Genomic DNA, 65,845 nt, shown 5'->3' on the forward strand with positions numbered 1-65,845 from the left:
GTATTTAATTATTCTTTGTTTTAATATCCTATTATTGTTTGGATCTTTTGGATCAATGTGGCCAGTTGTTCAATAGTCTAAATAGTACACTGCCAATTAAGACGAGGGTGCGTATCACTTGATTGTCTTAAAATTAGTGGCAAGCGGCACAATTTAATCGCCTCGCAAGTGGTTTGTTAATCTAGTTTAAATAAACCCGCATATGTGTTTGTTAACTAGAATTGGGTCTCTCTAATTCCTAAAACTGTGAATAGATTAAATCTTTCGAGCGTTTCTGGAGTTATCTATTTTACAAGGGGGTAGTTTAAGAGCGTCTCTAGACTACCATATAATTAAGGAGAGATTGGTAGTTTGGCGGTTACTAAATTGCTAGAATCAATTTATTTGCGAACGTGTGAATTATTCCTGTTATCCATGATCAATTGCATAAGCCGGTGCCGAGATTATCTCCTTGATTAGGTTGTGTCAATTAATTGTTAATTATATTCTTTAGTTACTGCACTGCTTGTGAGTTTTAAATTCAGTAATCTTACCTCCTCTATTTGTGCTTTTGTCTTCCCTCCTAAAACCTCCAAATTATCTGTGTGTGATAAATCTACCGGCTCCCTGAGGAGACGACCCTACTCACCACTATACTCGTTCAGTTTTGGTAGTAAGTCTTGATATAAATTTTATTTTTGGTAGTTTGACAGCCACCATAGACCAATGACTTGAATATCAGAGACAGACACAACTTTCTAAAATTATATTTACAAACTCATTTGAGGTGTTTTTGAAAACATAACACGAACTTTCTTTATTTCAATGTATTTTTAGATGAATTTAGAATTTTTTTAGTATTCTAACACTTTTTTCCAAATTGATGGCTTGACAACAAGAGAAAGATAAATTATTAACAATACATTTAGAAACTAATTTGAGGTACTTTCAAGGCACAAAATGTTACTTTTTTCTAATTATAATAATTTTTTCTTTTGCATTCCCTTGTCTAGACTGATGACTTCAAAAATTGCAAAAGGTCTTTCAACCTAATTAATATGTTGTAATTCTTAAGGATTTAACTTGGTTTATTATGAAAACTAAAGGTCCACAAAAAAGTGTAATTTTGGAATATAAATATTTTATCTCTCCCAAAATGAGCTCTTAAATCATGGTATCTTTTAAAATGGGTTGATAAAGTTATAAAAAGTTGAAAATTCAGGGACATATGTGAGATTTCTTAAAGTTTAGAGGTGTCAAATGACATTGTCGTAAACCTCCGGAGAGGTTTTTGAAATTATCCCAAATATATATATATATATATATTTCATGTGACGTAATCCGTCACTTCCATTTTCTTTTTTTCTTTTTTTGCTATCTTGTGAGAAAGTAATCAAAATAATGATAAAAACGCTCTAAAAAGCATTTTGCTAGCAAATTTTCTTTTCATGTAAACACGTGGGTTTATTTAATCTTCCAAAGCAACAAAAACAATAGTTGCTTGTATTAATTCAAGATATAAATGATAGGAGTTTGATGGAACCATTTAATACGTATGAAAAAGTGTTATTGGCTTGTGAGAATAGCAAGCATTTTGAAGACATTTGTAAAACTAAATCTTCAGTACAAAGAATCGATTTCAATAATTTTGTAGAATAGACATAGGAGGTCCCTTGATTTATATATTTCATCTCCATGGTTGGGTCAATTTTGGGTTATATAAATTATATCTAAGATCTGATTTTGTCTCTTTTTTTTTCTGATTTTGCCTCTTCACTTATGTAACTCCCTGTATAGCCAGCAATAACGACATCCTTCTCTACGACAACTATCAATCATGCAATTATCAATTTCTGAAAAAACGAATTATCTACTATCAATCATGCAATTATTGGTCTTCGAATTTTTAGTTTTTGACACGACTACAACTAAAAACTTTCAATACCGGCTAATACATTTCTCTCCTACGAATACTGGCATATAACAATAGTTTTTTGGACCGTTGCTCAAATACTGTAAGATTTTATTAATAAAAATATCTATCGTTTTAAAAAAAAAAAAAAGAATACTGGCATATAACAATAGTTGTGAAGAACTCCCCCCTCCCCCCTCCTCCCCAAAAAAAATTTTTTTTGGGTGAGGGCACAATATTGTTATAATGCACTTTAAGAATATGTTGACGTCTTTTTCATATCTTTAGGTATGGATAAACTTGGAAGTCTTGCCACCTCTATATTTGACTATCAGTATAGTATTGTTAGATTTTATTTTTTTTTTAATTTCTCTTAATTGTAGAATTAGTTTTAAGAGACACTACAAACTACACACATATAGATAATAACACATAAAAATCACCAATTACCTTCAATCAGATCAGAAGAAGACCGATACTGTGGCATCCATGACATATATGCCTGTACTAAATGAGTTTTTATCGAGTTAAGCATTATTAATTCTTAAACCATTCTGAACCAGTATGTGACAAGACTAGGTGCCAAGAACATCACATAATTAATCAACATTATTGATTTCCATTTATGAAACTTGCAAGAAATTGAGCAACATGTTGAGAAGTACAAAGATTTAACATCATTGTTCATTTGGATAAATATTCATCCTGGTAAAAACCTCTGACATAGTTGTCTAAGCTGTTGTCACAAAGGAGATTATAAACTCCTTCACAACCTCACAAAGGACTTTAGTTTTGGTAGACTCAAACATGTCAATTCCATGATAACCTCCTTCAACAAAATTAGTCACCACGGGAACACCCTCGCCTTCTAACATTTTGGCAATCTCAAATTGGCGATCAAACAATGCATCATTTTCATATCCTGCCATTAAAATCTTCCATCCTAAAGCTTTAATCTGATCGAATTGTCCAGGTTTGATGCTCAAAACTGGATTAGAAAATTCATGATCTCGGTCAGCACCTACGGGCAATGAAAGTTCCCACAAGACATCAGTAACACAGGGCGGTATAAATGTGTCATTCAGAGCCCTCAACTCCGATTCTGTCCTCTTGTTGCCACCAAAAAATGCTTGGTGCAAAATCAACCCTTTAATATTCAAAGGCTTAAGATCATCAACGCATGAAGATGCACTCAAACCAACATGATAGGCAATGTTTCCCCCTGAACTGCTGCCCATGAGGAAACTGTTTGATAAATCTGCATACTTTTCCAACCATTCGTCTTGTGAATTCTTGATCCAGTGCAAAGCTTCCAAGCAATCTTCGTAGGCTGCCGGCAGCCTGTGCTCGGGAGCAAGACGATGCTCGATTGATACGACTACAAACGGGACCTCAGTAGCTAAAGCTCTATGAAAATCATCAAAACCGGTCGTGGCCACGCTTAAAATCACGAATCCTCCACTGTGAAAGTAAATCAGGAGCGGAAGTTTCCTGCCTGGGAAGGATTCAAGTGCTTCTTTCGGTAGGAATATACGGACGCCAGTGTTCTTGGATTGGTTAATGGGGACATCTTTGACAAGAAGGATAGGGCTGCCATCATAGGAGGAGACGGGTGTTTTTGGATGTTCAAATTGACGCGTCACTGAGCCGTCGGGGTTCCGGACTAAGCCCATATGGCCATAGGGATCAGCATGAGGATCAGCGAATGAAATTGCTGCAATTGGATCAGCCATAAGAGATGGGAATTTTGACTGCCTTTTGGTGTCAGCTTTGGAGCCAGCGTTCATGAGTTTGACGGTATTTGAAGACTTGGAAGTGCACAGAAAGAAAGGTTAAAGGGTCATTTCGCTAGTTCCTTGAAATTCATCCGTTGCCGCACGTTGTTTATCAATATAATTTAGTACGTCATGAGCTGGGTTGAAAAGGCAGACACAAGAAGCTCATAAAAGCGCAAGAAAATGACGTCTGAATTATCTTCTTTCAACCACTCGAGACAAACACACACACAGTTACCTAAGGGGAGATCCACAGCAATAGTCAAAAGGTACCAACTTTTGACTACCACTGAGGACCTTAAGAACCACACATGAGCTTTACCACAAGCCGATGTGGGAACAAGTTTTTTGAATTATCTTCTTGATGGGTCCAATTTTCTTCTTTCTTTTAATTGGTTTATACTTGGATGTATCCAGCCAACCACCTTTGCGTTCAATTTAATTGCACAGAGGATTTTTTGTCCAACATAGGGGTATGGACGACGCGACCGGCTTGGTCAACAACTTGGCAAACTCAATCTACTCATTCTGCGTAACTAGTTGAATTCTCGAGCATCAACAGTAATTACTCAAGCACTCAACCAGTTTAATCAAGTATTTATATTATTTATATATTATATATTTTAATTTTGGAATGACTATTATGAGTCCATATTTTAATAAATTTTCATGAAGTAATATTCAGTAATAAAAATGATGAATGATAAAATAATAATCTGATAAATCTAAAATATAAAAACTTAAAAACAAGAGAAGAAAAACTCGTGCTCGTGTAGCTCGAGTTTGTTATGGCTTGCAGTTTACGTGAACTCAAATGGGGCGAGTTCGATCTTAATTTCTATTATGTCGAATCGAGTTCAAGTTCAAATTTATATACTTGTTCGAATTCGAGTTCAATTTCAAGTTTAAATAACACTGATAGTGATTGAGTTCGAGTTCGAATATGTTACAACTCGAACTCAACTCGACTCAACTCGATAGACTCTATTCCAACATTGTCTCACCTTTCATTGTATTGTCATTTATCATTCACAAGCATCTTATTTTTGAATTTTTTTTGTTTCCTTAAATTCTAATAGCTAATGGAAGGGTAAAAAAATTCAAATGCAACAAATTAAAATAACACTATATAATAGAAAACAAAAAATAAAATAAAAATTTCACAAAAAATCATAAAAGTTTCATCTCACTTTAGTCTTTAAACTTTGAGCATCACTGTGGCCCCAGAAACGAGTATGATTGTGGTCCGAGGAACCACTTGCTGTGCTCTGACACAGTTCGATGCTCAGTGCTTTGTCTCATGATGATAGAACAGGGGGCCTAGCGCCCGCAGCTTGGTGGTTGTTTAAATGTGAAATTAATGTGGCAAAATGTGTTACTGATATTATATTTAATGCTTGATGTGATATCAAATTTTGTAATCCATCAGAATAATGCAAAGGATAAAATACATTTTACCCCATGTGGTTTAACAATTTTTCACATAACTTTCCTATAGTTTCGAAAGCTATATATAACCCTCTCATAATTTGAATTAAAGTGTTAAAATGATAGAAATGATCATTTGTAATAGAACCATGAAAATATTGAAATTACCTTTATTTAAAAACTAAAATGCCTAAAGTTATCAAAATATATAAACATAATATATATAACACTTTGACCTCATATGATTTTATGTTTTATCATATAACCTCCTTATAATTTAGTGTTTTACCATATAACTCCCTTATAATTCTTAAAATATATGCATAAACCCCTGTAGTTAATAAATAATTTTCAACTTTACATAGGGGTACTTTTGACATTTTAGTTGACTTCATTATAAAATACAAATTTCGTTATTTTAACACTTTAATTCAAATTATGAGGGAGTTATGTATAGTTTTTAAAATTATAGGAGATTATATAAAAAAGTGCTAAACCACGAGGGATAAAATTTATTTTGCCCTAATGCGAATTATATAGTGTTGTTTGTTTGCAGCTTACGGGATTATTATATCAACATTGGAAACTGAAAACTAGAATGAAAACTGAAGATTGAAATTTAAGTTCTAAAACATTTAGGTTGCGTTTGGATTGAGGGATCTGATCAAGGGTTTGAAATCCTCTCGAATCCCTCCGGTTATTTATATTATTTATTAAGTATTTGAATTTGAAAATTACAAATTATTCTAGTATTTAAAATATATTTTAATAATTGGTATATTAGATAGTTAAATGCCTATTAAACAATCCAAACAACTAGCGCCATTTAGATGGACTTCAATTCTTCATCAAATTCATCAATTCAAGTGAATATTGAATTTACAATGTCATATCTATTATATCCATCTGATAATCAGCTAAACTTGAAAGCTGAATTTAAGTATTCTATTCTATGAATATTATTTAGTTAATATTTATATTGTTATTTTGTTTGTTAAATTACTATGTTAGATTTTTTAAAAAAATTCTAACTATATTCGAACACAGAATATGTGTATGCAGTAGAGAGATTGGGAGTATGCGTGAAGAAAATATAATCCTCTCACATAAACATTTTATATAAAGCTTAATGCATAGTCTATCAATTTAAATTCTAATTTCTTAATTTTTTTATTTAGTGAAGTTTTCAAGTCAAGCACCAGATACCACCAATTGCCTCCAATGAGAAAACCAATCTACCGTAGCATCCATGCCCACAGCTCTGGTGCCAAGAACATCACAAAATTAATCAACAATAAATTTTCATTTATGAAAATTGACACAAGAAATTAAACAGTATTTTGAGAAGTACAAGATTAAACATCGTTGTCCGTTTGAATGATTCCTCATCCGAGTAAATCAGAAACTAACATTAGTTTTCTAAGCTGCTGTTACAAAGGAGATTATAAACTCTTTGACAACCTGACACAGGACCTTAAGTTTAGGAAGCTCAAAACCATCAATACCATGATAGCCTCCTTGTGCAAACTTAGCCACTAAAGGTACACCCTCGTCCTCCAACATCTTTACAAGCTCAACTTGACGATCAAACAATGGATCACCATCATAGCCAGTCACCAAAATCTTCCATCCCGAATCTTTAATATGACCGAATTATCCGGGTTTGATGCTCAATACTGGATTGCAAAATCCATGATCTCGGTCAGCGCCTACGGGCAATGAAAGTTCCCACATGATGTCACTAACACAGGGTGGTAAAATCTTGTCATTTACAGCCCTCAACTCCGAATCCGTCCTCTTGTTGCCACCAAAGAATGGTTGGTGGTTTGGTGCAAAATCACGCCTTTAATGTTCAAAGGCTGAAGATCATCAGCAGAAGAAGGTGCACTAAGACCAACATGATAGGATCATGGTTCGCCGTCGCGGGTCGCGGTCACGTCGCGGTCTCGGTTGTTCCACATCCGTCGCGGCATATCAGTTAAATATCGGGTGATACGTACATTATAGTATATAAAATTTTTTTAAAAATCTGAAAAATTTACTAAAAATAGAAAATACCATTAAAAACACAATTATCAAATTAAATTTACTAAATACCTACATTATCATATATAGTTACTGATTATTAAATAAAATAATACTGTCATTACCATAAGGGTCTATAGTATTAGTAATAAATGATTTTAGAATCAAATGTACATTCTAATTCTATTTTATATGAGATAAATAATTATATATAAGAATAAAATTATCATATCTTACATGATACAATACAAATCTCTATACACAAAGAAAATAACGGTATTTATTTAATACAATAAAGAAACAAATACTTATCAAATAATATTATGAAATGCAAAGATATAAAGAAACAAGCATTTTCACTTAGTTACTTGGGCCAAACTTGAACTTTAGGTGCTTCCAATTTTTCCTTCTATATTTTTCCCTGATCCGATACAAAAGCCCCAGCTTCTCTTAGCATAATAAAGCATGATACGTTAATTGCATGTTACTTCCAAGACAAAACATGCAACAACAGCTTTTCTGCACTATCCAATTGTCCTTTTTTCAAATCTTTCCAGCTTTTCTACAAAGCAGGGACCCATAAATGAGAAAGGACAAGAGAGAAAAGACATCCCAAGGAGTAGCAACAGATGATGCAGAATCCAACTCAGCAACGCTGTCTTACACTTCTTCAGCAGCCAAGGAGAGTATACGATCATTGCAACTAGTGTTGTTCCTCTGAGATTTGGCCGTCCCTTTCTTCATTTTTTTTCCAATTTCCCTTTCGCCCTTTTTCTCCTCCTTCACGGCCAGACTGAAGACCCCTTCGCCCGGTACAGATGATGAAGAAATTGAAGATCGCTTCAGCTCCAGATGTGATATTCAGCAGTCAACTTCATTCTTTTTTTCACTTTCCCTTACCCTCTGTTGTCTCCTTCCCTCTCTGCCGTCACCCTCTGTTTTTCTCCTCTCCTTCCTTCATAGCCGGACGATGAAGAAATTGAAGAGCCCCTTCAGCTCGCTTCTCCAAATAATCACTCCAGATACTGCTGTGACCCTCGTTCTTTCTTTTCCCTTTTCCTTTCTCTCTGTTTTCTCCTTCCCTCTCTGCAAAAGGTACACAGAAATTGACGGTATGTTTCTCCCCTTATCCTCCTTTTCCCCTAAATCTTGTCTTTGTGGTTGAAAAAGAAAACAAAAAAGCATGGGTGGCCGACTCTCTGTGTTCTTGTTGCTGTTTATGATCTGACCGGTTCATATCCGAGCCAAATCCGAGAATTTGGCCGGTATCCTTCTACACCGTTCTAACTCGGTCAATATCAACTGATTCGGAGCGATTCAAATCGGATATGGTATAATCGGCGTTTCGGGTATCGGTATCGGAACGGTAGGGACTGTTCCGGTTATGACTCGGCCGAGTCATCTCGGACTCGGCCGAGTTGGCGAACCATGGATAGGATATGTTTCCTCCGGCACTAGTGCCCATGAGGAAACTGTTTGATAAATCTGCATACTTTGTCAGCCACTCGTCTTGAGAATTCTTGATCCAGTGCAAAGCTTGGAGGCAATCTTCAAAACTTGAGAGTTTACAATATAAAGTATTCAAAATTAAGAGTTTAGGGTGCAAAGTCTTCAAATTTTAAATTTAGAATACAAAGCGAGAAACTGGTTTAAGTTCAGGAATGCAATGCAGAATTTGTCCCATCAAAAAAAGTCTAACCTTTTACTAAAAAAGGGATAATTTCAAAAACTTCCCCTGAGATTTGTAGTAATATCACTTTATACCCCTGAACTTTGAGTAGTTTTAAAAATTTAAAAATTTAAGAATTTCGAACTTTCTAATTTTTTTTGGATAGACCAATGACTTGAATATCAGAGACAGACACAACTTTCTAAAATTATATTTACAAACTCATTTGAGGTGTTTTTGAAAACATAACACGAACTTTCTTTATTTCAATGTATTTTTAGATGAATTTAGAATTTTTTTAGTATTCTAACACTTTTTTCCAAATTGATGGCTTGACAACAAGAGAAAGATAAATTATTAACAATACATTTAGAAACTAATTTGAGGTACTTTCAAGGCACAAAATGTTACTTTTTTCTAATTATAATAATTTTTTCTTTTGCATTCCCTTGTCTAGACTGATGACTTAAAAAATTGCAAAAGGCCTTTCAACCTAATTAATATGTTGTAATTATTAAGGATTTAACTTGGTTTATTATGAAAACTAAAGGTCCACTGACAGGTGCCGAACCTGTGCAATAATAAATACCTGCTTAAATAAAATATGATTTCTGTAGATAGTGGTAAGCAGGGTCGAATTCACAGGGACTGGGGACAATTTATTTCTTTTAGAGTCCGAAGTATGGGGGGGTTTTTGAAAATGAGAGTAACTAAATTACTTGGAATAAATTAAAATAAAATAAAATAACTACAACTCAAATAACTAATTATCGCAATAAAAATAATAATGGACGAACTCTAGCCAAGAGACAACTTCGGAGATGGTTCACTTAATTCGATCACAGATGCAAGGATTATTCCAGTTACTATCTGATAAAGTAGTTATAGTTGTCATACACGCGATAAACAACCAACTCTTCCTCAATTTGTCCATAGCCAAGGTACGACCGTTGACTATTTCTCTAATCAGGAAACAACCCTAGGTATGACCATAGAAGTTCAATTCCCTAATTGCATGAATAATTAGAAGAGCCTAATTCTAACCAATCAACACGCTACGAGGGTCTCTTTAAGTTAGCATGCCTATCTCCCTGACACAAACCCAATCATGCCAGTTGCCACCAGTTTAGAATAATTAAACAATTACGGATTTAACTACCCTAATTGGCTGCAGGTTATTGAATTAATCTAGAATCCGGGCCCTGGATAATTGAATAATAAAACAACCATATGAACATAAAGCAGAAGATAGACGAATACCAGTGAATAATAGGAAATAAATAAAAACTAATTCGATCTCACAAATTTAGTAGAACCAAGTCCTCCGTTGTTCCTCGACTAGATGAGAAACTTAGCCACGCCTCATGAGAAAATCTCCCCGTAATTTAACTGAGGTCCAGGCCATCCAAAGAGCCAAGAAAGAAAAGAAAACTAAAAACTAAAGCTATCCTAAAACTATTGATAAGAACTCTCTGTACGTCCCTTTTCTCTTTTAAAGCCAAAGATACAAATGCTATCTAGTCCCGTGGTCCCCGCACGAATTGAGAGTCCAATTCCATTTCACGTTTCTTTCCAAGAGCCCAAATGACTCATGCTTCTTATCTCCGTGGTTCCCACGCAGTTGAGAAAAGAGTCCATCCCCTGTAGTCCTTGTTTTTAGCTTCCTCTTATCCGTAAGGCTCCTAGTACAAGTCCACCCTTTTCAGCATAAAGATAGGAAATCCCCTTTTTGTAGCATCCTGTGGAGCCCCGCTTATATTTTTTTTTAGAACTTCCCATGTGTGGAGTGTTTTTCTCAATAAGGTCTCTTTTTTAGCACTTGTTTGCTCCACTTCCTGTAATTAGGGCCAAATACCAAATATAAGTACATTTCAACAATTAAAACAATATTTGGCAAGGACAAAGAGGGAAATTAACCATAAAATTAACAACAAATTATGCCCTATCATCCACAAAAAAGTGTAATTTTGGAATATAAATATTTTATCTCTCCCAAAATGAGCTCTTAAATCATAGTATCTTTTAAAATGGGTTGATAAAGTTATAAAAAGTTGAAAATTAAGGGACATATGTGAGATTTCTTAAAGTTTAGAGGTGTCAAATGACATTGTCGTAAACCTCCGGAGAGGTTTTTGAAATTATCCCAAATATATATATATATATATATATATATATATATATATATTTCACGGGACGTAATCCGTCACTTCCATTTTCTTTTTTTCTTTTTTTGCTATCTTGTGAGAAAGTAATCAAAATAATGACAAAAACGCTCTAAAAAGCATTTTGCTAGCAAATTTTCTTTTCATGTAAACACGTGGGTTTATTTAATCTTCCAAAGCAACAAAAACAATAGTTGCTTTTATTAATTCAAGATATAAATGATAGGAGTTTGATGGAACCATTTAATACGGTATGAAAAAGTGTTATTGGCTTGTGAGAATAGCAAGCATTTTGAAGACATTTGTAAAACTAAATCTTGAGTACAAAGAATCGATTTCAATAATTTTGTAGAATAGACATCGGAGGTCCCTTGATTTATATATTTCATCTCCATGGTTGGGTCAATTTTGGGTTATATAAATTATATCTAAGATCTGATTTTGTCTCTTTTTTTTTTTCCGATTTTGCCTCTTCACTTATGTTACTCCCTGTATAGCCAGCAATAACGACATCCTTCTCCATGCAATTATCAATTTCTGAAAAAACGAATTATCTACTGTCAATCATTCAATTATTGGTCTTGGAATTTTTAGTTTTTGACTCGACTACAACTAAAAACCTTCAATACCGACTAGTACATTTCTCTCCTACGAATACTAGCATATAACAATAGTTTTTTGGATCGTTGCTCAAATACTGTAAGATTTTATTAATAAAAATATCTATCGTTTTCGAAAAAAAAAAGAATACTGACATATAACAATAGTTGTGAAGAACCCCCCCTCCCAAAAAAAAAATTTTTTTGGGTGAGGGCACGACATTGTTATAATGCACTTTAAGAATATGTTGACATCTTTTTCAAATCTTTAGGTATGGATAAACTTGGAAGTCATGCCACCTCTATATTTGACTATCAGTATAGTATTGTTAGATTTTATTTTTTTTTAAATTTCTCTTAATAAAAAAGTTTTAATTTCTCTTAATTGTAGAATTAGTTTTAAGAGACACTACAAACTACACACACACATATATATATATATATAGATAATAACACGTAAAAATCACCAATTACCTTCAATCAAATCAGAAGAAGACCAATACTGTGGCATCCATGGCATATATGCCTGTACTAAATGAGTTTTTATCAAGTTAAGCATTATTAATTCTTAAACCATTCTGAACCAGTATGTGACAAGACTAGGTGCCAAGAACATCACATAATTAATCAACATTATTGATTTCCATTTATGAAACTTGCAAGAAATTGAGCAACATGTTGAGAAGTACAAAGATTTAACATCATTGTTCATTTGGATAAATACTCATCCAGGTAAAAACCTCTGACATAGTTGTCTAAGCTGTTGTCACAAAGGAGATTATAAACTCCTTCACAACCTCACAAAGGACTTTAGTTTTGGGAGACTCAAACATGTCAATTCCATGATAACCTCCTTCAACAAAATTAGTCACCACGGGAACACCCTCGCCTTCTAACATTTTGGCAATCTCAAATTGGCGATCAAACAATGCATCATTTTCATATCCTGCCATTAAAATCTTCCATCCTAAAGCTTTAATCTGATCGAATTGTCCAGGTTTGATGCTCAAGACTGGATTAGAAAATTCATGATCTCGGTCAGCACCTACGGGCAATGAAAGTTCCCACAAGACATCAGTACAACAGGGCGGTATAAACGTGTCATTCAGAGCCCTCAACTCCGATTCTGTCCTCTCGTTGCCACCAAAAAATGCTTGGTGCAAAATCAACCCTTTAATAGTCAAAGGTTTAAGATCATCAACACATGACGATGCACTCAAGCCAACATGATAGGCAATGTTTCCCCCTGAACTGCTGCCCATGAGGAAACTGTTTGATAAATCTGCATACTTTTCCAACCATTCGTCTTGTGAATTCTTGATCCAGTGCAAAGCTTCCAAGCAATCTTCGTAGGCTGCCGGCAGCCTGTGCTCGGGGGCAAGACGATGCTCGATTGATACGATTACAAACGGGACCTCAGTAGCTAAAGCTCTATGAAAATCATCAAAACCGGTCGTGGCCACGCTGCCAATCACGAATCCTCCACTATGAAAGTAAATCAGGAGCGGAAGTTTCCTGCCCGGGAAGGATTCAAGTCCTTCTTTCGGTAGGAATATACGGGCACCAGTGTTCTTGGATAGGTTAATGGGGACATCTTTGACAAGAAGGATAGGGCTGCCATCATAGGAGGAGACGGGTGTTTTTGGATGTTCAAATTGACGCGTGACTGAGCCGTCGGGGTTCCGGACTAAGCCCAGATGACCATAGGGATCAACATGAGGATCAGCGAATGAAATTGCTGCAATTGGATCAGCCATAAGGGATGAGAATTTTGACTGCCTTTTGGTGTAAGCTTTGGAGCTAGCGTTTATGAGTTTGACGTTACTTGAAGACTTGGAACTGCACAGAAAGAAAGGTTAAAGGGTCATTTCGTCAGTTCCTTGGAATTCATACATTGCCACACGTTGTTTATCAATATAATTTAGTACGTCATGAGCGGGGTTGAAAAAGCAGACACACAAGAAGCTCATAAAAGCGCAAGATTTGAGAGGAAAATGACGTCTGAATTATCTTCTTGATGGGTCCAATTTTCTTCTTTCTTTTAATTGGTTTATACTTGTATATATCTAGCCAACCACCTTTGCGTTCAATTTAATTGCATAGAAGATTTTTTGTCCAACATAGGGGTGTGGACGACGCGAGCGACCTGGTCAAAAATTTAGCAAACTCGATCTACTCATTCTGCGTAACTAGTTGAATTCGAGCATCAGTAGTAATTATTCAAGTACCCAATGAATTAAATTAAGTATTTATATTATTTATATATTATATATTTTAATTATGGAATGACTAGTATGGATCCGCATTTTAATAAATTTACATGAAGTAATATTTAGTAAAAAAAATGATGAATGATAAAATAATAATCTAATAAATCTAAAATGTAAAAACTTAAAAACAAGAGAAGAAAAACTCAAGCTCGTGTAGCTCGAGTTTGATATGACTTGTAGTTTACTCGAACTCAAACGAATCGAGTTCGATCTTAATTTTTATTATGTCGAGTATAGTTCGAGTTCAAATTTATATACTCGTTCGAATTCGAGTTCAAGTTCAAATAGCACTGATAGTGATTGAGTTTGAAATCGAGTATGATGCAACTCAAACTCAACTCGACTCGATAGAACCCTAATCCAACATTGTATCACCTTTCATTATATTGTCATTTATCATTCATAAACACCTCATTTTAGAATTTTTTTTTGTTTCCTTAAATTGTAATATCTAATAAAAGGATAAAAAAATTAAAATACAACAAATTAAAATAACACTATATAATAGAAAACAAAAAAATAAAATAAAAATTTCACAAAAAATCATAAAAATTTCATCTCACTTTACTCTTTAAAATTTGAGCATCACTATGGCCTCCAGAAACAAGCATGATTGTGGTCCGAGGAGCCACTTGCTGTGCTCTGGCACAGTTCGATGCTCGGTGCTTTGTCTTATGATGATAGAACAGGGGGCCTAGCGCCCGCAGCCTGGCGGTGGTTTAAGAAGGTATTGACAGCAACAAAACACGGGAAAAAAATTCAAAAAAAGAAGAAGAAGAAGTTGTCATCTAAGTGTGAAATTAAAGTGGTAAAAGGTGATTACTGATATTATATTTAATGCTTGATGTGATATCAAATTTTGTAATCCATCACAATAATGCAAAGGATAAAATAGATCATACCTCCCGTGGCTTAGCAATTTTTCACATAACCCCTATATAGTTTCAAAAGTTATATATAACCATATCATAATTTGGATTAAAGTGTTCAAATGATAGAAATGATCATTGTAACGGAATCAATAAAATATCGAAATTATCCTTATTTAAAAACTAAAATGCGTGAAGTGATCAAAATATATAAACATAATATACATGACACTCTGACCACATATGATTTTATATTTTACTATATAACCCCCTTGTGATTTAGTATTTTACCATATAACCCCCTTATAATTCTTGAAATATATACATAACCTCCTGTAGTTAATAAATAATTTTCAACTATACATAGAAGTACTTTTGATATTTTAATTGACTTCATTATGGAATGCAAATTTCGTCATTTTGATACTTTAATCCAAGTTATGAGGGAATTATGTATAATTTTTAAAATCATGTTGGGGTTATACAAAAAAGTGCTAAACCACGGAGGGATAAAATGTATTTTGCCCTAATGCTAATGATATATTGGTGTGTTTAGATTGAAATGTTTTGAGATAAAATAATTTGCTTCACAAATTCCAATCACTTTTCATCTCACATACATCACATCACAAAAATTGCTACAGTAATTATCTCAAATAAACTCATATCCAATCAAATAGTGTTGTTTGTTTGCAGCTTACGGGATTATTATATCAACATTGGAAGCTGAAAACTAGAATATGAAACTGAAGATTGAAATTTAAGTGATAAAACATTTAGGTTGCGTTTGGATTGAGGAATCTAATCAAGGGTTTGAAATCCTCTTGAATCCCTCTAGTTATTTATATTATTTACTAAGTATTTGAATTTGAAAATTACAAATTATTCTAGTATTTAAAATTTATTTTAATAATTGGTATATTGGATAGTTAAATGCCTATTAAACAATCCAAACAACTAAAGCCATTTAGATGGATTTCAAATTCTTCATCAAATTCCTCAATTCAAACGAATATTGAATTTACAATGTCATATCTATTATATCCATCTGATAATCAGCTAAACTTGAGCGCTGAATTTAAGTATTCTATTATATGGATATTATTTAGTTAATATTTTGTTTGTTAAATTACTATTTTAGATTTTTTTAATTCCTACTATATTCGAACACAGAATATGTGTGCGCAGGAGAGAGATGGGGAGTATGCGTGAAGAAAAAATGTGCTTGTGAAGAAGAGCTCCACTTGCATAAAAAATGCTACGAGCTTTTAAATTGTTTTTTGTTTCTTAAATGCCACGAATTTGCGTGAAGTAGGTTTTCTTACACTATATAAATCAAACTAGTTTTGTACTCATTCGTTGAACGGGAATCGTCGAAAAATAATAAACTATTTAGTCAATTTTATAAAAATGTCGATATAAAATACAAATTTAATGTATAATCTATTATAACTTGTCTTAAGTATATTACTTTATGCGCATTGTAATATATAAAGTATTCTTATAATATAAATTTGAACATCTAATTCAGTGAATAATAATTCAAAAATGAAAAAAATAACATTCAACAATACCATAACATTCCCGTACGGGTTTATATTTGACCGTACGGGTTTATAGGAATTTACAAACCCGTGCTCAAATAGAAATTTATATTTGACGTACAGGTCAAATACATATAGTTAATTGGATTCAATTAACTTTTTCTTTTCCATAAATTTCGTGCTATGCACTATGTCTTGATAATGTACTTAATAATAAAATTTATTAAGAATCCTATTTCCAACATCAGATATTGACTTCTATTATTAATGGTTCCTTTTGAAATTAGTTACTTTTCTACTTCTTGTAGTGACAACAATTCTTATTTACTTCGGTTCCCTATGCAGTACACAAATTGTTGGCATGAATTTGGAGATATATCTAATAGAGATATTTATGTCTCTTTTATGTATATCGCATTACTTTCCAGTTCCTTTTTTGGGTAGGGAATGGAAATCATATAATATTAAGATTTCTTATAGGAAGTAAGAATTGATATACATCCAAACAAAAAATGAGCAAGCCACGTCGGAAATTACTTGTCATCTCGTTAAGCCACGTAGGAAAAAGAAAACATGAAAGAATAAGAATGAGAATACGACTTTATTATATATATATATGATTACAAATGGACCCAAAAATAGATGATCGGAACTGCTCAACCCAAAATACATGAATACGGTAATCCATGGCCTTTTTAAGGTTTTTGAAAGCAGCATTTGGTTGAAGATTTATTTTTTTTTTAGTAATTTTTTTCAGCAGGAAAGAGGTGGAATTTTAGAAGTGAGGATGGAACAAGATATTAGAACCCAAAACCTCTATAATCCTCAATCCTCAAAATATAATCCTCTCACATAAACATTTTATATAAAGCTTAATGCATAGTCTATCAATTTAAATTCTGATTTCTTAATTTTTTATTTAGTGAAGTTTTCAAGTCAAGCACCGGATACCACCAATTGCCTCCAATGAGAGAACCGATCTACCGTAGCATCCATGCCCACAGCCCTGGTGCCAAGAACATCACAAAAGTAATCAACAATAAATTTTCATTTATGAAAATTGACACAAGAAATTAAACAGTATTTTGAGAAGTACAAGATTAAACATCGTTGCTAAAATTAGTTTTCTAAGCTGTTTTTACAAAGGAGATCATAAACTCTTTCACAACCTGACACAGAACCTTAAGTTTAGGAAGCTCAAAACCATCAATACCATGATAGCCTCCTTGTGCAAACTTAGCCACTAAAGGTACACCCTCGTCTTCCAACATTTTTACAAGCTCAGCTTGACTATCAAACAACGGATCACCATCATAGCCAGTCACCAAAATCTTCCGTCCCAAATCTTTAATATGATCGAATTGTCCGGGTTTGATGCTCAATACTGGATTGCAAAATCCATGATCTCGGTCAGCGCCTACGGGCAATGAAAGTTCCCACATGATGTCACTAACACAGGGTGGTAAAATCTTGTCATTTACAGCCCTCAACTCCGAATCCGTCCTCTTGTTGCCACCAAAGAATGGTTGGTGCAAAATCAAGCCTTTAATGTTCAAAGGCTGAAGATCATCAGCAGAAGAAGTTGCACTAAGACCAACATGATAGGCTATGTTTCCTCCTGCACTAGTGCCCATGAGGAAACTGTTTGATAAATCTGCATACTTTGTCAACCACTCGTCTTGAGAATTCTTGATCCAGTGCAAAGCTTGAAGGCAATCTTCATAGGCTGCCGGCAGCTTATGCTCCGGTGCATTTCAATACTCGATTGATACTAGGATAACTGGGATTTCAGTGGTAAAATTTCTATAGAAAACGTCAAGAAAGTGCGTGGCCGCACTGCAGATTACAAATCCTCCACCACGAATGTAGATCAGCAGAGGAAGTGTCCTGCTCGGAGATGAGTCAACTAATTCTTTTGGAAGGAATACGCGGACCCAGTGTTTTTGGCTTGGTTAATGGAGATGTCTTTAACAAGAAGACTGGAACTGCCATCATAGGAAGAGACAGGTGTTTCTGGATACTCAAATTGACGGGTGACTGAGCAATCAGCGTTCCGGACGAAGCCCAGATAGCCATAGGGATCAGCATTAGGATCAGCCTGGACAAAAACTGCCGCAGTTTGATCAGCCATTGGTCAATTAGTGCCTTTTGGAAGAAAATTGAAAAACCTAGGGTTCATGAAGCTACATTCTGTCCGAATTTTTAGGTCCTAGATAGAGGCCGAATTGGCCTTAGCTTAAAACATGAAAGTTGTAGGGAATGACATTTTAGAGGTGCCTACAAAATTTCAGGTCAATCGGAGTAGTGTAGAATGAGATAAGTCGAAATTACTATTGCTGTTCTGGTTTTACCCGAATGCAAGAATTGCGCCTGTAATTGGTTGTTTTGGCTGGAATTGCTTCCGAATTGGTTGTTGAGGTCTTCTGATGAAATGTATCTCTGTTTCTTAGCTTTCAACTGGTTTTGGAATTTCTGGATTTGGACTTGGAGAGCCTGAGTTATGATGTTTCCGCTAGAATGCGTTTTGGTGAATCTGTTTTACGTTTTTGATGTAGTATCTTGCATTTTTGCCCTGTTTGCACTCAAAACTGGGTTGAGTGACCTTCTGTGATGTTGTAGCCCTGTCTTTTAGCTTCGAAATGGTGGGTCTTGCACCCTCATCCGATAATCGTAGTGAAATTGGTGCCATTACCGCAAAACGAGGACAAAAACTGTTTTTTTTAGGGCCAAAGCTAATTGCATTTCCGAATTTTCTGGTTTCCTTTAATGTTTGTGTATGCTTAGGGAACCCTGTTTTGGTAGTATATAGAATTGGTTTATGACTTGTAATCGAGTTTTATTGTGTTCATTTGAATAGTTTAGGGTTTGACTTTCATATCCGGTTATTTCCTAGCTAAATTTTGTACTTGAATGCCATTAAGCCTAGTGAACGGCTTTTGGGAATGAGATTATTTTTGTACAAGATGTTGGGACTGATTTGAGGAAATAATGAAGCCATGATGGCTGGAAAATAGGTAAACACAAGGGATATGCTGCCGAAATTTTACTTGAAGGCTAGTTGGATTTACTTGTGTTTTGAACGAAGGGCTTTTGGGTTGTTTGAGCCTAGGTCTTCATGTTACCTTTTCGTTACCAAAAATCATGTTTTGCACCTTGCTTTAGTAATTATTTGGCGAGGCATACGACTGGTAGTCGAGCCTCACATGTGCATTCTGTATACTCAATTTTGAAAGTGGAACCTTCAATTGTTTTCCTTGGATTATTTTAGGGTTTATTGGTGATTAAAGCTCTCTTTTGGGAGGTATCTGCACTGACCCTGGTGAGTGTACTACTCACTTGTGTGTTACTATATGGCTATGAATGTAAATTGCATGAAGTGAATTGAATGTGACTTGATTGAAGTGAAAGTGTACTTTATCACTCTCACTTATATGCCTTATATCATTGTTGTCATGTTATTGGAATGTTACATGAAATGTTACATGAAATGAAAGTACTTGACTTGGTGTCGATCGAACGAGTATCCAACGACTACAAATGTTATCATTGAGCTCAACCCCATTGGTAGTTGATTGAATCGAGCCGGCAAGGGCTTGGTCGTGACAATTAATGAGCCTTGGGTAAAGTTATAAGGAATCTTGTAGTATGAGAGACTCTCGATTCCGGTATACTCGAGTAATACCACAATGCAAGTGTTTGGAGTGCGGGCCCGGTAGGGGGATGTTAGGTGGAAGGAATGGGAGAGAAGTGGAGTCTACGGTTGGTTACTTTTGAACATTGACGGAGAGTCAATGACGTCCGATCAAGAAATGCAAACGAGGAAAGGGCTCTTGAGAGCCATCTGTATCCTTTTATCACCATATTTGAAGTGTGCCTTTGCTTATTTTTACTAAATTGAATGAAAGTTTGATGCTTATATGCACTTGGGTGCGTAAGTGATAGTATCTCACTGGGCAATTAGCTCACACCGTTCTTTTGTTTTCCTTACAGGAATATGACTCTTTTTGGAATGAATCTTGATAGATGGTTGCCGAATGAACTAGATGTATATCTCTTTTGTATTGTATATGAAGTGAAACCCTAAATGTATCTTTAGGGCCGTTTTCACTTTCAATTTGGCAAACCGTGTATATATTAACTTTTGAAAACTTTTGTATGTCACTTTGGATTGAATTTGATAAAGTTCAAGATGTGAATGTTTGTTTGATATTTGGTTGCGTTCGGACGGGTCGGTTACTATTCATGGCCGACTCCGAATTTCATTTTTTTTATTTTGGGTTACTTTGTCCTTTTGCCTTGTTTACGGGCGTTATAAGTTACGGAACGCAATAGATCGCTCTAAACTGCACCGTTAGTCCTGGCGAGAGTTGGGCAGGCAGTCCGCTAACCCCTTTGGTTCGCCTTAGGGGAAGGTGGGGCTGTCACAGTTGGTATCAGAGCCTGCTTCGCGTGGTCTCTGCGCGGAGTGAGCCTGGACTGAGTGGTGAATAGGTATGAAGGATTAAGTGCTCGTTCGAGCATAAGCAATGAATTGTGAACGTTATAAGCCTTAAATGTTTCGTGTGATATTTGAGGAACATAGATAGGTACGTCAGGGAGGAATTTCGATTTGTAGATGGTTTACTCTTGGGACTGGCCAACTCGAGATGTGAACTATCTTATTTCGGATTCTCGTGCCCGAGTACTCCAGAATCGAGGCGATACAAGCTACTAGGTATTTGAGCCTTGTATTTTGGAAACGAGTCTTGTATTTTGGAAACGTGAACAGGCTTTGTCTGACTAGAATGAGCACAAGAGATCAATGGACATCTAGTTTGGATAGTAAGTGACGTGAGAGACCAGACGGGCTGATACTAGGACGACTTCACCTTTTCCTTTTGGTTCGTCCGTATACTACTACCACCTGACGTTAGTATCTGTGCTTGTATATGTGCTTGTATACATGGTTATCTGTCCAACTTGATATGTATTTGTGTACTTGCTTATCCGTCTTTTAATATGGCGTGTTATGTGCGATATGTTATTTGTGTACTTGGTATGATAGATATTGTTATTTTAGTCAATGTATTGCATTCATGCATTAAAATACCCTTTTGGAAAGAAAAGAGAGAGGGGGGAAAAAAAAAGAAGAAAGACGTAGTCGCGGACATGGTCATAGTAGTGAAACAAAACGAGACCAAGGGTTAAGAGAAGAAAGGGAGGAAACAACAGCTGAACCAAACATGGACCAAGAGTGCCACTTGTATTCAAGACTTTATTATGACCCATTGTTTTGCCGACAGGCTACCATTTGAGGTCCAGCAATTCTGTGAAATGGCACGTTGGGTTGAGATGTATAAGGAAATCGCGGTTCTTCGAGATGAAATAGAAGTCCAAAAGAAACTAGTCGCATACTGGGAAGGGCGATGGAAGCACGAGTATTCAGAGAAAATTGAGCTTTTGCACAAGAACCTAGAGCTAAAAAGGAAATACGAAGGGATTTCCGAGGAGGCCCTTGAAAAGGCTCAACGAATCGAGAATGCAAAGGCGCAAGTGAAAGTTTCCCAAATACGGAAAAAGGTGCAGTGAGTAGCGTGAGTGAGGAACCTAGCGAAGCAGTGGCACCTTCTAAAGTACAGAAAGTGAACCAGTTATTCTGGCCGCCATGGACATTGGGGGCGGTAGATAAAAGATTTATCAAAGGAAGCCAAACCAGACAGAGGGAGACTTCTCCGGAAAGCAAAAAGATGGCTTCCCACTTGACTTGTGACTATTGCGGAAAGGCCAATCACACTGAGAATGATTGTTGGAGAAAGGGGAGAAGATGTATGTGCTGTAGGAGCGCCGAGCATCGAATTGCTCATTGCCCAATTAAAGCGCGTAAAAAGAAAGGAACCCAACAACCAACCAAGACCGACCCTGGATCGTCAAGTGGAGAAGGGACTGGAATAAAGAACCTCGTTTCTTCTGACTCTGAAGACGGAGAAGGTACAGGCCATTGGTTACTTTAAATTTTGAAGGAAAAATTTCGAGGGCGAAATTTCTTTAAGGGGGAGAGAGTGTGAGAACCCGTAATTTTTCCTTTTTCTAGGTTTTATTATATTTCTAGGTTTTCTTATCTTCAATGGTTTGTTTTCTGCACTTTCTGTATCCGAAAAATTTTCTAGATAATTTTTATGAGTAAATATAGTTTTTAGATGATTTTTCTAATATCAAATAGTTTTTGAGAAATTAAGAGCGTATACCGGACGTTGGACCCACTAGTGCGAAAAGTTCGGAAAAATTCGGCCAACTAGGTTAAGTTTTGAATACTGAAATTAATTTACCGGGTGTTAAGAGATAAGTAAAGGATGCTAAGTGGATTGATATAAGAGAGACAAGGTTGGTGAACATTTATTAAAAGGTGACAAGTGTCACCATTTGAGAGGTTGAACCTTAAGACCACTATTCATGGTCTTACCATTTGACTTAAATAAACCAAAAATGACCCAAAAATCATCAAAATATCCTCCATGGTGGCCGAGCTTCTTGAGCAACAAAAGAAAGAAAGCTCTTCCAGATTTTAGTTTCAATCTTGCTTCAATCGTCAAAACCAATCATCCAACCTTGATTTTCCTCCATAAAACACCTTCAAGTAGTGTTTGTGAGTTGTTGTGTGAAGTTATTTGGGAAGTTAAGGTGACCAATAGCTCTCTCTCTCTTGTGTTAAAGGTAAGTTGTGAAGAACCACCCTCCTCCCTTAATTGATGCTTAAATCATGCTTAGTGGTTGTATGAGATACAAATTTATGGGTTATTTCTTGATTTGTGATTGAAATGATGAAGTTTTATTATTTTTGGGGATTTTTCTGTTTTAATATAAGCATGATTGTGTGGCTATCTATGATGATTAGAAATGGTATATAAGGCATCTAGAAGGTGGAAAAAGTGGAAGATTGCAAGTAATTTCTGTTTTGGAAGAAAATTGAAAAACCTAGGGTTCATGAAGCTACACTCTGTCCGAATTTTTAGGTCCTAGATAGAGGCTGAATTGGCCTTAGCTTAAAACATGAAAGTTGTAGGGAATGACATTTTAGAGGTGCCTACAAAATTTCAGGTCAATCGGAGTAGTGTAGAATGAGATAAGTCGAAATTACTATTGCTATTCTGGTTTTACCCGAATGCAAGAATTGCACCTGTAATTGGTTGTTTTGGCTGGAATTATGATAAATTTAACTCTAAGTACAATATCTAGTAAAAGTTCAGGGACCAAAAAGATAACTTGTCCTATTTTGAACTTAAATCAATACGATAATTTGCTATGAAAATGATGTCAGATCTCTAATTGTCTATGTATAGCTTTCCATTATTTTTGTATTTTGACTGTTGCATCTTGCCAAACATTTTAGGCATGTAAAGATATTTTTGTTAGATGATAAAGACCAGGACAATCATTTACAAGATTAATGACAAGACTTTATAGATATTATTAGTTTAAGCTCATGAAAAGTACAAGATTAATCATCATAGTCGATTAGGAAGATCACACATCTTGAAGAAACCTTGTAATCTGTCTACGCAGTTACATTTGCAAAGGATTCTACAAACTTTTTAACAACATCACAAAGAATTTTCATTTTTGAAAGCTCATAAAATTCAATACCGTGATAACCTCCTTTATCAAACTTAGCCACCACTTCCACACCATTCTCTTCCAAGATTTTGGCAAGTTCAACTTGACGATCAGACAATGGATCACCTTCATAGCCAGCCACCAAAATCTTCCATCCTAGACCTTTAATCGCATCAAATTGGCCTAATTTGATGCTGAGCATCGGATTACAAAATTCGTGATCTCGATCAGCTCCAACGGGCAATGCTAGCTCCCATCCAATGTCAACAGTAGCTTGTGGTAAAATCTTGTCGTTAACCCCCCTCAGCTCTGATTCTGTCCTCTTGACGCCACCCAAAAATGGTTGATGCAAAATCACTCCTTTGATATTCAAAGGCTTAAGATCATCAACACATGAAGATGCAATCAAACAAACATGATAGGCAATGTTTCCTCCGGCGCTGTTGCCGAAGATGAAACTGTTTGATAAATCCGCATGTTGTGTCAACCATTCGTCTTGGGAATTCTTGATCCACTGCAGAACTTCCAAGCAATCTTCATAGGCTGCCGGCAGCCTATGCTCCGGAGCAAGACGATACTCGATGGTTAAGATCACTGCCGGAATATCAGCAGCAAAAATACTATAAATATCATCAAAAAAGGGGTGGGCTGCGCTGCACTTTATAAGTCCTCCACCATGGATATAAATCAGGAGAGGAAGTTTTTTGTCCGGGGAGGATTTAATTGGTTCTTTAGGTAGGAATACACGAACCCAGGTGTTTTTAGATGGGTTTACTGGGATGTCCTTGACAAGAAGAATAGGACTGCTATCGTAGGAGGAGACGGGGTTGATGGGATCAACGACTTCACGCGTGATGGAGCCATCAGGATTCCGGATGGAGCCCAGAGCACCATAGAGATCTTCACTAGGAGGATGGCTTGCTTCAACTTGTGCAATCTGATCAGCCATGGTTCAGTGCCTAGGGAATTAGATGTAATTGATGAAGATGATATATATTACCACAAAAAAAAAAAAGAAGATCATATAGAATACACGAATGCTTTAATTGATCAATTATTCTATGATATCTGAGTAGGTAATATCCCAATATATAAAATACGAAAGCGCTAGGAAATAGCCAAAGTTTGAAGAATTGTAGCTATGAAGGTGCTCAAGTTTGAAGAATTGTACGTCATGAAAGTGCTAGGATAGAAGACTCCAAGATAAGACCTGATGGCCCATTCGATTTAATATTTTCCTAAGAGGAAGCAGATGCTTTAGTAGCAATGATCAATTGTATCATTGTGGACTAGGCGAGTCTTCAGATTTGACTAGGGAAATGCAATACTGGCATTGTAGGGTATGTCTGACGGCTGGAAATCGCGTTAGACGGTTCACATTCAAGTAAATGTGCAAATCCCTTTCATAGCGCAACAACACAGCAACTACGCAACTATTGGTCTCCAATATACCAATTCCTAGTTTTGCTTAATTATTGGTCTCCATCCAAAATACATCAATAATATATTCTGAACTCGTGGTTCGATTGTGGTGGATTGTATATGATAGGTTGCAATTTATTCATTTATTTTATTATTAATTTCCCTTATTACCTGACTTGATATGGATTAATTGCTGGATTCTACTCATTTTTCTTAATTTACACTTATTTCAGGGAGTAGATCAAAACTACCGCAATTACTGCCATTTTGACAGTCATCGGGAAAGAAATTAAATAGAAGGCTTGCAAGGGCATTTTTGGAAGAAGGGACAAGAGCCCTTTTCGGTCATTTTGACTAAAGTGTTCTTCCGCCTAGTAGCCGCCGCACGGAGCATCAGGATATAAGAGGAAAATTGTGCAGAAAAAAAGGGGTTCGCAGCTTAGCATTAGTTTTGCCTTTTAGACGTTTTGATTAGAACCTTTTCCTGCGCATGGCAGGAACAAAAAGGAATTGTTTCTTTTGACTTTTCTTGGACTTCTTAGTAGCTTTGGTCTCCACGCATGTCAGGAGCAAAGAATTGGAGCCTACTTTCTTTGACTTTTCCTTCGTGTACCTTTTGAGTGGCTTTGCTCTACGGATGCTAAGAACAATGAAGAGCTTCACTTGTTACTTGTGACTTTTATTTTGCTCTCTGATTGTTCGACGAATTGCGGCTCTTGAAATGCAGACAATGGTCGTGACTTTTGCTGAAATTTCCCGCGGGCTTAGTTCATCCAATATGAGCTAATCCCCTCACTCTAGTCAAGAAACGACGGATGCTTTGAATTACCTAAAAATTGTGAGATCGATTTAATTTAATCTGTCCCTTTTATTTATTGGTATTCGCATATTCCTTGATTGCAGTGCTTATGATTGTTCAATTAATTGGTTGTCTTGGATCCAGATAATTAATTGATTTGGTAATCTAATGTCAATTAGGGCATTAAATCCGTAATTGTTTAATTGTCCTGATTAGAAGTCAGGGGGATACGCGGGCTAATCTGAAATAACCCTAGGCTCCTCTAATACGTAAGGCAATTGGGGAATTGAATTCTTACCTAGGCAATTAGAACAGTGATTAACGGGCGTACCTTGATCACCGACACAGTAAGGAGGGGTTGACTGCCATCGCTTGTTTGGTAGTTATAACCTATTTATTGATAAATAATTGGAATTGGCTTTGCATCGATGATCAATTAGGTAAACCATTGTTGAAATTATTTCTTGGCTAGATCTTTAATTAATATTACCTTGATTTTGGTGAATTGCCATTTGATTTTTAGTTACCTACTTTATTTTATTTTTAATTGTTTCCTTGCTTTAATTGAGTTAGGCCTTTAATTATTGTTATTCTAAGTTCAGTGAATTGTGGTTTAATTTCTAGTTATTTATTTTTATTTTCTTATTTGAATTTATTTAGTTGTCGTCGTTCCTACAAAATCACTCCCCTGTGTTACTCTGGATTTCTTAAGAAACAAATATACCCAATCCCTGTGGATACGACCCTACTTGCCCTGTCTACAAATTCATAATTATTTGTGAAAAGAAATAACCATTCCATTCGGGTATATCGGATCAAGCAAACTCTTCGGGAATAGGGTGAATCAAGTAACCCATTGCAAACCTAGAGTCCATGCTCCAGTACTTGGAATTGGGTTTTGGTCATTTTAACTGGCAATTAGGCTTAATTTTATTATTGCACAGGCTTCGACACCCTGTCAATTTTTGGCGCCGTTGCCGGGGACTGACGTTATTATTTGTTTCTTTTTAAATTCATTTTTGTTCTAATTTTTTGATATTTTTCTAGTGTATGCCTCAGTCTTCTCGTACAAGTGGTTTGATTTTTTACCCTGAACTAGAGAAGACTGCGCGTAGGACAAGAAAAGAGACCAGACAGCTCAGAGAGGAGCACTCTAGTGCTACATCTCAGAGACCTGAGTCAGAAGTTGAACCAACAGATTCATTTGGTGACATTTTGAGTGACTCGGAGCAAGAAGAAATCCCCATGGCTAATGCACGAACATTAAGGGAGTTGGCTGCTCCTGATTTAAATCAGCAGCCTCTATGCATTACTTTCCCCACTTTAAATGATAACACTCCATTTGAGTTAAAATCTGGTCTGATTCATCTTTTACCCTCTTTTCATGGTTTACCAGGTGAAGAGCCGTATAAGCATCTGCAGGAGTTTGATGTCGTGTGCAATAGTATGAAGCCCCCGGGCATTACAGAAGAGCAGATAAAAATGAGGGCATTCCCCTTTTCCTTGAAGGATTCTGCAAAGGACTGGTTATACTACCTACCACCAGGTAGCATCACCACATGGAACCAGTTGAAGAAAAAATTTTTAGATAAATATTTTTCTGCGTCCAGGGCTGCAAGTCTGAGAAAAGAAATTTGCGAGATCAAACAACACCCAGGAGAGTCACTCTATGAGTATTGGGAATGGTTCAAGAAGTTGTGCAGAATGTGCCCCCAACACCAAATAAGTGAGCAGTTGCTCATGCAGTATTTTTATGAGGGGCTCCTTTTCAGAGACAGGAGCATAATTGATGCTGCAAGTGAAGGGGCACTGGTGAACAAAACCTCTCAGGAAGCACAGGAGTTAATAGAGGGGATGGCAGAGAATTCACAACAATTCAATTCGAGAGAGGACGTCCCAATACGTAAGGTAAATGAGGTAGAGACATCCTCTATGCAGCAGCAGCTAACTGAGTTGACCTCGTTTGTTAGGCAACTGGCTGTAGGGAATGCATCTCAGGCCAGGGTGTGCGGGAACCCAACAACCAATCAAGACCGACCCTGGATCGTCAAGTGGAGAAGGGACTGGAATAAAGAACCTCGTTTCTTCTGACTCTGAAGACGGAGAAGGTACAGGCCATTGGTTACTTTAAATTTTGAAGGAAAAATTTCGAGGGCGAAATTTCTTTAAGGGGGAGAGAGTGTGGGAACCCGTAATTTTTCTATTTTCTAGGTTTTATTATATTTTTAGGTTTTCTTATCTTCAATGGTTTGTTTTCTGCACTTTCTGCATCCGGAAAATTTTCTAGATAATTTTTATGAGTAAATATTGTTTTTAGATGATTTTTCTAATATCAAATAGTTTTTGAGAAATTAAGAGCGTATATCGGACGTGGGACCCACTAGTGCGAAAAGTTCGAAAATATTCGGCCAACTAGGTTAAGTTTTGAATACTGAAATTAATTTATCGGGTGTTAAGAGATAAGCAGAGGGAGCTAAGTGGATTGATATAAGAGAGACAAGGTTGGTGAACATTTATTAAAAGGTGACAAGTGTCACCATTTGAGAGGTTGAACCTTAAGACCACTATTCATGGTCTTACCATTTGACTTAAATAAACCAAAAATGACCCAAAAATCATCAAAATATCCTCCATGGTGGCCGAGCTTCTTGAGCAACAAAAGAAAGAAAGCTCTTCCAGATTTTAGTTTCAATCTTGCTTCAATCATCAAAACCAATCATCCAACCTTGATTTTCCTCCATAAAACACCTTCAAGTAGTGTTTGTGAGTTGTTGTGTGAAGTTATTTGGGAAGTTAAGGTGACCAATAGCTCTCTCTCTCTTGTGTTAAAGGTAAGTTGTGAAGAACCACCCTCCTCCCTTAATTGATGCTTAAATCATGCTTAGTGGTTGTATGAGATACAAATTTATGGGTTATTTCTTGATTTGTGATTGAAATGATGAAGTTTTATTATTTTTGGGGATTTTTCTGTTTTAATATAAGCATGATTGTGTGGCTATCTATGATGATTAGAAATGGTATATAAGGCATCTAGAAGGTGGAAAAAGTGGAAGATTGCAAGTAATTTCTGTTTTGGAAGAAAATTGAAAAACCTAGGGTTCATGAAGCTACATTCTGTCCGAATTTTTAGGTCCTAGATAGAGGCCGAATTGGCCTTGACTTAAAACATGAAAGTTGTAGGGAATGACATTTTGAGGTGCCTAAAAAATTTCAGGTCAATCGGAGTAGTGTAAAATGAGATAAGTCGAAATTACTATTGCTGTTCTGGTTTTACCTGAATGCAAGAATTACGCCCTGTAATTGATTGTTTTGGCTGGAATTGCTTCCGAATTGGTTGTTGAGGTCTTCTGATGAAAATGTATCCCTGTTTCTTAGCTTTCAACTGGTTTTGGAATTTCTGAATTTGGATTTGGAGAGCCTGAGTTATGATGTTTTCGCTACAATGCATTTTGGTGAATCTGTTTTACGTTTTTGATGTAGTATCTTGCATTTTTGACCTGTTTGCACTCAAAACTGGGTTGAGTGACCTTCTGTGATGTTGTAACCCTGTCTTTTAGCTTCGAAATGGTGGGTCTTCCACCCTCATCCGATAATCGTAGTGAAATTGGTACCATTACCGTAAAACGAGGACAAAAACTATTTTTTTAGGGCCAAAGCTAATTGCATTTCCGAATTTTCTGGTTTCCTTTAATGTTTGTGTATGCTTAGGGAACCCTGTTTTGGTAGTATATAGAATTGGTTTATGACTTGTAATCGAGTTTTATTGTGTTCATTTGAATAGTTTAGGGTTTGACTTTCATATCCGGTTATTTCCTAGCTAAATTTTGTACTTGAATGCCATTAAGCCTAGTGAACGGCTTTTGGGAATGAGATTATTTTTGTACAAGATGTTGGGACTGATTTGAGGAAATAATGAAGCCATGATGGCTGGAAAATAGGTAAACACAAGGGATATGCTGCCGAAATTTTACTTGAAGGCTAGTTGGATTTACTTGTGTTTTGAACGAAGGGCTTTTGGGTTGTTTGAGCCTAGGTCTTCATGTTACCTTTTCGTTACCAAAAATCATGTTTTGCACCTTGCTTTAGTAATTATTTGGCGAGGCATACGACTGGTAGTCGAGCCTCACATGTGCATTCTGTATACTCAATTTTGAAAGTGGAACCTTCAATTGTTTTCCTTGGATTATTTTAGGGTTTATTGGTGATTAAAGCTCTCTTTTGGGAGGTATCTGCACTGACCCTGGTGAGTGTACTACTCACTTGTGTGTTACTATATGGCTATGAATGTAAATTGCATGAAGTGAATTGAATGTGACTTGATTGAAGTGAAAGTGTACTTTATCACTCTCACTTATATGCCTTATATCATTGTTGTCATGTTATTGGAATGTTACATGAAATGAAAGTACTTGACTTGGTGTCGATCGGACGAGTATCCAACGACTACAAATGTTATCATTGAGCTCAACCCCATTGGTAGTTGATTGAATCGAGCCGGCAAGGGCTTGGTCGTGACAATTAATGAGCCTTGGGTAAAGTTATAAGGAATCTTGTAGTATGAGAGACTCTCGATTCCGGTATACTCGAGTAATACCACAATGCAAGTGTTTGGAGTGCGGGCCCGGTAGGGGGATGTTAGGTGGAAGGAATGGGAGAGAAGTGGAGTCTACGGTTGGTTACTTTTGAACATTGACGGAGAGTCAATGACGTCCGATCAAGAAATGCAAACGAGGAAAGGGCTCTTGAGAGCCATCTGTATCCTTTTATCACCATATTTGAAGTGTGCCTTTGCTTATTTTTACTAAATTGAATGAAAGTTTGATGCTTATATGCACTTGGTGCGTAAGTGATAGTATCTCACTGGGCAATTAGCTCACACCGTTCTTTTGTTTTCCTTACAGGAATATGACTCTTTTTGGAATGAATCTTGATAGATGGTTGCCGAATGAATTAGATGTATATTTTTTTGTATTGTATATGAAGTGAAACCCTAAATGTATCTTTAGGGCCGTTTTCACTTTCAATTTGGCAAACCGTGTATATATTAACTTTTGAAAACTTTTGTATGTCACTTTGGATTGAATTTGATAAAGTTCAAGATGTGAATGTTTGTTTGATATTTGGTTGCGTTCGGACGGGTCGGTTACTATTCATGGCCGACTCCGAATTTCATTTTTTTTATTTTGGGTTACTTTGTCCTTTTGCCTTGTTTACGGGCGTTATAAGTTACGGAACGCAATAGATCGCTCTAAACTGCACCGTTAGTCCTGGCGAGAGTTGGGCAGGCAGTCCGCTAACCCCTTTGGTTCGCCTTAGGGGAAGGTGGGGCTGTCACAGTTGGTATCAGAGCCTGCTTCGCGTGGTCTCTGCGCGGAGTGAGCCTGGACTGAGTGGTGAATAGGTATGAAGGATTAAGTGCTCGTTCGAGCATAAGCAATGAATTGTGAACGTTATAAGCCTTAAATGTTTCGTGTGATATTTGAGGAACATAGATAGGTACGTCAGGGAGGAATTTCGATTTGTAGATGGTTTACTCTTGGGACTGGCCAACTCGAGATGTGAACTATCTTATTTCGGATTCTCGTGCCCGAGTACTCCAGAATCGAGGCGATGCAAGCTACTAGGTATTTGAGCCTTGTATTTTGGAAACGAGTCTTGTATTTTGGAAACGTGAACAGGCTTTGTCTGACTAGAATGAGCACAAGAGATCAATGGACATCTAGTTTGGATAGTAAGTGACGTGAGAGACCAGACGGGCTGATACTAGGACGACTTCACCTTTTCCTTTTGGTTCGTCCGTATACTACTACCACCTGACGTTAGTATCTGTGCTTGTATATGTGCTTGTATACATGGTTATCTGTCCAACTTGATATGTATTTGTGTACTTGCTTATCCGTCTTTTAATATGGCGTGTTATGTGCGATATGTTATTTGTGTACTTGGTATGATAGATATTGTTATTTTAGTCAATGTATTGCATTCATGCATTAAAATACCCTTTTGGAAAGAAAAGAGAGAGGGGGAAAAAAAAAGAAGAAAGACGTAGTCGCGGACATGGTCATAGTAGTGAAACAAAACGAGACCAAGGGTTAAGAGAAGAAAGGGAGGAAACAACAGCTGAACCAAACATGGACCAAGAGTGCCACTTGTATTCAAGACTTTATTATGACCCATTGTTTTGCCGACAGGCTACCATTTGAGGTCCAGCAATTCTGTGAAATGGCACGTTGGGTTGAGATGTATAAGGAAATCGCGGTTCTTCGAGACGAAATAGAAGTCCAAAAGAAACTAGTCGCATACTGGGAAGGGCGATGGAAGCACGAGTATTCAGAGAAAATTGAGCTTTTACACAAGAATCTAGAGCTAAAAAGGAAATACGAAGGAATTTCCGAGGAGGCCCTTGAAAAGGCTCAACGAATCGAGAATACAAAGGCGCAAGTGAAAGTTTCCCAAATACGGAAAAAGGTGCAGTGAGTAGCGTGAGTGAGGAACCTAGCGAAGCAGTGGCACCTTCTAAAGTACAGAAAGTGAACCAGTTATTCTGGCTGCCATGGACATTGGGGGCGGTAGATAAAAGATTTATCAAAGGAAGCCAAACACTGGTAGTCGAGCCTCACATGTGCATTCTGTATACTCAATTTTGAAAGTGGAACCTTCAATTGTTTTCCTTGGATTATTTTAGGGTTTATGGGTGATTAAAGCTCTCTTTTGGGAGGTATCTGCACTGACCCTGGTGAGTGTACTACTCACTTGTGTGTTACTATATGGCTATGAATGTAAATTGCATGAAGTGAATTGAATGTGACTTGATTAAAGTGAAAGTGTACTTTATCACTCTCACTTATATGCCTTATATCATTGTTGTCATGTTATTGGAATGTTACATGAAATGTTACATGAAATGAAAGTACTTGACTTGGTGTCGATCGGACGAGTATCCAACGACTACAAATGTTATCATTGAGCTCAACCCCATTGGTAGTTGATTGAATCGAGCCGCCAAGGGCTTGGTCGTGACAATTAATGAGCCTTGGGTAAAGTTATAAGGAATCTTGTAGTATGAGAGACTCTCGATTCCGGTATACTCGAGTAATACCACAATGCAAGTGTTTGGAGTGCGGGCCCTGTAGGGGGATGTTAGGTGGAAGGAATGGGAGAGAAGTGGAGTCTACGGTTGGTTACTTTTGAACATTGACGGAGAGTCAATGACGTCCGATCAAGAAATGCAAACGAGGAAAGGGCTCTTGAGAGCCATCTGTATCCTTTTATCACCATATTTGAAGTGTGCCTTTGCTTATTTTTACTAAATTGAATGAAAGTTTGATGCTTATATGCACTTGGGTGCGTAAGTGATAGTATCTCACTGGGCAATTAGCTCACACCGTTCTTTTGTTTTCCTTACAGGAATATGACTCTTTTTGGAATGAATCTTGATAGATGGTTGCCGAATGAACTAGATGTATATCTCTTTTGTATTGTATATGAAGTGAAACCCTAAATGTATCTTTAGGGCCGTTTTCACTTTCAATTTGGCAAACCGTGTATATATTAAATGTCACTTTGGATTGAATTTGATAAAGTTCAAGATGTGAATGTTTGTTTGATATTTGGTTGCGTTCGGACGGGTCGGTTACTATTCATGGCCGACTCCGAATTTCATTTTTTTTATTTTGGGTTATTTTGCCCTTTTACCTTGTTTACGCGCGTTATAAGTTCCGGAACGCAATAGATCGCTCTAAACTGCACCGTTAGTCCTGGCGAGAGTTGGGCAGGCAGTCCGCTAACCCCTTTGGTTCGCCTTAGGGGAAGGTGGGGCTGTTACAATGTGGCTTCCTTGAGGTTTCCAAAATTACACCTACCTCCGTTATTGATTTAAAATGACAATACTAACCTTAATATTTGAATAAAACTCTCTTGTTGCCATGTTTATACAAAGGATGGATTTTATAATTTTTTTTTCTTTTTCCTTGTTATTCATTTCTCTTATATTTCATTAGAAGTATAGAAGAACTATCAATGTTTTCGCTAATATCTATCCAAATCAAACGTTAAACTAGTAATTTTTTATGACTTTTAATATCATCCAATTTCTTTGTAGCTTTTTTTTTTTTTATCAAAATCAAGAATAAGTCAATAATAATAAAAACAAACTATGGTAGTTCCACCACTAAACTAATTCATAAACTTTTATTAAAAATAATAGTCCATAAAGTTAAAAAATACAAGATAACACTTTCTTCTCTATCTTAAAAAGAATCTATATTCCCAATAAAATACTATAAAAAATAGCTTATCATAGCAAAAGATTTATTGTTATAGTTGATTATTAAATAACAAACATTAGCATGAAAAACTTGAGACTCCTTTTTTTTTTAAATAATTGTGTCAAATTACTTTACAATTGTTTAGAAGAATGAATTAAACTTTATAAATAAGGGCATTGTAGGGTATTCATTAAATTTTTGACCTTATTTTAAGGTTTGATTATCAAAGTGTCAAATCAAGGGAGGTAAGTGTAATTTTTAAAACTTCAAAGAAACTAAGTGAAATAGTCAAAAACCTCAGGGGAGGTTTATGAAATTATCCCAAAAAGAATTATACTTAAAGAACAATGGCGGACGCAAGTGGTACATCTCTTCAATAGGTAGGACCAATTCGGAAGCCCAAACACCAAATGAACAGCATTGCCAGTCCATCAACACTTCAACTTCATCCCCAAATACTGTGATATTGACAATTTCGAGACACGCCAAAATAGAGAAAAGGACAATGTGGGAGCATACAAGATTAAGCAGAACAATCTACATATTTCTTAGGATGACTATTACCAGATAGACAAACAAAGCTCTCTAATTAACAATGGATTGGACAAACTCTTTGACGAGCTCACACAGAGCATAAACTCTAGGAAGCTCAAAGGTGTCAGCGCCATGATAACCTCCTTCAGCAAACTTAGCCACCAAAGCCATACCCTTCTCTTGCAACGCTTTCACAAAATTAATTTGATGATCCAACAAAGAATCACCCTCATATCCAGTCACCAAAATCTTCCATCCCAAAGCCTTAATCTGATCAAATCGGCCTGATTTGATGCTCAATAATGGATTACAGAACTCATGATCACGGTCAACGCCAACCGGCAATGATAGCTCCCACATGACATCAGTCACGCAGGGTGGCAAAATCTTGTCATTATCAGCCCTCAACTCTGATTCTGTCCTTTTAGTGCCACCAAAAAATGGTTGGTGCAAAATCAGCCCTTTGATCTCCAAAGGCTCAAGATCATCAGCACATGAAGATGCACTCAGACCGACATGATAGGCAATGTTTCCTCCTGCACTACTCCCCATGAGGAAACTGTTTGATAAATCAGCATATTTTGTCAACCATTCATCCTGGGAGCTCTTGATCCATTGCATAACTTCCATACAATCTTCATAAGCTGCCGGCAGCCTGTGCTCTGGAGCTAGACGATACTCTATGGATACCATCACAACTGGGATATCAACAGTAAAACTGTTGTATAAACTCTCGAAGTAAGGCGTGGCTGCGCTGCAAATAACGAAGCCTCCACCATGAATGAAAATCAGGAGGGGAAGTTTCGTGCCTGGAGAGGATTCAATTGCTTTCCGGGGTAGGAAAATACGAACAAAAGTGTTTTTAGATTGGTTTACTGGGATGTCCTTAACAAGGAGAACTGGACTCTTATCGAATGATGAGACGGGGGTTTTTGGCATATCAAGAAAACGTGCGACTGAGCCATCTGGGTTCCTGACGAAGCCAAGAAAACCATAGGGATCGGTCTGAGGATTCCCAGGTGGAAATTCGGTAATCTTATCGGCCATGTTTTGGTCCCAACTGCCAAGAAATTGAAATTGTTTCCGCTTGGCTTTTGCTTGGATTTATCAACTAGTTGTGGGCATTTAATACTGCAGAGATTTGGAAGAGTACAAGAATAAAATTGTGGCCGGCCGAATTCAGGAGATTCCTGTGTTCGTAAATGACCATTTAATGTTGTACGATGTTCGGTGAGATTTTAGAAATCTATTTATAAATGCAAAACTGTTTTCCCTTCATTTGCTTGGTAAGAAGAGAAAATGGCATGAAAACCTATGCATGGCATGTCTCGTTGATTGGCTAAATCCGTTAAACTGGTTGAACAAATGCAAAATGCTCTCGTCTCCTCGGGTAGACATGACCATGGCTGCAGAACCGTCAATTCTAAAATAAAAACCGACACTTTCAATTCTTCTGAAAGGTGGATGGCATCTGAATCGGTCCTTATTTTTCCGGAAAGGTGGATGATTACGGTAACAATTTTGAATCTTTGGTTTTGGTCCGATTTCGGTTTGAATTTTATTCGAGTTGCAGTTTCGATTCTTTCAGTTATGATTAAACACTTATTATTATAAAATTAATTATAAGAAAGTATGATAATGTATGTAAAAAAAAATAAGAATTTTATTGCATTATCATGTGCAAGAAAAAAGAAAAAAGGTTGCAAATTTTATAAAAGAATACCTTATTGTTGATTATTTTGGATTGGTCTTGAACTTAGATTAATCATGGAGCTTAGACTTACCAATGAGATGGGGCAATGAGTTGTTTGGTTAGGATTGAAGCCGTTGGTATTGAGTGTTAACTATTAATACTAAACATTAAATTGATCAAATATGTTTAAATATCAAGTGTTGTTTTAAATTATTTGAACTAGTTCTAAACCGTGGACTCCTATTTCGATTCAAGTTTGTTGAATCTAAACATGAACCTTTAATCATAATTATGGTTACGGTTCTGATTTGGATTCCAATTCAACAAATCACCGATTCAATTTTCTGGTTCAAACCTAAACTGCGGCATCCCTATCCCCGATACATTAACATATTGTTGACATTGAAAGGGCTTTGGACCTACCGAATGAACATTTCAAGGTTGAAGTATAAGACTACAAACCATGGTACAGTTCACGGGGACGTACAAATAGTATGAAATGACTACTTGACTAGCATCGATTGTTGGCTACTCTGACACGATATAAAATAGTAATAAATGCTAAAAAAAAAGGGCAATATCTAATTTTTTTTTTCTAATTTTTTTTTCTTCAAAGGGCAATATCTAATTGGTTTATGTAAAAACTTGCAGATCCAATGCACATGTAAATTCAAGTACAAGATAAATAGTAAAATTGGACATTGTGCCTATCTAAGTGGAGAGAACGAGATTTAACACTTGAATGAAAACTACAATTTGTCAAAAGAGTTATATAAAGTTAAGTGTGTGGAGAACAACATATACTTCGGGGGCAAGAATTCTAGGTTCTTTTAATTAGTAAAAACTGTTTTAAAAACAAACTTACCTTCTAAATTACTTCTTTAACGGTCTTGTTTGAATTTTTTTTTCTGTAAAAAATTTTTTACGTTTTTCGTAAACACATTTTTTAATCATGTTTTTATCTCACATACATCAAATCGTTATAGTATATTTTTCTACAAAAAAAAACTCTTGAAAATAACAATCTAAAATTAAAAGCAATTGTGTGTTGTAAGTTTCTGGAGAAAGGAAATTACATTGGTCGGATTGATGAGTTACATTTGGACTCGAATATCTCCCTCATTGTGATTCATATGGGAGGTTGTGTAATCAATACCATCATAACCTCCTTTATCATATGGGAGGTTTTCATTGAATATCTCCCTTTTTGTAGACTTTACTGCTAGCATTGTTTTATTAAAATCATCTTCTGCTAAGGATGACCTAGATGATTAAGAAAGTTCAAATTTTCTTACTTTGAATGACAATTAAATGTTTAAGACTATGTAATTAATGAAAAGAAGAAATCAAATGATATTGACACTCCAAAAAAAAAAAGGCTCAAACATTCGACCTCTCTTTTATATTGAGTAAACAAGTGTGCCCCTAAATTATTACTAAGATTACAGCACTACCTCTCTACAATTTCCAGTTTCTTCTTGTCTTTTCTTGTTTCTATAGCTACTAGCCACCAGCCATTGCCATCAATCAACCTTGCTAATGCAAACCGATCCTAAAACTTTGAATATCGTGACAACCCAATGCTCAAATTGCCTGCTTTGTTTCTCCTTTACTTAAAATAGGAGAATAAGGTGCCGTTTGGTAAAAGGGGATCGAAATCAGGAATCAAAATAATTTCAATTCTTGTTGTTTGGGTTACATGTATTAGATTCAGAATCTTGGAGTAAATCATTAAAATTTGAGGATTCTCAATCCCCAACAAATTGGGGGGTTTTGGTGGTTTTCTAAATTTGACTCAATTTGACTCGAAAATTTCAAAAAAGAAAAGAAAATATATCATTTCATCACTCTATCATGTTGGCTGAACTTTCATGGCAGCACTTTAGCATTAGATTTCCTCTTTTATCTTTTCTCTCTCATCCCATCTTCTTGAGCATACTTTCATTATCATCCTTTTTTTTTTCTTTTCTCTCTTCACTCTCTCCTCCAACCTTCCATGGCAGCAGCCCTTTCCCATCTAGTTCTTTCTCTCCAATCTTGTCAATCTCTCTTTCACTTTCCCTTTTCTTCTCTTTTCACTCTTCTCCTCTTTCCTCCAATACTCCATGGCAGCCGCTTCTCTCCATCTAGTTATCTCTCCTCTTTTTTTTTATCTTTTTGTATAAACCTTTCTCTCATCTCTTGTCAGTCACTCTCTCATGCTCCACATATTATAAGGTTGATTGGTGATGGTCAGGTGGTGGTTCAAGAGAAATTGGTAAAGCATGAATACTTAAGGGTTGGGAAGAAGAAAGTAGGAAAAGGGGAAAAAATAAAGATAAGAAAATGAAAAATAAGTTGATTCCAAAACCTTATAAATATATACCAAACACTAGTCATTGTAGTGCTACTTTTGATCAAACTCCATGCTGAATTTTTGGACGTAATTCCAATTACAATTCCGATTCCTAGATTTGAATCAAGCGCCCTTAAATAGATTTTGCACTGTATTGGGTTGGCGTGGGCGCGTGGGAGTGGGGTTAGCTGTGACTCATTGACGGCAAAGTTTGGAATGAGATACACTATTGAGACAGAATTTATTAAAAAAAAATTTAAAGAGCAGGCAATGGGTAAAAGGCGATTACGATCGGGAAGAGAGAGTTTCCAAAAGGTATCCTTATAACTGTTGGGAGCTTATATGTCAGCATAGTTAATATGAATAAAGGTTGGAGTGTCTTAGACTTTGATTAGAACTATGTTTTCAGAACCGGACCGAGTATTGACTCGGTCAAGCTCAGGGGTTAGGGGTCAATGCGTTCAACCGGGTTCGATAGGGGTTGAATCGGATGATGTCATAAATAAAAATTATTTAAAAATTAAAATATTATATGTAAAATATCTAATAACATGTTAATATTAATAAAGATATATTCATATATATTTGATGTTTCAAATATATTTAACAAGAAAATACAAAAAAAATTAGAACAATCAAGTAGCAATTTATATTATTTAATGAGCATTAACAAATTTAGAATTAAAATTATGGACTTAATTGAAAAATAACACCAAACTTTAAGACAACATTGATAAAGTATGAAATATTTGAGATATATTAATAAATTTTAACAATCTAGGGGTCAAAACATAATATTGAAAAATTTTGAGTTTTTTTTTAAATGCTTGATTGAACTGGAAAATCCGGTTTTTTTTCCGGTTAAACCCGATTTTTGACCGTATTTGACCGAGTTTTTGCTTACCCAGTTTTTAGCATAACTCAGACCAGACACTTGACCGGTTCCCGGTTTGACCGATCGAATCGGCTGATCCGGTCCGAGTTTTAAAACATAGGATTAGAATGCCAATGTCATTTGCCAAAAAGAAATACGATACAACAAATAATTCTATAAATGATACTCATTGAATAACAATTTTTCTATCTATAAGTTGGTTTGCCGCCTAACCAAAAATGCTGACTCTGCCATTGGTCTTGATGCTTATAACACTAGTATATGCTGACAGACATATTATAACGATAATATGCCGAGGTTCAAATTTGCTGATGGTGTCTTTCTACCAAATAATATATGAAGGATATAAAAATTTTGGAGGCCCTTTGTACCAAAAACTTTATTTAGTCTTCAATTTAACTTTTGAAACTTAATGCATTCCAAAATTAGTCTCGCTCACTTCACATGATCCTTAAAAAAAAGGTTATTTTAGGAGTGAATGAAGGCAATTTAGAAGTAAATTTACGAATTCTCAATTTTGAATGAAATATTAGGTTCTTGAAGAACATTGACAAATGAAATACATTGTGGTAGGCCTTATTTGATAACTCAATTCAACATTTAAATTTAATAGATTCAAATCTTAATATATTTAGACGTGTTTGATATGAAAATTTGAACATTGAATTAATTAAGTGGCACCGAATTTCGTAGACAAAACTTGCTCTAAAAAATAAATGATAAACTATTCATTTATCACATAATGTGATATATATTCAAATATATCAGATTTACAACTTAATAACTTAATAACTTAATGGATTCAAACTTCAAATTTCAAATTTCAGACTTCAGTTTTCAGACTTTAGTTTTCAAACTTCAATTTTATCAAACGTACCCTTAACAAGGCCAACATTGAATTTACTCTACAAGGATAAGAAACAAAAAGGATGATATACATAATATATTACAACACAAAATAACATAGCACGGTTGAGTAAATAAAAGGCAATTTAATTTTTATCAACCTAAGGTAGACTAAGTGCTTAGGAAGTTGTCCGATGGTGTGTTTTGTTTGATGACATGTCATTTGATGATTTGCTGAAAAGTGGTCGTTCTCCATGATTGTTGGCCTGTGGATTGCGTTTGTGAGCCACCGAGCCCTGGCTGAAAAAAATTAACTCCTTCAATGGAACCCTAGACCGGACTCATAGTGGTCATAATAATAATAATAATAGTAGTGTTAGGCTTGTAGTGCTGATAGTAATACTCTGCTTCCCATTTTACCTAATGTCAGGTTTTTGGTGAGGTTAGAGTGTGTATTTGGGTCAATGTGACAACTCCTGTTTTACCTATTTACCCTTGTCTTACATGTTTATTTACTTTCTTTTTGTGGGTTGACTTAGTTTAGCTGTTGTTGGGTTATAGATGTCAAAACAATGCTTTGTCACTGTGTAACTTTTCAGCCATGCGTCCCTTCTTTGCCTCTTATACTTTCGAACGTTGTCCTCCGTACGTCTTTGGAAGCTGCTCCATACTTTCTGTCCTGGATTTTGCAGATGCTATCATGCTTTGTGGTTGGTTTATGCATCCAGTGATCATTTTCCCTCTTTCGTTCTGTTGTTTCAGCTATAAGGTTGGTTTGCTCTTTTTCCCTCTGCTTCGTTCTCTGTTCTTTTGGAGCTTTCATTTCTATTGACCAGCTTCAGGGTAATTATCTCCACCAGTTTTTCGCTTTTCGTTTTATATGCTGTTTACTGCTTCTCCTTATCACCTGTGGCAGCATTTGCTATTTTATTCGCTGACTTTGTTCCTTTTTCCCCTGTTTCCGTGCTGGTGAATGCTGATCCATGTATGCCGTTGCTATTGTGGTGAGCTCATTTTAAAACAAAAAAAATGGCTTTTCCAGCCTCTTTGTTTTCTTTCCAATATCTCATCTTTCTGTGCTTGTCATTTCCTCTTTTACAGCTTTATTTGATGTCCTTGTACTTGGGATTTTCTGGCATTCTCGTTCTTCCGAGGACGCTGCTATGGAGCTGATCTTCTGTTATGTGTTATGGCAGGAATTTGATTGCAGGTCAGATGCTTGTTTCTTTGTTTTGCTTGGCTTTTTCCTCCTTCTGGCTGCATTAGTTGCCGGCTATTTCTTGCCTCCTTCCTGGTCATTTCATACTTTACTTATTTTCCCCAACATGCATGGCTTCTTCAGAATCTTCATGCTTTCTTTAGTATTTTTGCTTCGTACATTGTTTAAGCTTGCTTTACCGTTTTCGCTCGCTACATTTTTGTACTGTAGATGGTGTTCATGCATGTCTTCATCTTTTGATTGTTTAATTTCTTACATCAATTCACGTGTGTCGTGGTCTTCAGACTCTTCACTGGAAATCAGGAACTGCTCCACCAACTCTTACCCACTCCAATCTCCAGAGTCCAGACGTCCTCCTCACCCCTTTGTTTCTCCTTTTCCTTTTCTCAATCAATCAATCTTCTTCCTCTGCTCTTTTGCCCCTCTCTTCTTTTCTTCAACACAAGTCAAATCTCTTCTCTCCATCTCTCTGTTTTTTGTTTGTCTCTCAAGTCCACTGCTTTCTCCATTTTAATTTTGTTTATGCTGTTCCTGCCCCTTGATTAAATTTTCTTTTATTCTCTATTAAATTTTATTTGCTGTTCCAGACTTCCAGTTCATCTCAATCAGACTCTCAGGCAGACAGACACCCAATTAAAAAGTTTCGAGTTGTTTCACCTATTTGTTTCATTGTTCTCCCCTTGTGACCTTGAATCAATTTGGTGAAGGTTCAACCTTGCAGTGAGCTTGACATGGAAATGAAGTGCAAACTGATTTCAGAGTATATGACAAAGGTTACTTTTTTGTGTTGTATGATAACTTGCCTAAGCTTCTTTGGGTGATCTAAGGTTAGAGTAAATGGAATGCAAGAACTCTACTTATGCTTGTGATTATCCTTTTGACAAATTTCAACTTTATTTTTGGACGAAGCACTGCAATGTATTGGGGAAGAAAGTAAAGTTTTCCAGTTCTACTCTCAACATTTTTTGTTTGTTGACTATCTTCTTATGGATTGTGCCCTCAGCTTCATTACATAGTGGAGCTGAGTTTAGGCCATATATGACTTAAATGAATCTGAAAAAAAGAGGTCACTTGCTCGTTTGTATTAATTGTCTGAAACTTCTGCAAAATGTCACTTTAAAATAAAAAATTTATCTTCTGCAAAATGTCACTTGAGCTAAACTACTTCTTGGAAGGGATATAGGGTATATCTTTTAGGTTTATTAATTCTGTCTGCAAATTATTTAGCTGACTGTTCTGTTTTAATTTGTAGGTAATGAACATATTGAAAATGCTGTGCCAGTACATTGTGATGATGAGCAAAAGGTTGATTGATCATGAGACAACTTCCAAGGAGCTGCTACAATTGGGCTGGACTCCATACTTTGAACAAATTCTACATTGGAAGATTTTGTGAGCAATATTGTTCTTTGTTATAACCAAACCATGCAATCTTTAGCAAAAGTCCTTTTTTTTATAGTATTATAGGAGTCTTTTCTTTTGCCTACAGAACTGAGTTTAAAATTTATTCAGGCTGGTTTTACTTTATATTATAGGAGGATATTCTTGTTCTTGCAATGGCAAGACTTTTCCTTTGGGATTGTCCTCAACATTGTTGGACTTACGGTACTGATGAACGGTGCAGGTCATATTTTATGTTTCATAAGATGGATGTTCACTAGCCGCAGTTAATATTCAAATACTTACCAATACTTTCATTTACAGAGAGTTACGTTTATCAGGTAAACAAAATGCAACTCTCTCTCTCTCTCTCTCTCCCCTTAATATATGTGGCTTATATTCTGCATTTTGGTGTGTACATTAACTTGCAAATCCATACATTGTTGGTCCATTTACCTGTACAATAGATGCTCAGTGACTTCCTTATGTGTCCTAAATAAAATGTTAAGCTTCCTTACATAGTCCACTACCCCTTTTCAGAATGGAATACGGTAATACCAACAAATCTTTATGACATGAAAAAAATTCCGTTACTTTTTCCAGTACATGTGAATGTGCCTACTGCTTGGTACCTATAAATGTGAAAAGTTGTGACAGTAATTGTTCCAATTTTTTGCTACTATAAGTAATGTGTCAATTATGTACCTGAATAGCATAGTGAGAGCTGGCATTAACTTTAAAGTATGGGGAAGAAATCTTCTTTAGCGATGATAATAAGCACATAGGTATAATCATGTGTTGTGTAAATCAGCAAGTCAAGCTTAACTGAGAAGTTTCTACCTTAAAACATCATGCCAACTCTGATTACAAGGTTTTGGAGGATGCTTGATTTTCTTTTCTCAGATTTTCGGCTAGACAAGGTGGAAGGGCATGATAGCAGTCCTTTGGCTCGGTTCAGTTAATGTCAAGTGTCAACATGCTGCAAGATAACAATTAGTTTTCTCGATAAATAACTGATGCTGTTAAAAAGGATTTTAATTCCATAATATGTTTCATTCATGCTTCCTATTATCTTGATTTTGAATTTACAGTTGGATACTTTGAATGAGAAGCTACGTCAGTCACCAACTTATGGAGTTCAGCTTGGAGAAATAGAATCCTATGCAGTAAAACTGCAATTTAGAAGATCTTTATGTCAAGCTATTTTCAGGATTTAGGTTTCATTGTCCTTTTGGCACAGGTCTGCCAAACAGAGGAAAGAAGGGCAATAAGATCCTTGAAGATGTTAGAAGCTGACCCATTTAAACCACTTCTTATCCTACTTGAGCATCAAGGCCTTCTCATGGAGCGGTCTATATCTATTTCTGTTATGATTTTTGTAGTTTCCTTTATGTTCCCTCCGTGGGTTCTTAAACAGTATTCTGGAGGTTTTTAGAATCATAAAGGTTATATTGCCCCCTCCATTTTTTCAGGATAAGAGAAGAGCTTTGGTTTGGAGTAGAGTCCTGGAGTCTTGAAAGAAAACTATATGTTGTCATCCCTTGAGTGGAAGTGAGGTAAAATTAACAAGTGCATTCTATATTTTGACAAATAAAGTTTTGAGACATTTTCCTTTCCTTGTTTGACTAAACCATTGGCATCAGATTCTACATAGTGCAGATATCTGTTTAACACATGCATAAATTGGTAATCTATTGTATCTGATTTCTAAGCCTCCAATCACTTGTATATTGTTTATTAATTCCAAGGATTGTATTTCGATTTGGATCACGGATTTAACTGGAACTCTCTGTCCTATTGCAATGTCCTCTGAAGTCGAAAGGCTAACTCAGTTTTCAACTACTGAGCTCTAATGTTTGCAAATAGAAGTAATTATCAATTTTTTTTTTTACAAAACAATTGTTTCCCTCTATTTTTTCAAAAGCTTATATTGCTTTCTCGCTTTATCCGCACTAGAACATGGATATAGCTCAGCATCTCCAGACTATTCTACATTGAAAGATGCTTATATGCTACATCAAGCCTTCTACTTCAAAGTCCAGGATGATGAAATGCGTAACTTATGAAATATACCACTTACTACACTACAAATGAAGCTCTCAACATTGACAACCTCAACATTAACAATCTCAACATTAATGATTGACAATCTACCTATTCTGTATTTTTACTCGAGCCTTCATGTATCAACAGTCTGCACTTATTACTTGTAATGTTTTTTACTTGTGCCTTTGATATGTTATTCATTATAATTTCCAATTTTGTCAATTCCTTGTTTCCAGTTTTTTATTCGCTTACTCAGCAACACCGGGCATGCCAGTCTTTGAAATCTACACCGCGGTGAGCACCTCCTAGTAAACTTACTAAAGGCATAAGATCAAATATTGCACCGGATGCATGCCCATATTACAAGGTTATTTTAGACGGAAATTCATGCGAATATGTGGTTTACTAGTTGACATCCATGGTCTCTTGGATTGAGAAAAGATTTGGGTTAAAACTTTGAATAATATTTTTCTGAACTTCAACATACAGAATTCATCCATTTTGTTGAAGTTTGAGGACAAAAACGCAAATTATGATAAATTAAACTCTAAGTACAATATCTAGTAAAAGTTCAGGGACCTAAAAGATAACTTGTCCTATTTTGAACTTAAATCAATAAGATAATTTGCTATGCAAATGATGTCACATCTCTAATTGTCTGATCTGATGAATAGCTTTCCATTATTTTTGTATTTTGATTGTTGCATCTTACCAAACATTTTAGGCATGTAAAGATACTTTTGTTAGATAATAAAGACCAGGACAATCATTTACAAGATTAATGACAAGACTTCATAGATATATTATTAGTTTAAACTCATGAAAGGTACAAGATTAATCATCTTAGTCGATTTGGAAGATCACACATCTTGAAGAAACCTTGTAATCTGTCTACGCAGTTACATTTGCAAAGGATTCTACAAACTTTTTAACAACATCACAAAGAATTTTCATTTTTGGAAGCTCATAAAATTCAATACCGTGATAACCTCCTTTATCAAACTTAGCCACCACTTCCACACCACTCTCTTCCAAGATTTTGGCAAGTTCAACTTGACGATCAGACAATGGATCACCTTCATAGCCAGCCACCAAAATCTTCCATCCTAGACCTTTAATCGCATCAAATTGGCCTAATTTGACGCTGAGCATCGGATTACAAAATTCGTGATCTCGATCAGCTCCAACGGGCAATGCTAGCTCCCACGTAATGTCAACAACAGCTTGTGGTAAAATCTTGTCATTAACCCCCCTCAGCTCTGATTCTGTCCTCTTGACGCCACCCAAAAATGGTTGATGCAAAATCACTCCTTTGATATTCAAAGGCTTAAGATCATCAACACATGAAGATGCAATCAAACAAACATGATAGGCAATGTTTCCTCCGGCGCTGTTGCCGAAGATGAAACTGTTTGATAAATCCGCATGTTGTGTCAACCATTCGTCTTGGGAATTCTTGATCCACTGCAGAACTTCCAAGCAATCTTCATAGGCTGCCGGCAGCCTATGCTCCGGAGCAAGACGATACTCGATGGTTAAGATCACTGCCGGAATATCAGCGGCAAAAATACTATAAATATCATCAAAAAAGGGGTGGGCTGCGCTGCACTTTATAAGTCCTCCACCATGGATATAAATCAGGAGAGGAAGTTTTTTGTCCGGGGAGGATTTAATTGGTTCTTTAGGTAGGAATACACGAACCCAGGTGTTTTTAGATGGGTTTACTGGGATGTCCTTGACAAGAAGAATAGGACTGCTATCGTAGGAGGAGACGGGGTTGATGGGATCAACGACTTCACGCGTGATGGAGCCATCAGGATTCCGGATGAAGCCCAGAGGGATGAAGCCCTGAGCACCATAGAGATCTTCAGGAGGATGGCTTGCTTCAACTTGTGCAATCTGATCAGCCATGGTTCAGTGCCTAGGGAATTAGATGTAATTGATGAAGATGATATATATTACCACAAAAAAAAAAATAGAAGATCATATAGAATACATGAATGCTTTAATTGATCAATTATTCTATGATATCTGAGTAGGTAATATCCCAATATATAAAATACGAAAGCGCTAGGAAATAGCCAAAGTTTGAAGAATTGTAGCTATGAAGGTGCTCAAGTTTGAAGAATTGTACGTCATGAAAGTGCTAGGATAGAAGACTCCAAGATAAGACCTGATGGCCCATTCGATTTAATATTTTCCTAAGAGGAAGCAGATGCTTTAGTAGCAATGATCAATTGTATCATTGTGGACTAGGCGAGTCTTCAGATTTGACTAGGGAAATGCAATACTGGCATTGTAGGGTATGTCTGACGGCTGGAAATCGCGTTAGACGGTTCACATTCAAGTAAATGTGCAAATCCCTTTCATAGCGCAACAACACAGCAACTACGCAACTATTGGTCTCCAATATACCAATTCCTAGTTTTGCTTAATTATTGGTCTCCATCCAAAATACATCAATAATATATTCTGAACTCGTGGTTCGATTGTGGTGGATTGTATATGATAGGTTGCAATTTATTCATTTATTTTATTATTAATTTCCCTTATTACCTGACTTGATATGGATTAATTGCTGGATTCTACTCATTTTTCTTAATTTACACTTATTTCAGGGAGTAGATCAAAACTACCGCAATTACTGCCATTTTGACAGTCATCGGGAAAGAAATTAAATAGAAGGCTTGCAAGGGCATTTTTGGAAGAAGGGACAAGAGCCCTTTTCGGTCATTTTGACTAAAGTGTTCTTCCGCCTAGTAGCCGCCGCACGGAGCATCAGGATATAAGAGGAAAATTGTGCAGAAAAAAAGGGATGGCAGGAACAAAAAGGAATTGTTTCTTTTGACTTTTCTTGGACTTCTTAGTAGCTTTGGTCTCCACGCATGTCAGGAGCAAAGAATTGGAGCCTACTTTCTTTGACTTTTCCTTCGTGTACCTTTTGAGTGGCTTTGCTCTACGGATGCTAAGAACAATGAAGAGTTTCACTTGTTACTTGTGACTTTTATTTTGCTCTCTGATTGTTCGACGAATTGCGGCTCTTGAAATGCAGACAATGGCCGTGACTTTTGCTGAAATTTCCCGCGGGCTTAGTTCATCCAATATGAGCTAATCCCCTCACTCTAGTCAAGAAACGACGGATGCTTTGAGTTACCTAAAAATTGTGAGATCGATTTAATTTAATCTTTCCTTTTATTTATTGGTGTTCGCATATTCCTTGATTGCAGTGCTTATAATTGTTCAATTAATTGGTTGTCTTGGATCCAGATAATTAATTGATTTGGTAATCTATGTCAATTAGGGTATTAAATCCGTAATTGTTTAATTGTCCTGAAATAGTGACAACTGGCACGATTAGATTCGAGTCAGGGGGATACGCGGGCTAATCTGAAATAACCCTGGTAGTGTGTTATTTGGTTAGAATAGAGCTCCTCTAATACGTAAGGCAAATTGGGGAATTGAATTCTACGGGCGTACCTAGGATTATTTTTCAATTAGAACAGTGATTAACGGGCGTACCTTGATCACCGACACAGTAAGGAGGGGTTGACTGCCATCGCTTGTTTGGTAGTTATAACCTATTTATTGATAAATAATTGGAATTGGCTTTGTATCGATGATCAATTAGGTGAACCATTGCTGAAGTTATTTCTTGGCTAGATCTTTAATTAATATTACCTTGATTTTGGTGAATTGCCATTTGATTTTTAGTTGCCTACTTTATTTTATTTTTAATTGTTTCCTTGCTTTAATTGAGTTAGGCCTTTAATTATTGTTATTCTAAGTTCAGTGAATTGTGGTTTAATTTCTAGTTATTTATTTTTATTTTCTTATTTGAATTTATTTAGTTGTCGTCGTTCCTACAAAATCACTCCCCTGTGTTACTCTGGATTTCTTAAGAAACAAATATACCCAATCCCTGTGGATACGACCCTACTTGCCCTGTCTACAAATTCATAATTATTTGTGAAAAGAAATAACCATTCCATTCGGGTATATCGGATCAAGCAAACTCTTCGGGAACAGGGTGAATCAAGTAACCCATTGCAAACCTAGAGTCCATGCTCCAGTACTTGGAATTGGGTTTTGGTCATTTTAACTGGCAATTAGGCTTAATTTTATTATTGCACAGGCTTCGACACCCTGTCAATTTTTGGCGCGTTGCCGGGGACTGACGTTATTATTTGTTTCTTTTTAAATTCTTTTTGTTTTTCTTGATGTTACGAGAGCGCGTAGGACAAGAAAAGAGACCAGACAGCTCAGAGAGGAGCACTCTAGTGCTACATCTCAGAGACCTGAGTCAGAAGTTGAACCAACAGATTCATTTGGTGACATTTTGAGTGACTCGGAGCAAGAAGAAATCCCCATGGCTAATGCACGAACATTAAGGGAGTTGGCTGCTCCTGATTTAAATCAGCAGCCTCTATGCATTACTTTCCCCACTTTAAATGATAACACTCCATTTGAGTTAAAATCTGGTCTGATTCATCTTTTACCCTCTTTTCATGGTTTACCAGGTGAAGAGCCGTATAAGCATCTGCAGGAGTTTGATGTCGTGTGCAATAGTATGAAGCCCCCGGGCATTACAGAAGAGCAGATAAAAATGAGGGCATTCCCCTTTTCCTTGAAGGATTCTGCAAAGGACTGGTTATACTACCTACCACCAGGTAGCATCACCACATGGAACCAGTTGAAGAAAAAAATTTTAGATAAATATTTTTCTGCGTCCAGGGCTGCAAGTCTGAGAAAAGAAATTTGCGAGATCAAGCAACACCCAGGAGAGTCACTCTATGAGTATTGGAAATGGTTCAAGAAGTTGTGCAGAATGTGCCCCCAACACCAAATAAGTGAGCAGTTGCTCATGCAGTATTTTTATGAGGGGCTCCTTTTCAGAGACAGGAGCATAATTGATGCTGCAAGTGGAGGGGCACTAGTGAACAAAACCTCTCAGGAAGCACGGGAGTTAATAGAGGGGATGGCAGAGAATTCACAACAATTCAATTCGAGAGAGGACGTCCCAATACGTAAGGTAAATGAGGTAGAGACATCCTCTATGCAGCATCAGCTAACTGAGTTGACCTCGTTTGTTAGGCAACTGGCTGTAGGGAATGCATCTCAAGCCAGGGTGTGCGGGATTTGCACTGGTATGGGTCACTCTGCAGACATGTGCCCAATGTTTCAGGAAGAAACTGCAGAACAGGTGAACATGGCTGGCCACGCGCCCGCGCCAAGAAAGCAGTACGACCCTTACTCAAGTACCTACAATCTCGGGTGGAGAGATCATCCCAACCTCAGTTACGGAGGAAATAGGCAGCCCAACTTTGCACCGAACAGGCAGTCTAATTTCGTGCCAAATAAGCAACCAGGGTACCAGCAGCAGTACCAACCCCGACCACCTCCGCCCCCAAGCTCTGGTCCATCTTTAGAGGAGATGATGAAACAAATGATGGCAAACAAATGATGGCAACCATTACGCAAAATCAGCAAAGGACGGAGGCAACTATTATGTAAAATCAGCAAAGGACGGACTCTGAAATGCAGGACATAAGGAATCAGATAAGTCAAATGGCCACAACAATCAACCGTTTGGATTTCCAGAACCAAGGTAAATTGCCGTCTCAGCCTGAACTAAATCCGAAGAACGTGAGCGCAATGACCCTAAGGAGCGGGAAGGAAATTCAGGGGTCTGAACCTGTGATCCCTAAGGATAAGGATGAGGAAAAGATCGAAAATGAGTTTGAGAGGGAGGACAGCAATGGTGCAGACCCAAAGGTACTTTCAGACCCAATAATTACAGTTAAAACTAACCCGCCTCCTTTTCCTAACAGGTTGGAAAAATCAAAGAAACAGGATAAGGAGAAGGAGATTTTGGAGGTTTTTCGCAAGGTTGAGATAAATATCCCCATGTTAGACGCGATCAAACAAGTACCAAAATATGCCAAATTCCTAAGGGACTTGTGTGTCAATCGAAAGAGGTTGAGGGGAGATGAGAGAGTCATTGTTGGGGAGAATGTGTCAGCAGTCCTGCAGAGAAAGCTTCCACCCAAGTGCGGGGAACCAGGTATGTTTACTATCCCTTGTAGGATAGGTAACACTGTGATTAGAAGGGCCATGTTGGATCTGGGAACATCAATTAATGTCATGCCTAAATCTATATATGCTTCTCTAAAGTTAGATCCATTAAAAGAAACTGAGATAATTATTCAATTAGCTGATCGAACCAATGCATACCCTGATGGGTTGGTTGAAGATGTGTTGGTGAAAGTTAATGATTTGGTGTTTCCATCTGATTTTTATGTACTTGATATGGATGATGATCACTCCCCCGTAGGGGTGGGCACGGGTCGGGTACCCGCCCCGAACGTCAAATGGCTGACCCGACCCTAACATGTCGGGTCACTACTTTTTTGACCCTAATCCGCTCCGCTTGCCCTCGGGTACCCGATTTTCGGATACCCGAAAAATAGGGGCGGGTCATAGGGTACCCGCCCCTATTAAAGAATGCAAATTCCTGTATGAATGCAAAGACAAAGACAATAGCAAAAACAAACAAATTTGCAATTTCATCTTAGAAGATGAACCTGCCGTACGTCCAGCCCAAGACAGAGACAAAGACAATAGCAGTATTCAAACTATTTAGTTCCACACCAAGCCATAAAGTTAGAAATACAACAAAATTTCCCAATTCCAGCTACAATCACCTTAACCTTCTACAACACATTAAGGAGTACAATCTTCAAGAATCATCAATCTTTAATATTAATAATAGAATGCTCCTCTGTCAAACCTAAAAAAAAAATTTCAAAAAATAAAAACAACCAAGAAACATATTAGCACAAGTTGAAGCTCAAATGAATAAGAAAATTTTGAATGCAATGATAACAAGATATGAATAGTACTACCCGATTCCATTTCCTCAAGCTCAGTTATACTTTCTTCCAAATCAATTGGTTGAATACCCTTGCGAAGCCAATCTTGTCCACAAATTATAGCCTCCACCATTCTTGGAGTTAAAGAGCTTCAGAAAGAATCCAACACACGGCCTCCCGTACTAAAAGCAAACTCCGAGGCAACAATAGACACTGGAATAGCTAATACATCTCTAGCAATTGCAGCAAGAACTTGGAACCTATGAGCATTATTTTTCCACCAATCCAATATATGAAAGTTTGGACAGTGAAAATCTTCCTTCATTTCCATCAAATAGATGTCCAATTCCGTTTTATTGTGAGTGCTATCCAATGTATCAGCTTTTTGAGAATACTTTGCATGCATGTAATCTGATGCCCCTTTAACTGTAATTGTATCAACATCCATTTTATCCATTTCCCTAAACTGATTTTGACTTATCACTTCCTTATAAGGTGATTTTTCAGCAGAATAAAAGTCAAATAGAGAATGTAACACCTTTTCCACCTTAACTTTTAAAATTTCAGCATTCTTAGGATCATATCCTCATCAATAGCCCATTGAACATAACTTAGTTTATGCCGGGGATCAAGAACAACAGCAATCAGAATCAATATGTTAATCCTTTCAACATTACCCCAATATTTGTCATATTTTTTCTTCATATTTCCAGCCATAGTTGACAAACCAAAGTCATCACTTTCTTGAAATGAATTAAGAAGACCACCAATGCCAAAAATTTCATTCATATATACATTTCCTGTCACATAACGTGAACCCGACATTTTCACAGTAGAATCATAAAAAATTTGAAGAAAAGGCAACAAATCTTTTGCATACTCCCAATCCATCTCAGTTGGCACACCCCTCATCTTAGAACTCTTACGAGTATCATTCTCACTTTGGGGAGTCAACTCTTCGACATATTTGCTATCCACAGTTTCTAGCAACTCAAATGCCTTTTGAAATTTTAGAGCAGCCTCTAACATTAAAAATGTGGAATTCCACCTAGTTTCAACATCAAGGCATACAAGGTTTTTACTTTCGATTCTTTCTTTTTCTATGCAAGATTTGAATCTTTGAGCTCTAGCAGGTGAAGACCTAACATATCTCACAGCTGATCGAATCCTAACAATAGAGTCTTCCAAGTCTTTCAATCCCTCCCTAACCGTCAAATTCAAAACATGGGCAGCACATCTCATATGCAAGTATTCTCCATTTAAGACAATACATTTCCAATTAATAAGCCTTCTTCTCAAATATTGCAAACAAGTGTCATTTGAGCTAGCATTGTCTACCGTAACAGTCAAAACTTTACTAATTTTCCAATCAAGCAAGCATTTTTCTACTGTCCGACCAATAACTTCACCCGCATGACTTGTAATAGGACAGAAACTTAAAATCTTTTTGTGCAATTTCCATTTATCATCAATGAAGTGAGCTGTCAAACACAAATAATTCAGATTTTGAATGGATGTCCAAGCATCAGTGGTGAGACAAATGCGGGAGGATAAAGTTTCAAAGTATGCTTTCAAACTTTTCTTCTCATCTAAAAAAAGCTTATGGCAGTCTGTAGTTATAGTTCTACGTGATGGCATTTCAAACCGTGGCTGCATAACTAGACAAAAATCCAGAAATCCCTCCCTTTCCACAAATTTAAAAGGCAGTTCATCTATAATCACCATCCTAGCCAACATTCTCCTACATGCTTCTTGATCAAACATATGGGTTGTTAATGCTTTTCCCCCTCCCTCTTTTGGTTTAAACTCCAGCGTCTTTTGCCTCTTATCCGTGCTATTATACGGATATTTTTTACACCTATGAAGGTGATTACTCAAAGAAGTAGTACCATTTTTGCTTGCACAAGCAATCAGTTGTTCACAATATTTACAAGTAGCTTTCTTGTCTTTTGTTTCCGTACCTGTAACAACTACGTAATGCTCCCAAACCCAAGACCTATTACTCTTGCTAGACACTTTTGTCTCGGATGTTGGAAGAGGTGGTACTTGACATGTATCAGTTTCAGAGGCTTTAGCAACAATTTTTGGATCTGATGATGAATGATCAACACTTGGGCTTGTAGCTGTTGTAGCTGTATTATCCCCTGTACTTGACATCTGAAAAATTCAAGCAAAGCAAGCAGAAGTCAAAGTCTCAAATAATGGCTTGAGAAGCTAAAGCAAGATTGGTCAATGCCATGCATCCACCCCTGATTCTTGAACTAAAATTGCAAGCCCATTTTTTCAAAGCAAATTAAAAGCAATCCAATCAAATCCCAACTAAAAAGATTTTCTAGTGAGTTGCAGAGCTATGCATAATAATAATACTCCTACATTTGTTTAGTGCATATCAGCACTGATGCTCCATTAAATTGTAGCCATTCAACGCAAAAACCAATTCCAATTCGGCACTAGGTTGATTCTTAAATGTACAAAAACTAAAACATGAATTGAGCTGAATATCCTTTTCCCTCCATTATTTTATTTTTATTTTTTTTCCACAAGGACACAACTACCAATTGATTCCCGGCATACCAAATGGCAAATGGAACTGGACGCATACCTTCAACGTATAATAATAGTACTCATCATCATACTAATAATGCCAGTTAATTATTTTTAAAAAAAAAAAAGAGAAGAGGAATAAAATCAATGAAAGAGAATAGGAAGAACATATTTTCTTGTGCTAGTTCTAAAGAATTAAGAAAGCATAACAGTAGAGAATCAAGTAAAAATGATATCACTACTCCATAAAGAATGGCATTTTGAAGGCAGTAATTTACTCCCTATTTGAGTGCAGGGATCCTTTCTTTTCGCTCCCAATCAAATACAGAGGAGGCACTGATACATATATTAGATGTCCATCGGCTGCTTTAGCTTTTAACCAAACAAATTTATTCAAAATAAAAGTTGTTCCTAATCAATATCCACACATTCCTCAAGAAAAATTCCAACTCCACATCGTTGCCAAAATCAGAAACCTATCAAAACATGAGTTAACAGCTCCAGATCACTTCCTCAGAGCCATCGCATGAGTTGCAGAAAGGGCAATCGTGAAATTCAAAGCATGAGAATCAAGCAACATTTTCACTTTTAAGTATCTGAGTCTTAATTTTTGTTTTGCATTTCCAGTGTCTGTTTTTTGGTAGCTCTTTAACACTAGTTTCCTTTTATTAGTGAATGTAAATTATGTAATAGTGATGATATGAAGCTTTTCTGTGACAAATGTAGGTGCAATCATGTTAACACTTCCCAAATTCACTTTAGAAAACTTTTACCAAGTTGGAAGGACCGGTAAAAGAAAACATTTTATCATCTGGGTTCATCAAATCATCGACACAAAAAAACTAATTTGGGACTGAGAAATTACCTTTATGTGAAGATCGGCGTTGGCGTTGCACTTGTCCAACTTGAGTGTTTAGGACTTGAGAAATTGAAGGTCCAGAAGCCTGAAAGCTGAAGAGTGTTTGGAACTAGGATTGAAGAGTGAAGTCTGAAGACTGAAGGTGAAGAAGTTGCGGCGGCGCTGAAGTGAAGACTGAAGGCTGGAGTGTCGACTGAGATATGTTAGGAACTTAGGGTTAATAACTTTAAAATATTATAAATTTGCCCCTATATTTTTTAATATTTGTAAAATATACCCCCGGGTCGGGTACCTGCGGGTTTTAGATTTTGTGATCCGTATCCGTATCCGAATTTTACGGGTACCCGACCCTATCTGCTCCGCTGATAAAAATAGGGTCGGATAACCTAATTTTCGGGGCGGGTCGGAGCGAGTCGATCGATTTTTCGGATTTTCAGATTTTTTTGCCCACTCCTACTCCCCCGATCCCTCACCTTTGTTATTAGATAGACCCTTTATGAGTACAGTACAAACAAAAATTGATGTTAATAAGGATACCTTATCCATGGAGTTTAATGGGGAAATTGTGCACTTTAATATCTTTGATACTATGAAATATCCCTCAAACTCCAACTTTAGCTCTGTTTTCTCTGTGAGTGCTATTGACCCTGCGGTGTAGGAAGTGTTTGAAACTGTTGGCAGAGATGAGTTGGAGGTGGCTTTGACCAAGCACCTCGAGTTGGAGACAACTCCTGAGGTGGAGTGGAGTGAAGATTTAAAATGTACGATAGGAGCACTGGACTCATTGCCAACCTCCACAAAAAGGTACGAAGTTTCACCTATATTCATTCCCGAACCTTACCAGAGGGTATTGCCATCGGTGGTGCAGGCGCCTGTTTTGGAGTTGAAACCCTTACCAGAGCACCTGAAGTATGCATATTTGGGTGACAATGAGACACTCTCGGTGATTATCTCATCGGCACTATAAAAAATCCAGGAGGAGAAACTGATCCGGATCCTTAGAGAGCATAAAGAGGCGATAGGTTGGACAATCGCAGACATTAAGGGGATCAGCCCGGCCATCTGTATGCACCGGATTAGACTAGAAGAGAATGTTAAACCTGTTCGGCAGGCTCAAAGGAGGCTCAACCCCCTAATGATGGAAGTTGTAAAGAAAGAAATTCTAAAATTGCTAGATGTGGGGATCATTTTTGCAATATCAGATAGCCCTTGGTTGAGTCCGATCCAGGTAGTCCCAAAGAAAGCAGGAGTGACTGTGGAAGAAGCCAGTGCGCAAACCCACTGGATGGAGGCAGTGTATTGACTACCGTAGGCTAAACGCCGTCACTAAAAAGGACCATTTCCCTCTCCCTTTCATTGACCAAATGGTTGAACGATTGGCTTGTAGAGCTTACTATTGCTTTTTGGATGGATTTTCAGGATATTTTCAGATAGCAATTGCACCAGAGGATCAAGAGAAGACAACCTTCACGTGCCCGTTCGGGACCTTTGCCTATAGACGAATGTCATTCGGGTTGTACAATGCACATGCAACATTCCAGAGGTGTATGGTAAGTATTTTTTCTGAATATGTGGAGAAAATTATTGAAGTTTTTATGGATGATTTCAGTGTGTATGGTGATAGTTTTGATACATGTCTAGATAACCTGAAATTGATCCTAATGAGGTGTATAGAGACTAATCTTGTGCTTAATTGGAAAAAATGTCATTTTATGGTTGAACACGGGATAGTCTTGGGTCATATTGTATCGTCTAAGGGCATCGAGATTGACAAGGCTAAAATAGATATTATATCTGCATTACCTTACCCTGCGAATGTGTGGGAGGTGCGTTCTTTTCTTGGACATGCAGGTTTTTATCGAAGGTTCATCAAGGATTTTTTAAAAATTGGAGCCCCGTTGTTCCAACTCCTACAAAAGGATGTGACCTTAAAATTCAATGACAAATGTGAGAAAGTCTTCGACAAGTTGAAAGAATTGTTGACCTCACCCCCAATCATCCAGCCCCCTGACTGGAGTCTACCATTTGAGATCATGTGCGATGCCAGTGATCATGCTGTAGGGGCTGTGCTGGGGCAAAGAATGGGAACGGCAGCCCACGTCATCTACTATGCGTCCCGAGCATTGTCTGGAGCTCAACTGAATTACTCCACTACTGAGAAGGAGCTCCTAGCAGTAATTTTTGCTTTAGAGAAATTCAGGTCATATTTGCTAGGTGCTAAAGTAATTGTATTTTCTGACCACGCAGCATTAAGGTACCTAATGACCAAGAAAGATGCCAAATCGAGGCTCATCAGGTGGATATTGCTACTACAGGAATTTGACTTAGAGGTAAGGGATAAAAAAGGCTCAGAGAATTTAGTAGCAGACCATTTGAGTTGCATACCAGTTGGGAAGGAGAGCGAGCCGTTGAAAGATGCATTCCCTGAAGAGCATTTATTTTCCTTAAATTCTCAATTGCTTTGGTATGCCGATTTAGTCAATTATCTAGTAACGGGGTAATTTTCCTGCAAGTTGGCCAAAATCAAAGAGGGATAAATTGAAGAGCGACACCAAGTATTTTATCTGGGATGACCCGTACTTGTGGAAGAGATGTGCAGATCAAGTAATGAGGCGATGTGTAAGTGAAGTGGAATTTCAATCGATTTTAGCTTTTTGTCATACTTTTGCATGTGAAGGTCATTTTGGACCCAAGAGAACTGCTCATAAGGTTTTAAAAAGTGGATTTTATTGGCCTTCATTATTTAAGGATGCCTATGTGTTCTGTAAGTCAGGTGATCGCTGTCAAAAGGTATGTAATATAGCCCGTAGAGATCATATGCCCCAGATCCCGTTGATTTTTATTGAAATTTTTGATGTCTGGGGTATAGATTTCATGGGACCTTTTCCTACTTCATTTGGTTTTATATATATTTTGCTGGCAGTTGATTATGTGTCTAAATGGGTGGAGGCTAAGGCCACTCGGACTAATGATTCAAAAGTAGTTGCAAATTTTATCAGGTCTAATATTTTTGTGCGATTTGGAATGCCAAAAGCTATTGTCAGCGACAGGGGAACACACTTCTGCAACAAAACCATAGCTGCATTGTTTCGCAAGTATGGTGTACTCCACAGGGTCTCAACGTCGTATCACTCTCAGACCAATGGTCAAGCGGAGGTATCGAACCGGGAAATCAAATCCATTTTGGAGAAAATGGTGCGCCCCGATAGGAAAGATTGGAGTCAACGGTTGGAGGACGCACTCTGGGTCTATCGGACGGCATACAAGACCCCTATAGGGATGTCACCGTACAGGTTGGTATTTGGGAAGCCGTGTCATCTTCCAGTGGAGTTTGAGCACAAGGCTTTTTGGGCGATAAAACATTGCAACATGAACCTAGAGGAGACCGGTGCCCAACGGAAGTTGGATTTGCAAGAACTGGAGGAGATCTGGAACGAAACCTACGAAAACGCTTTAATTTATAAGGAGAGAAACCGGACATTTCATGATCAGCAAATTTCTAGAAAAAATTTTGAGGTTGGTCAGAAGGTCCTCTTGTACCAATCCAAGCTCAAACTATTTCCCGGTAAGCTACGTTCCCGTTGGATTGGACCTTTTATTGTTACTCATGTTTTTCCCTATGGTGCAGTTGAGGCCCGGAGTGCTAAGACAGATAAAAAGTTTGTGGTGAATGGACACCGTCTCAAGCATTATTACGAAGGTTTTCCAAGTGAAGAAGTAGAAACAATATGCCTAGACGCACCACCGTATCCTAATCAGTGACACTTTACCATGTCTAGTCAAAGACATTAAACAAAGGCGCTCATTGGGAGGCAACCCAATCTCTTTTACTTGTTTGTTTGGCTCTGTGTGATAATCTCACTGTTATTTCCTTGAGTTTGATTGGTTTCGGGCATAAAATTTTCGTTTTTGGTGAGTGGTAGGTGTCTATCTGACTCGCCGCACCCGCGTCATCTCGCAGGGAGTGCTCACGGTCAGAGAGCTATCCTGCCCTCATGTCATGACGAACAAAAAGCTCACGGTCAGAGAGCTCTCTAACCCTCTTGACGTGCCCGCGTCACGTTCGCGGGAAAGGTAAGGATTCAAAAAAAAAAAAAAAAATTTTTTCTTATCACCGTAGCTTTAGTTTCCAAAATTAAAAAAAAAAAAAAAAAAAAAATTTTCCGTAGAAAAAAAAAAAAAAAAACCAAAAACAAAGAAAATTTTTTTTTCTTTTTCTTTCTTTCTTTCTTTTTCTTTCTTTCTCTTTTCTTTCGTTCTTCTACTCTGTTATCCTGCTGGTCCGCCGCTGTTTCCTCCGGTTGACCGAAGTCCCTCACATCGCTCGCCGCTGCCTCTCCGCGCTCCTTAGCACACGGACGCCGCCACGCCCACCATCCGCAGCCTCGCACGCCGCCGCTGCTCTGGGCTCCTCCCCCACGCGAGCTGTTCCCCTCTCAGCACCGCCGACTCTTCCCACACTCAGCAGCGATCCACTCCACAGCCACCGCTGCTGCGTGCCGCAGACTCCACGCAGCAGGCCAGAGCTCTGCCTAGCCAGACCCTTCACACGCGCAGCTCCCCCACTCGCCAGCGGCGCCGCCCAAGCTTGACACTGCCCAGCTTGCGCCGCCGTTCCTCTTTGGACGAGACCCAGAGGCCCTCACGCGCAGGGCAACTTCTCAGTCGCACGCGACAGCCGACCACCCGCGCCCTCCATCCTCCCTCACAGTGCCGACGAAGTCACCACCGCCGCTGCTGACGACCGCGAACGAGCCACCAGCACCGCGGCACTCCGCCACCACACCCACGCGTCTCACTTGCGCGCCTGAAGCCATCCGCCTCTGCCCGAATCCACGAGGTACTGGTGGAGGTATTTGGACTTAATTCCCCAATTTCTAATATTGATTGGTGCTGTTTCGGATTTTCCCCAATTGGCATTGTTGACGGTTGGAGTTTATTTTCTCAATTGGTGATTTCCGCCAGTGGTATTGGTTGGACTATTTTTGCTTGGAACTGCTATTTCTTTTGGGTTGGGTTAAATTGTGCAATTAATTGGCCAACTGGAGCCATTTGTTGGGACTTTGGGTGAACTGCATTGCTGTGCTTGTTTGTTAACTTTGGGGACCACTTTGAACCTCACGTTGATTGTGGACATTGGTTGACTCGTTGTGAATTGCTGGGCACTATTTTGCTTGAATTGCTGGATAACTCGCTGAGGTTTCTTTTGGGATTTTGGTTGAGTTATTTCTGAAATTGCTTGTTGAATTAAGGAGGCTGGCCGCGTGAATTACTTGTTGAGATTGGTAATATTCGGTTTAATTACTTGTTGAATTGCTGATTGTTATTGATTGGGTTACTACTGGGAGATTTCTGCTTTGTTTTTGCTGAGTTTCTTTTGCTAGTTGCTTCTGCTGGATTTTCCACATGGTGAGGCCAAAATCATCCTCTAGGTCTAGGGCCTCTCGTTCTCAACCCCCTCCACATGCATCTATTCCTGTGAATACACCTTCCAACCTACCCTCTTCTTCTAGTGCTCGAACCCGCTTGGGTAGGGGTAGAGGTGCTCAGGTGGATACCTCAGCTCACTTTGGAGGGCACCTAACCTTCACTAGACCCGCCGATCAGCAGAGATATGCTAAGGTCTGTGAGCGGCGTATTATACCTTGCAAAACTTGGGACAAATTAACCGTGATGGGCCTAGGCATACGAGAGGAGGTCGAGCAGATGTTTACAGCCATCGGCTGGCGCCCGTATCTTGATATCTTCTGCCCCGCCTTTGTCGAGCTGACTCGAGAGTTTTATTTTACCTTTGAGTTTGAGCTGCCCACGAGGTACACCGTTGAGACACCTAATGTCATCCGCTTCCGTCTGATGGGTCGGGAATTTAATTTTTCTATTACCCAATTTAATCTGGCATTTGGGTTCATTACTCAAGAGTATGCTGAGACTAGGGAGTATGGTGAGAGTGCCTGTGACTACATAGAACCTTTTCTCTCCCGCTACCGTGTTGTGTGGGCAGAAATGTCTACCGATCGGGACCGCTACGACCCTTCTCGGTCTAGGAGCTCCTTTCTTAAGGACCCTAGCGCCCGATACGTCCATCGTTTCTTAGCCTACAGCTACTCCAGTCGGAAGGACAGCTCCGGCATTCTCTCTCGACCCGAGTTTTTCTTCATCTGGAGTATGAAGAATAATATCAAGGTCAACTTGGGCTGTTGGTTGGCGGCGCAGTTCAAGACCGTCTTAGCCAAAAAGAACAAGCCCCTGATCCTTGGGTCCTATATCACCCACTTGGCAACACAGTTGGGGGTTCTTAACCTGGAAAACCACGACCTACATTTGGCGTGCGAGATGGAGCTCTTGGACGTAGATTGCTTGGAGAAGATGGAGTCGTCGAGCGCCTGCCCGATGGTTCCTACCAGTTCACCACTCCGGGACCAGTTTGAGCTCCAGGGGTGCACCCTTCGACCCGCGCAGGGCCCTCTTCATTTCATGAGTCAGCCGAGGACACCGCTGGGCCATCATCTTCTGCGCCACCTCCACCATATGGGACAACTAAATGGCAACAACTCCGGGAGCGGGTTCAGAATTTGGAGGCTCGAATGCTCAACGTCGACCTCAATGTAGCTGGCATAGCACAGAATTTGGCGCAATTTCTGCATCATACGGGCTTTCCTCCTCCAGCTCCGCCTCGCCCACCTCTTTGACCGGATTTCAGGGAAGTGTTGCTGTCCTCTCACTCACTTTTATTGGTTATTTGTCACATTGAGGACAATGTGTCCTATAGGTGTGGGGGGGGTTTCTAATAAGGTGCCAGTGTTTTAATTTTGGTAGTTTTTAGTTTTTAGGTGCTTCCTTAACTTTTAGTTTGTTCTTTGTTTATTTCCATTCAGTCATTTTCTTTCTTTCTAGTGATAAGCTGTCATGTGAATGCCAAAATTTGCTGGATTATTGCCTCTAATGCTACTTTTGCCAAGTTTTTTTTTAAAAAAAGAATAAATGTGTATCGAGTTAATGTGGTTGGGTCCAAGATATCTCCTTGGTGAATATCGGACTGCTTGACTTTCTTGATTTCTTTGTTAACTTTTCTAGGCATAGGGAATGACTGTTGGCGTTTTAATGTGAACTGGTCCAATATTGACTCCAGTTCTCCATGTTTGGCAATAATGAGGCTAGCTGCTCCTATGCTTGGTTGCTAGTGTTGTTATTTCGCGTTTTTGCGTTGTTTGGTTGTGAATAAGCTTGATTGTACTCCGCTATTAGTTACTACTGAGTAACCGGGGATCTGCACCTAAAAGTGTCGATTCTCGTGTCAAAAAGTAGTACTTTCTATGAGTACGTGGTCATATAGCGGTAGGAGCTGAGTAACCGGGCTCCTTCATCTAAAAATGTTGGAGTTCGCGTCAAAAGGCTCCAACGGTTAGAGACTAAGTCATTTCGTGTTATTGTTATTATTATTTCGTTCCAAAAAATAAAAGAAAAAAGAAAAAGAAAAAGTGAATGAGAAAAAAAGAAAAAAAAGGGTTAGTAGTATGTTAGAGGTCAGCTTGCCGATTTATGGACTGAATATGGGGGCTTTGGTTAATATTTGGACTGTTTGCTAATAAATGTTATGCGCCATTCCTTTTTCTTAGATTAGCTAATTTGGAAATTGAAGGAGTTTGTAGTTTAAAAGCTAACCGGGATGATGTTCTTTAGAGTTTTACCACTGATGCTTGATTTATAATTTTCTTGGTGTCTTGGCAATTTGGTAGAGAGAGCAATGGCCGTTATCAAATTTTGGTATCTGTTTACTATTCTTATGCTTGAGGACAAGCATGATTTAGGTGTGGGGGGAATTGATAGGTTACAATTTATTCATTTATTTTATTATTAATTCCCCTTATTACCTGACTTGGTATGGATTAATTGCTGGATTCTACTCATTTTTCTTAATTTACACTTATTTCAGGGAGTAGATCAAAACTACTGCAATTACTGCCATTTTGACAGTCATCGGGAAAGAAATTAAATAGAAGGCTTGCAAGGCCATTTTTGGAAGAAGGGACAAGAGCCCTTTTCGGTCATTTTGACTAAAGTGTTCTTCCGCCTAGTAGCCGCCGCACGGAGCATCAGGATATAAGAGGAAAATTGTGCAGAAGAAAGGGGGTTCGCAGCTTAGCATTAGTTTTGCCTTTTAGACGTTTTGATTAGAACCTTTTCCTGCGCATGGCAGGAACAAAAAGGAATTGTTTCTTTTGACTTTTCTTGGACTTCTTAGTAGCTTTGGTCTCCACGCATGTCAGGAGCAATGTTTTAAAAACCGGACCGTTAATCGAACCGGTGAAGTGAAAGGGTCGAGGTTCAACCGGTCGGACCGGTTCAACCTCGGTTCAATGAATTTTTTAAAAAATAATTTATATAAATATATATGTGCACAAAATAAGACATGTAATGGATAATTTAATACTTTATATGATGAAAAGTTTACTATTTTTGAATAACTTGAATTTTTAAAAATAAATTTTTAAATTATAAGTTAAAACAAATAAATTTCATCTCAATTTCAATTATATCTACCAAAAAAATCTTAAATATAATCCAAAAATATCACAATATTTGAAATTATACAAAATTCACGTCTATGAGAATTTAGACATTGTGAACTTAAATTTTAATTTACATTTTGGAATTTAAATTTACAATTTAAAAAAGGAAGTTTGGAGTTCGAAGAAAATCAAGAGAATTGAAAATAGAAATGCAAATTTGATAAGAAACAAAAAATGAGATAAAAGTGAGTGGTTGTGGTATTAAATAAATTGGGTTAAAGAAAAATAATTCTTTTTTAACTTTTTTAAATTTAATGGACAAAAACAAAATTAAAATATGGAAGAAAACATCAATAAATTAAAAATAAAGAGGTTTGATTAAAAAATGAGTGGCAAAAGAAAAGATGATAGAGAGAGAGTGTGTGTGTGTGTGTGTGTTGAAGATTAAAAAGAAAGAGTCATGAAAGGATGATATTTTGTAAAAAAAATGGAACAAAAGAAATATGAGTGTTTGTTTTATATAAATAAGTTATCAAAAAAAACTAATAAGATGTGATAGTGCAACGGTTACTACATTGGTCTTCTATTACAAAGGTCTTGAGTTCGAATCTTAATAACTACATTTTGCAAAAAAAAAAAAAAGTGGAAAACTCAAAAACCGGAAATAACCGGTTCAAATCCGGTTCGGCGGTTTTCGCGGTCCGACCGGTTTTTGACCGGTTTCTTGACAAAGTCAAACCTGGCATTGAACCGGACCGGAGCCATGGCCGGTTCGCGGTTCAACCGGTCGAACCGGCCGGTCCGGTCCGGTTTTCAAAACACTGGTCAGGAGCAAAGAATTGGAGCCTACTTTGTTTGACTTTTCCTTCTTGTACCTTTTGAGTGGCTTTGCTCTACGGATGCTAAGAACAATGAAGAGCTTCACTTGTTACTTGTGACTTTTATTTTGCTCTCTGATTGTTCGACGAATTGCGGCTCTTGAAATGCAGACAGTGGCCGTGACTTTTGCTGAAATTTCCCGCGGGCTTAGTTCATCCAATATGAGCTAATCCCCTCACTCTAGTCAAGAAACGACGGATGCTTTGAGTTACCTAAAAATTGTGAGATCGATTTAATTTAATCTGTCCCTTTTATTTATTGGTATTCGCATATTCCTTGATTGCAGTGCTTATGATTGTTCAATTAATTGGTTGTCTTGGATCCAGATAATTAATTGATTTGGTAATCTAATGTCAATTAGGGCATTAAATCCATAATTGTTTAATTGTCCTGAAATAGTGACAACTGGCACGATTAGATTCGAGTCAGGGGGATACGCGGGCTAATCTGAAATAACCTTGGTAGTGTGTTATTTGGTTAGAATAGGGCTCCTCTAATACGTAAGGCAATTGCGGGCTAATCTGAAATAACCTTGGTAGTGTGTTATTTGGTTAGAATAGGGCTCCTCTAATACGTAAGGCAATTGGGGAATTGAATTCTAAACGGCGTACCTAGGATTATTCTCATTAGAAAACAGTGATTAACGGGCGTAACCTTGATCACCGACAAGATAGCAGTAAGGAGGGTTTGACTGCCATCCGCTTGTTTGGTAGTTTCTAACCTATTTATTGATAAAATTGGAATTGGCTTTGCATCGATGATCAATTAGGTAAACATTGCTGAAGTTATTTCTTGGCTAAGATCTTTAATTAATATTACTTGATTTGGTGAATTGCCATTTGAATTTTTTTAGTTTGCCTACTTTAATTTATTTTTAATTGTTTCCTTGCTTTAATTGAGTTAGGCCTTTAATTATTGTTATTCTA

General features: G+C 37.4%; 4 protein-coding genes and 1 pseudogene across 5 annotated transcripts; 1 reads left to right on the forward strand and 4 right to left on the reverse strand.

Moving 5' to 3' along the window:
* Positions 1 to 2,622: 2,622 nt before the first annotated feature.
* LOC113780003 (probable carboxylesterase 120) lies at positions 2,623 to 3,678 on the reverse strand. Its single transcript, XM_027325827.1, has one exon. The coding sequence runs from the start codon at positions 3,676 to 3,678 to the stop codon at positions 2,623 to 2,625; it is 1,056 nt and encodes a 351-aa protein (XP_027181628.1).
* A 2,835-nt stretch (positions 3,679 to 6,513) lies between these two features.
* Positions 6,514 to 12,298, reverse strand: LOC113780004 (annotated as a pseudogene).
* An 11,345-nt stretch (positions 12,299 to 23,643) lies between these two features.
* On the reverse strand, positions 23,644 to 47,411 carry LOC113779352 (carboxylesterase 1-like). Of its 2 annotated transcripts, none has more exons than XM_027324917.1 (2): positions 47,053 to 47,386; positions 23,644 to 24,666 (listed from the first exon to the last, which is right to left on the reverse strand). In XM_027324917.1, exons 1-2 carry the CDS (start codon positions 47,167 to 47,169, stop codon positions 23,764 to 23,766), a joined length of 1,020 nt encoding a protein of 339 aa, XP_027180718.1. In that variant the 5' UTR covers positions 47,170 to 47,386; the 3' UTR covers positions 23,644 to 23,763. The 2 variants fall into 2 exon arrangements, with proteins under 2 accessions (XP_027180718.1, XP_027180719.1); XM_027324918.1 differs by lacking the exon at positions 23,644 to 24,666 and adding an exon at positions 47,393 to 47,411 and having other exon boundaries at positions 46,028 to 47,179.
* A 5,271-nt stretch (positions 47,412 to 52,682) lies between these two features.
* LOC113780005 (zinc finger BED domain-containing protein RICESLEEPER 2-like) lies at positions 52,683 to 56,358 on the reverse strand. The gene is made up of 2 exons (XM_027325828.1): positions 56,068 to 56,358; positions 52,683 to 54,284 (listed from the first exon to the last, which is right to left on the reverse strand). Exons 1-2 carry the CDS (start codon positions 56,356 to 56,358, stop codon positions 52,683 to 52,685), a joined length of 1,893 nt encoding a protein of 630 aa, XP_027181629.1.
* An 884-nt stretch (positions 56,359 to 57,242) lies between these two features.
* On the forward strand, positions 57,243 to 59,292 carry LOC113780007. The gene is made up of 2 exons (XM_027325829.1): positions 57,243 to 57,994; positions 58,530 to 59,292. The coding sequence occupies exons 1-2, from the start codon at positions 57,243 to 57,245 to the stop codon at positions 59,290 to 59,292; spliced, it is 1,515 nt and encodes a 504-aa protein (XP_027181630.1).
* Positions 59,293 to 65,845: the final 6,553 nt, after the last annotated feature.

Source organism: Coffea eugenioides, chromosome 8 (genome assembly GCF_003713205.1).
Source record: "Coffea eugenioides isolate CCC68of chromosome 8, Ceug_1.0, whole genome shotgun sequence".
Taxonomy (NCBI): domain Eukaryota; kingdom Viridiplantae; phylum Streptophyta; class Magnoliopsida; order Gentianales; family Rubiaceae; genus Coffea; species Coffea eugenioides.

Coding starts and splice junctions, on each gene's coding strand:
- LOC113780003 (XM_027325827.1), bottom strand. CDS start 3,678: ATGAACGCTGGCTCCAAAGCTGACACCAAAAGGCAGTCAAAATTCCCA.
- LOC113779352 (XM_027324917.1), bottom strand. CDS start 47,169: ATGGCTGATCAGATTGCACAAGTTGAAGCAAGCCATCCTCCTGAAGAT. Junction 24,667..47,052: donor ATGGCTCCATCACGCGTGAA/GTCGTTGATCCC, acceptor ATCACGCGTGAA/GTCGTTGATCCCATCAACCC.
- LOC113780005 (XM_027325828.1), bottom strand. CDS start 56,358: ATGAATATAGGTGAAACTTCGTACCTTTTTGTGGAGGTTGGCAATGAG. Junction 54,285..56,067: donor CATTAAACTCCATGGATAAG/GTATCCTTATTA, acceptor TGAATTTTTCAG/ATGTCAAGTACAGGGGATAA.
- LOC113780007 (XM_027325829.1), top strand. CDS start 57,243: ATGGTTGAACACGGGATAGTCTTGGGTCATATTGTATCGTCTAAGGGC. Junction 57,995..58,529: donor TTAAATTCTCAATTGCTTTG/GTATGCCGATTT, acceptor AAATTTTATCAG/GTCTAATATTTTTGTGCGAT.